Source organism: Dendronephthya gigantea, unplaced genomic scaffold (genome assembly GCF_004324835.1).
Source record: "Dendronephthya gigantea isolate DGI-Jeju-01 unplaced genomic scaffold, DenGig_1.0 000150F, whole genome shotgun sequence".
In the NCBI taxonomy this organism is placed as follows: Eukaryota; Metazoa; Cnidaria; class Anthozoa; order Malacalcyonacea; family Nephtheidae; genus Dendronephthya; species Dendronephthya gigantea.
The window spans coordinates 81,670-142,617 of NW_021163160.1; the positions used below are offsets into that span (position 1 = coordinate 81,670).

At 36.8% G+C, this 60,948-nt stretch overlaps 4 protein-coding genes across 5 annotated transcripts; all 4 read right to left on the bottom strand.

The window, feature by feature from the left end:
• Positions 1 to 20,380: 20,380 nt before the first annotated feature.
• LOC114537095 (L-amino-acid oxidase-like) lies at positions 20,381 to 29,966 on the bottom strand. 2 transcript variants are annotated; one of them, XM_028558223.1, is made up of 8 exons: positions 29,951 to 29,966; positions 28,347 to 28,444; positions 24,920 to 25,332; positions 24,147 to 24,308; positions 23,732 to 23,836; positions 22,780 to 23,348; positions 21,748 to 22,238; positions 20,381 to 20,784 (listed from the first exon to the last, which is right to left on the bottom strand). In XM_028558223.1, exons 3-8 carry the CDS (start codon positions 25,326 to 25,328, stop codon positions 20,619 to 20,621), a joined length of 1,902 nt encoding a protein of 633 aa, XP_028414024.1. In that variant the 5' UTR covers positions 25,329 to 25,332; positions 28,347 to 28,444; positions 29,951 to 29,966; the 3' UTR covers positions 20,381 to 20,618. The 2 variants fall into 2 exon arrangements, with proteins under 2 accessions (XP_028414024.1, XP_028414023.1); XM_028558222.1 differs by lacking the exon at positions 29,951 to 29,966 and having other exon boundaries at positions 28,347 to 28,463.
• Positions 29,967 to 31,171: 1,205 nt separating this feature from the next.
• On the bottom strand, positions 31,172 to 39,987 carry LOC114537096 (putative L-amino-acid oxidase YobN). Its single transcript, XM_028558226.1, has 7 exons — positions 39,399 to 39,987; positions 35,926 to 36,338; positions 35,627 to 35,788; positions 34,607 to 34,711; positions 33,344 to 33,903; positions 32,555 to 33,045; positions 31,172 to 31,567 (listed from the first exon to the last, which is right to left on the bottom strand). The coding sequence occupies exons 2-7, from the start codon at positions 36,332 to 36,334 to the stop codon at positions 31,402 to 31,404; spliced, it is 1,893 nt and encodes a 630-aa protein (XP_028414027.1). The 5' UTR covers positions 36,335 to 36,338; positions 39,399 to 39,987; the 3' UTR covers positions 31,172 to 31,401.
• A 5,331-nt stretch (positions 39,988 to 45,318) lies between these two features.
• LOC114537116 (L-amino-acid oxidase-like) lies at positions 45,319 to 49,596 on the bottom strand. Its single transcript, XM_028558253.1, has 6 exons — positions 49,332 to 49,596; positions 48,836 to 48,997; positions 48,317 to 48,394; positions 47,093 to 47,640; positions 45,781 to 46,277; positions 45,319 to 45,475 (listed from the first exon to the last, which is right to left on the bottom strand). Exons 1-6 carry the CDS (start codon positions 49,594 to 49,596, stop codon positions 45,319 to 45,321), a joined length of 1,707 nt encoding a protein of 568 aa, XP_028414054.1.
• Positions 49,597 to 54,416: 4,820 nt separating this feature from the next.
• LOC114537117 (putative L-amino-acid oxidase YobN) lies at positions 54,417 to 56,465 on the bottom strand. Its single transcript, XM_028558254.1, has 3 exons — positions 56,049 to 56,465; positions 54,914 to 55,410; positions 54,417 to 54,573 (listed from the first exon to the last, which is right to left on the bottom strand). Exons 1-3 carry the CDS (start codon positions 56,406 to 56,408, stop codon positions 54,417 to 54,419), a joined length of 1,014 nt encoding a protein of 337 aa, XP_028414055.1. The 5' UTR covers positions 56,409 to 56,465.
• Between the last annotated feature and the right edge of the window lie 4,483 nt (positions 56,466 to 60,948).

Genomic DNA, 60,948 nt, shown 5'->3' on the forward strand with positions numbered 1-60,948 from the left:
TTCCAACATGGTTCATGACATTATCTTGTGCTGATCTTAGATGGCCTGAGTTGTTTCAAATAGTAGCTAGAACACAAGGTAAAAATTTAACTGAGGAGCAAGTAGCTGCCCTATCTTATGTTGAAAGGTGTCAAATGCTTAATGCTAATCCTGTTGTTGTTGCAAAGCATTTTCAACACAGAGTGGAGACATTTTTTACTGAGGTACTTCTCATTGATATTAGTCCTATAGGGAAAATAACTTATCATGCTCTTCGTATTGAATTTCAAATGAGAGGGTCTCCTCACTTACATGCATTAATATGGACATCTGACTGCCCTAAACTTACATCTGAGACCAAAGATGCTTATGTACAATATGTTGATAAATATGTACAAGCAAGCCTTCCTGATGAAAATAATGAACCAGAGTTGCATGAGTTGGTCATGCAAAACGTATCAGAAACACAACCACTCCAAAACCTGCAGAAAGTACAAAAATATCAGCTGTCGTTTCAATTTTGGGCAATGTTTTACCAAACGAACTATTGTGGCTGAACCTCTTGATGAGAACCTAGATGAAGAAAGTAAGAACAGTTTGTTGAATAGACGAAAGGAAATACTGTGTTCAGTTAAACAGAAAATTGATGAACTATTGAATCCATCAAAAGAAAATGATGACGCCACTTTGACAGAAACAGATATTTTAAATTCAGTTGGTATAAGTGAACATGAATATTACTGGGCTTTATCAATTTCACCTGATTCTGACTTTGAGTTACATCTTAAAAGACCAGTACACAGTTGTTTTATTAACAATTATTTTGTCGCTGGTGTTAAGGGGTTTTCAGCAAATGTTGATTTACAACCAGTTTTTAATCACTACAAATGTATAACATATGTTTGCTCCTACTTTACAAAGGATGAACAGAATGGAGAGGCTATAGTTAACGCAGCGAAAGAAGCTAAGTCGTCCAATTTGAGTGTCAGAGATGGATTGAAGAAAGTCGGTGCTGCTTTTCTCTCCAAAAGAGAAGTAAGCTCCCAAGAATGTGTCTATAGATGTATGCCAGAATTGTGGTTAAGGAAAATATTTCCAGGAACAGTATTTGTCAGCACAGATTTACCCGACAAAAGAGTGCGTGTAACCAAGACTCAAAATGAGCTTGATCAGCTTGATGATGGCAGCATTGATATATATATACAGTTGGAGGCAAAAGTTTGAGTCCAGTGACTGTATTTCATTGTTTTAGCAGCATACATTAATTTTCTACAGAAAACCTTCCCGATAAGTGAACAGAAAAAAGTAAATAAGTAAACTGAAAAATAGATGCTGCACAACAACTATGAGATGTTATGATATTCATTTAACGTATGTTAATGTGCAAACATGCATTACATGTGAATGCTTTGTATCCCTCTTTTTTGCTTTTGGAACGGCCTTTATTCTTGCTGGCATAGATTTCATAGGTTTTTTAATGTCGCACGCTCAATACCTTGCCACTGAGCATTCGGTGACCACTTGCCTCAAGTCATCGTGGCTGCTGGGTCTCTGCTTCGCCCTTTTCCGGTTGAAACGGTCCTAGAAATGTTCCATAAGTTTTAGATCTGGAATTTGAGGTGGAAAGCCAGGAGAACGAGATCACCAGAACGAGTTTGCTTCTAAAAGATTTCTGGCACATAGAAGATGTGCATGTGCTTAGGGTGATTATCATGTAGTTAGACGCGCGATTATCTTTGTACCAGATGAAATTCCATGTCCTTGAAGAATCGGATGATATTATTCCTTAATTAGGATTCTATTATATCTTTCTTTTGCCAAACCCAGCATGACCGAAGCAGCTAAAAGTTTGCTTGAGTAGGATTTAGTTTCTTCGAACCTCTCCAAGGTTAGTTGCATACCACCCTTTGAAATTCTCACTTTTTCTGCGATCTTACGAGGAAAGAATCCTTCAATACTAAATGCAACTATTTGTCCTTGTGCACCATCACTTTGCCCTTTTTCCCGCCCATCTTGGGCAGTGTAAAGGAATGAGAACTTTATTTTGTTATAATTTAGATCATTAGGACCAAAACAGTGTGCAATTAATATGGTTTACAGTATTGAAACACTAGCACGCATATCTTTACTCCAATACGCTGCCAGGATTTAATACTGGAATTCTACAACGACTGGACTCAAACTTTTGCCCCCTACTGTATACACCAAATTATTTAGGTACCTCTCATCAAATATGGTATAACAACTGCCTAAAATAGATGGCCTGAAGTATGAAGAGTTCTTATGGTTGCTATCTCAGGCAGTTGTTATACAACATTTGGTACGTGTGAAGTTAAGTTGATAAAAAGCCAATGCCAATGTGTTGTATTTCACAAGTTTGCAATGAATTCATGAACTTTGGAATTGACTTAGGAATACCTGGAAAAAGTTATGTGAAATTGACTGTATATCAAGATGTAATTAATAGTCACTTTTCAAGTAGACTTTATTGTCTGATTTGATTCAACTACTATTGATTTCTTTTTCACTATTTTTAACAGTGCATGACTGTAATACCCTAGTGTGTTGCAACTGTTAAAGTCTAATCTTTTAAAATTGTTCTAGCACTCAGAATCAGAAGGGTGTATCCCGTGTATGTATCTTGTTTCATTTATATCTAAATCTATATTAGCTAGTTTCCTATTTTCTACAGGACTATAATTCCTCATCCTCTGAATCATTCTCGCATTCAGCAACAGTATAGTGCATTGATAGATTACGCTTGTGACGATTAATCCACTCTTAATTTGAACTTATTTGCGTCAAAGGCATGGTTTGGATCAGGTGATATCCCCGGAAATGTCTCAAATGTTCTTCCATTCTCATTTTTGAAAGGCCGTAAACTTCTTAGGTCATTACCAATCAGTTTTTCATCATTAATTGAAGACTTATGCGAGTGGGAGGATGATCTAAAAGGCATCTGTACCTGTTCTTCAAAAGCTGCTACAATCTTTGATATGCCACCTGCTGCCTGACTCGCTCTTGTTATTGCCTTTTCTGTTTTGTTCGCACCCATTGATCTAACCAACTTCTTCATTTCTGCATTTTGGTTCTCCTGAAACAAGTCAATCTCAATGTTCTTACCAGCTCCTCCTTTCCAGTTCACTGTTGCAGCCCACTTGCACTGATGCTTCAGACAGCAACACTTCACACTGCAGTATGTTTATCAACATTTCGATTGCAAATTCATTGAATCCGGGTGTGGCAAAGAAATGGACCAATAACTGTTTCCTCAATGTTGCAATATATTCACCATTTCCATTAGATACAGCATCCTTGAAGTCTGCTAACACCATGAAGCACTTTACCAATGAAACAGAGTAGCTCCAAACACCATCTAAAACATCTGTATCTTTTGGGTGGAATATAAACTCATCCAGAAACTTGTCCAGAACTTCATTGATGTAGGTTTTCTGGTAATCTTCTTTGAAGACATAAACACTATGAGGACTGTTTGCTGTTGGTTTGTGCTTTGTATCATCCATTTGGAAAAATTCCAAAAGGGCTTCAATAACAAAGCACTTACCAACACTGAAGAACAGCTGCTCACAGTCCTCATAGTGTTTCACATCAACAGTAACATTCCTCCGATTCAGTTTTTCTCGGAAAAATCTCAGCGTGCCTCTCTCCCTTCCTGAGTTTTTATACAGTTTTTTGAAAACCGTCTAAACAAAGATAATATATGACATATGGCAAAATCCTGATAGTGACCTAATATACCAGTAACAAGACATTGGATGTAGGGAACAAGTAAAGTGAGTCATGGAACAATTAGCATAGGGTTAATTATACAATTCACAACAATCATTTTGAGGCATAATAATGTGTCTTTTTACACCCACAATTTACACCACTGTAAATCAGCAATTGGATAATACTGCAAGTGATATATACAAGTGTTCCCATCTTTTGCACAACAATAACAAGATTGAAATACTTTTGGTTTAATATCATTGATTACTAATTGTAACTTTGTTCCCAAACTCCTCATATTACAGCTTTTGTTGTGCAAATTACTGGTCAGTTTTTCGCGTTTCCAATTTTTCTACTATATCTACACATACCTTTAAAAAACTTCGCTTTGTATGCCAATCTACGATGCAAAATGGATACAGATGATCCAGTCTCTGCTTGGCCGTATGACAACCAGACCTTAAATCCTTGGCTCCAGCAAATCGCACGCGAGAAAGTTGATCACCAAAGCATGGTATTTTCACACCACGCAATGGATCAGCATCAGAGGCAGTAGGTGGGACATGGGATGTAGGTTGGTCTGGTCTTGACCTGCTTCCGATTGTAGGAGGGTCATCACTTGAAGATTCAGGTTCTGATACACAAATTCCAGCAGCTGAGTAGATATCATGAATCCACTTTTCTAGTTGGTCTAGGACATTTACGCAGTCTGAGTACTTCTTTTCATCTTTTAATAAAATTGGCATTGTCAGAACATCAGACTTTGTTGACATCTCCTGTTTATACATACATTCAGTGCTCTTCGGTATGAAATGTTCAAACATTGAAAAAGCAGGGAAGTATTAAAACAAAATTTTGGCAACAAGTATTCTATACCGGCTTCGAATTGCCTCCAACTCTGGTGGATTGATATCCACCAACTGATGGACATTGCAATCCTTCAGGCTTTGCTGAGGTCCAGAGTCGGGTAATCCTCTGTCTGAAACAAGGTTGAATACAATGCTTGTTGCCACTGCATGTACACTCTTGTTTTGGACATCCTGTCTCATGTCATGTGCCTTTTCCTCCCAATCAAAGTTGTCCAGGACGTAGACAAATTTGTGGCCAGACTGTACCAATTTTGCTGCATGGGTAAGAAATTGTGTGCCAATGCCATCCAGTATTTGATACTTCATTTTTGGTTCGAGGCATATACCGTATTTATGCAGATGAGCAATGAGCTAAAATTGTTATCTGTATATGTGTGAGTATTTAGCCTGCTAGCAGCTTGGAATTCTGTCAAGGGGGGGGGGGGGTTCCCCACTTGATAGGGACAATAACACAATACCATGCTGATTATGGTAACATTACGTATGTGAGAAAAAGAAATTGAGAAAAGTGTGGAAATATTTTTCTGCACGTGGAAGCACTGTAGTCATAGCAACTTGGAACGGCCGTATATTTTTAAAGAAACCGAAGTTTACCCTCATATTTTTGTGAAAAAATGGCAAAAATACGACAAGATTCTTACCTTTTTCTGGAAGTTAAGTTACTCATCTATAGTCAGTGTTATGGTAAATTATTTTAATTATTAATTACCATGAAATATAACATCAGACGTCTCATACAACTTCCGAAGTTTTATGTTACGCCTCGACTGGTTTTTGCACGGGAATGTTTTGATTTTCTTTCCTTTTGTCATTATGAAAACGGAGTTTATAAATGAAATTATAATGTCGTTTATCACATAACACATTCAGATTTATAGTGTGAAATACATTTGAGAATATTAAAGTTGTGTTTACCACAAAAGAATTACTTTTTAAAGCTGTGGATGAAATATTATCAAGTGTGAAATCTTCCGACTTTATTATACACGGTGAATTCGGTCAAAAATTTGGTCTTGTTATTTGTTAAACCGTGAAAAGTCCTGACCACATTCGAGTTTATTCTAATTTAATTAAAAATACATATATTCTATATTTTATGAAAACATAAAATTTATAAATTTCATCAAAATTTTGCAAAATGACAGTTATTTATTGACGTTTGAAAATACAAATTTTTGTCTCGACCAATCAAGAGCTTAGTGGTTCACTCTGGCGCATGCGCATAACGTAGAAGACCGTCCATGGCGTGAGGTCCATTGCATAATGGCGGACAACTTTGATTTCGCATTTGCGCATCGTGGGTGTAAATATCCGAGCGGAATTAGTACCCTCGCACGGTGCTCCGCACCGGCTCGGGGATTAGGCAGACCGCAGGTAATTTCTTTTCGGGATAAATGGTGCTTTCAACCAAAGTTGACAGAATTTGGTGTGGAAATGGACATCTAGAGACTAACTCATCAAGCACCTTTGACATCCAATCCTCTGCTGAAAGGCCATCAAAGCTTCTTTCCCTCAAAACAGAAGCATCGCTTCTTCTGGCAACTTCAATCAGCTCTTTATGTGCTTCAACCAAGATTTGATTATCCTTAATATTAAAATTGATCAACATGAGGCAGATAAACCCAAATCTGTATGGGTCTTTATTTTGGGCTGGTCAGATGATGATATATTACCACTAAAAACCTAGCTGGCATTACACGCCTTGTATAAAATGAACTGTAGCGTTTTAATAGGCATTGTAATAAAATATTGTCTATGTTTACGATTAAGAAATATGATACTATCTGAAAATAGTGATCATAGTCGACATTTCGACATGCATGAATGAATCATTTAATAATACTGCGCAAAATATTCAGAATGGTAAAAATGTGTTTCAATTCACTATAGTAAAGCAGCAATATGGTACAAAAGTGGTACTTACAAGCAAAGGCCTAACTCCTACATGACTATCTGGTTTCTCGTGTAGAGTTTTTTCGCCAGTGGCAGTAGTGAAGTCTAAGCTGCGTCGACGTGAACTCTCGGTTGAAGAGGTTGAACGGACTTTGGTCGGTGGTTTTTGAATCGACGGAGAAATATCGATACAGCGTTTTTCACGGACGTCTCCCCGTAATACGCGCTGGGTTTCCTCAACGATCTTTTTAAATTTAACGGCGTTGTTTAGCCTTCGTTCACATGGCGCGCATATCAAGTGCGGAAGGCTGTCGTTTTGAGGCAACTTTTCCCCATAAAAACTATCAGCGTCATGCAGAATTGCCCTATTTTGGGCACGATACAAATTTTTGCTGTATTTCGTGTTTGTAACGGAGTTACACAATCTACATCGAGAAATACCACCAGTTGATTTAATTCTTTTCTCGTAGAGTTTTTTCGGCGTGTTAGTACTAGCCATCGACTCGATTTAAATGAGTGTAACTGATGTAACACGATACTCCATATTGAGTGTAACGGTAATACGATACTGCATATGTTCAAAGTCCAGGCGTCATTTAGGTTTTTTGATATATTTGAGTTCATATTTTGGCCGAATATGTATTTCATTCTATTTAACGATCGCAACAAAAAATTCGTGAATGTTTTAAAACTTTCCAACGTGACAACGCTCGCCTCTGCCTCCCATCCCTTAGGCAAAATTAAATTTACCCGCGAATCTGCGGGACACGTGACCAGCCCCGACCAGGGTCTTTACTCCCCCCCACGAGTAAAGACCCTGGGTACGAGGTTGGAAATACGTGTGGTGGAACGAAAAACAAAGCGAATATTAAGATGCGGATAAGCAGCATTACAAAGTCGAGTAATTTGATTGCGAATCTGAAGTGAGTGGGAACCAGTGAAGGGAAGGCAAAAATAGTATTTTAGTACTTATTGAAAAGTTTTATAACCAAATGAAGCAAGAACCAATCAATACCCATTCCGGTTTTTTCCCTGATTCGATCAAAGTTAAGTTAAAAGATATAGCATACTCCGGTTTCCGCAGCTACAATCGACCTAACACCTTCTACACCCAGGAAGAACTGAACATTCTCAAAGACCTTAGGAGCGATAGCAACGTTGTTATTATGAAACCCGACAAAGGTAACGGTGTTGTAATTCTCAACAAAGATGACTATAATATGAAGATGGACGAAATCCTATCGGATACTTCAAAATTTGAACCTCTGAAAGACGACGCAGTTAAACTCACCCTGAAACGTGAGAATCAAGTTAAAGCGTTGCTAAAGAAACTGAAGGCTGGCAACGGCATCAACGAAAGAACTTACAATGAACTGTATCCCACTGGTACACGCATTGGCATACTATACGGACTTCCAAAGATTCATAAATCCTCTATTCCTTTAAGGCCCATTCTGTCATGTATCAATCACTATTCGTACGCAATAGCTAAGTTTTTCATTCCTTTCCTTACTCCAATCTCTATCAGTTCTTTTGTCATAAAGGACTCGTTTTCCTTTGTTCAGGAACTGTTGAGCAGTGACATTGATTCAGACCATGTAGTTATGGCCAGTTTTGATGTCGCATCATTGTTCACTAATATTCCTATGGATGAAACGATTGAGATCATCTCAGATCTCATTTTTTCAAACTGTATGTGTTTTGAAGGCCTTGATCGTTCACAATTCACCAAACTCCTATCTCTTTCTGTTAAAAACTGTCATTTTTCCTTTAATGGCCAGATTTATCAGCAGATTGATGGTGTGGCTATGGGTAGCCCTTTAGGACCACTCTTCGCCAATATTTTCATGTCTTTCCATGAGAAATCATGGCTCTCCAACTGTCCTCCTTCTTTCAGACCTATTCTATATCTACGTTATGTTGATGATTGTTTTCTTCTTTTCAGATCCTTGGACCATGTTCCTACTTTTCTTAATTACCTAAACTGCCAGCACCCTAATATCTCCTTTACATCTGAATTGGAAAGAGACGGAAAGCTGCCTTTCCTAGATATTGAAATAACTCGCTCAAGAGGTAAATTCTCAACCTCTGTTTATCGTAAACCCACTTTTACCGGTCTTTTTACCAACTTCCACAGTTTCATTCCTGTTGAATATAAACGCTCTTTAATCTCCTGTTTACTTCACCGAATCCTCAACCTCTGTTGTAGTTATGAAAATTTTCATATCCAACTTGAGGTTGTTAGGAATTTGTTCAACTTGAATAGTTATCCCGCTCATATGTTTGACGAATTAGTTCGTCGCTTCCTTAACAACACCTTTGAGCCCAAACCACTTATTCACACAGTTTCAAAGAAAATGGTCTATTTTTGCCTTCCCTTCACTGGTTCCCACTCACTTCAGATTCGCAATCAAATTACTCGACTTTGTAATGCTGCTTATCCGCATCTTAATATTCGCTTTGTTTTTCGCTCCACCACACGTATTTCTTCCTTTTTTCCATTTAAGGATAAAGTTCCCAAGTTTCTGAGATCTGGTGTTGTATACCTTTTCAAGTGTCGATGCTGTTCCGCATCGTACGTGGGTCAAACCACACGCCATCTACACACCAGAGTATCGGAACACTTGGGAATTTCCCCTATAACTTGAAAACCGTCATCTAGTCCAGTTTTGTCCAGCATCTTCTCCCACATAACCACTGCAGGGCACTGTGCCGACTTTGATGATTTTAAAATTCTTTCTTCATGTTCTGACAAACATGAACTCATGATTCATGAAAGCCTCCTCATCTCCAAACTCAAATCCTCACTTAACATCCAGGGCAGCTCAATTCCACTTAATCTTCTGTAACGTGTTTTCATAGTTTTTGTATTGTGTTTATGTCCCTTCGTCTGTGCGGTTTTGTCATGGACTATCTTATACCTTCCTATCCGTCATTAATTTACATATGTATATATATGATTATATATACTCAAATCTCATGTAATTTTATATCACTTGTCTGAAGATGTCTTAGGTTAAAGACGAAACGTTACAAATATATTTACTTTTAAACTTTAAATTGTTTTGATGGCTTTCTTAAATGTTATATGTTGGGCTCTCATATTTATAATAAGAATCCGTTTTCCGCCTGGCAAATCTCTAGCTACGATACTAAACTAGAAGAGTCTCGGTCCTTCCTTTTACTGTATAGAAAAAACAACTGTAACATATCACGGTATATAGCAACATTGGAATATATCCTGAACATTTACGAAATTGACATGGTGCTTGGTGACTTCAATATTAATTATTTTAATGACACTAATTCTCAATCACTGATATCATTAATGGAATCTCTAAGCTATACTCAAGTTGTTAACCAGCCTACATTTGTTTCTGCGGGTAGTTTATTGGACCATGTCTATGTTAGACCTACTTCTGTACGAGTAATTAACAATTCCGTAGTTAGCGTTTATTATTCTGACCATGATGCTATTGTCACCTCACTACAGTTTTCAAATAATTTTTAGCAATATTCTGTAAATACTAATTATAGCAGTATTCCAATCATTTTCATTATTCGAATGCCAACCATAGTAAATCGTATTGTATAATACCTAAACTCTACATACTGTATAAGTTCCAATCTTTTCCCAGCAGTGACAGAAATCATATCTAAATATCAAGATGTGAGAAGACATCCCCACAACCCGGGGTGGCATCTGTAGTGCGTTTTTTTCCAGATGACTTGGTGGATGTTCTTAAAAAGTAAAGGTACAGTAACATTTGTCGCTTTCGTATACCTACTGTATACAGTAACTTAGCATGATCGTTATGATCAAAAAACTGATCAATTATACAACGGCTTTTTTTTAGATTGAAATCCAGCCACGAAAGGTCAACTTTTCATGAAAAGTCACTCTACATTGGTAAGCAACTAAATATATACATATCCAATTATATTATTTTATTATATATACAGATATACTGTACAGCATTTCTCAGTTCCCACTTCGCGTCCACTTTCCTGTAACCCTGTGATCTTCGAGGAAAAATGCCTGTTATCTTCGAAATCCCAATATTTTGCTTCGCGGTCTGAAAGCAGCATAATTTGTTATAATGATATATTTCTCCACTTTCTTAAAACAGAAACGCTGTTTATCGGCAATATCTTTTTCATTGATAGCAAATGACGCGACATTAACTTTTCCCTCATTTTTAGACTCGTTTTGTGTCAACCAGGCTTCAGCTAAACCAGTACTTTCACACTCACTGCGTCGTTTCCCCTTTGTACTTTAGTAACTGATCAAAATCGGTGTATCATTATACGTGGACCGGTGGACGACGACAGATCGAGCACCTTATCATTGTAGATAAATTATGTGGAAATTGGTAATAATGTCGTTCTCACAACTATTGCAATCCCGGCTAAAAAAGAACCACTATATACGAAAAGTACATTCGTTACTAGCAATGCAATGGTAATTAACAGAACGTTAAACATCTCCAAAGAATTTACTCTCGAAGTCATTTCTGAGATGATTTTGTCCAACAAACATGCATCGCGGGATTAGAACTGAAGCCTACTTCACACTGTTCCTAAAAGTATGGGATTCTCTTTGTCTGAGGTCACTATTGCCAAAATGCTTTGTCCATCGGAATTCGGAAAATAATACAATAGATCTGCGATTCGTAGGAGCTAGTATGAACCAGGCCTTAACAACAACCACAATGAACATTGTGCATTAACAGCTTCAATGGTGTAACGATCGTCAAATCATGGTTAATCATATGGCAACTGGTTATCATAATCTAATCTGTTAATGGTTACAGCATATCCATGCTGGCAAAGGAGGAAAATTCAATACTATAAAATACAACCGTCGCTATTGTATTTCCTTCAACAAAACAACACTCAGCCGCAGCGCAAAGACTGCATTCAATTGTTGAAGTATACTCCAGTGAACAACGGTCATGATGTTGATAACTTATACTGATAATGTCGCATCGTTTCTTTGCGATATAAAATTATGACATTAGTCACAATAAAATTGCAATTGCCGTAATGTCACCTCTCTTTGTTGTCTCCGTTTTATAGCTCATCTATATAGTATTGGTAGCTAAATTTTACCCTCAAGAAAGAACAATATTCCTCTCAGGCATGCACACACCCCTGCCCGGTCTTCATTTTGACGGACGCGTGTATATGGTACGCCACCTGTGCCGTAGCCGGAGTGTACGCCTGCCCAGGCGTCTTGTTTTCACATAGTTAACTTTAATAGACCGATACATGCTCATACAGCTCTGAATAGTTTGTCATATAATCGGTATAAAATTATATCAGTACTTGTAACATCATGAAACATCTATTCAAATAATGTAGCATGGAACTCACGAGGCAGAAGTAAAGCACCTGAATTCTGAAAATTTTTAGAACTGAAATAAACAGGAAGAGCGATAATTATTAGGAGAGCGAAATTTTACCACACATGCTTGGACGAATTTTCATGTGTCGACGTTTCGTGAAGCACAAAATAGTTTAGGTCTCCAGTAAATTTGAAGAGCATCTAGTTGTATTTAGGGGGATAAACGCCAAATTACTATGGTTTAGGAAATTATACATTAATTTATGTAGGTTTGAAACCCTAACTTTGTTATTGTTATCGTATGTCGTTAATTTCCGTTTTGTTACTTCCTGCGACTACACGCGCAGCTGCACCCAGTTTAATATTTCGTTGTATATCACTGTCAACTAGAGTAAGGTCACTCTATTCTACAATTAGTTATTTACGTTTATGTTCGAACTCTATCGACGGTATTCAACAGCAGTTTGGTGTGTGCGCCAACTAAAGTAAGACTCTTTCTTTGTGTTATTATAGTTTGTAAACATATGTAGCTACGTTAGTTGATTTATTCGTATTTAGTGCATGCCTGCATGTATTAACTTGTCTAGTTTGCATGACTTAGTGCGGTTTAATTCTTGTATTTTTAGTTGGAAGGTTACCCACTATATTTCTATTCCGCGATCACTCTATCCAATATTCTCTTACCGGATCGATCAGTCACCATACCTTCAACCGCTCAGTATTATAAACTTTATCATTAAAGATACATTTTATAACCATTATCCGCGCACGTGTTAATCTATCATCGTGGTTAGTGAATTTAGTGGAGTTCAATTTGTGGCGTTAACGGCACACCAAAGCAGCGTAGCTCTTAAAAAAATTTGGGAGTTACAATTTAAACTTAGGATGTTTTATAATGTGCAATATTAGCAATTCCTTTATGCAGTAGGTCTGATTGAGTAACTTGATTATTTTGTTATGACAGTTAAACATTTCGGGAAACCGAAATGCAACCTTTATCTCAATTCAAAAAGAAATTCAGTAAGATTCGCATTGATGCAAGGAGTATGGAGTGCTACAAGATTTATCGACGCATACCTGAAAATTTTCTCCTGTAGAATGTGCAGATTCTGAGGTTAACCAGTAGTAGCCTTGTCTCCACGCGGCCTCGAGATTGAAATTGAAATGAATTGAACACTGATAATCTGATATATGAATAACGATAGCTGAATAGAACGTCGTCTGCTTGAACGATTTCCTCATTTTCCTGACAGACATCCAGTCTGTCACACACCAGGTGGTATGGTAGGTACTTTCCTTAGCACCAAACAGGTGTGGATCCAGCACTACTGCAGTAATTTGCATTACACAAGAAAACTGCTCTAAAAATAACCACTTTGTTTCGTGATGCAAAAGTGCACTAGTGCTGGATCCACCCATGATTTCCTGACAGACATCGAGTCTGTCACACACTAGGTGGCATGGGAGGTACGTTCCTTAGCTCCTCCTGCTCACGCAAAAGTTATATTCTTACATCGCGGTCGTTCGTTTCATCTTACTTGTGTTCTCGGAGGAAGAGCCACTGGTACAAGGCAATACTGCATAGTAATACAACGAATGAAATTTCAGAAATTTCTACCTATTATGTTAAAATAATAGTTATTCGGTTTAGCTATGGCATTAATAGGGTTTACGGGCATGTAGTTATTGACTGTAGGAGTTTATAAGCGATATAAGGGCTTTGTCTGTGTGAAAAAAAATTGAAAGGCAATAGCACAAAATAATATTAAAATATGGGCTCTTGATTTCTTTAACATGACTTGAACGATCAAACAGTTGAGCTCATCAAACGGTCAAACTCCTTCATTTAATACAAGGAGATTAATTGTGATTAAGGTGTTTTAGGGGATGGGGAAAAGGGTATTAGGTTGATTGATATCACAGCGTTTAAATAATTATACTGGCATTTCAATTATCCCTACGGTAAAAAAGCAAATTTGCCGTTATTAATGATAAACAAAATGTATTAGGCTATCAATAAAATTTACGCCACACAGTCCGACCAACTGAGACAGAAAGAAATGTATTGCCAAAAATCTGCATTCCACCTTATTATGAATTTAAATTAGTAGATAACATGTAGTGCTTGTAAACAGGTAGTATACTAACTAAGCGTCAAGCGCTGTTGAACTGCTGATAACCACTTGATATTCAGAATCAGAATTAGATATCCACCCTTAAGTACAGCTATGGTATAAACGCTTTGCGAGTAAGATATCTTGAACGGAATTAATCTTAGAAAGTATAACCAACTTAAAACAATGTGCAAAATTAAGAAATCAAGGAGCAGTATAATTAATTCTGATAATTTCTTTAAATGTTTGTTGAATATATTATATACTAAATGAATACCACTTATTAACCGAATTAATTTTGAGGTCCGTACTATAGAAAAATATCAGACCGAGGTCTTGACAGTCGCCAAGCAAGCACTGAAGTGGCTTTGTTTTTTACTTGTTAAATAAGAATTATACTATAATATAAACAAAAATCAAAGATGAATAAATATAATATTCACATTAATTTTACCAAATAATGCTCTTCTTCGTCCATTTTCCGTCGATATTTTTCGTGTCAAAAATGAAAGTGCAAGCTTATTTTTGTTCAAAAATAATTTTATGAGAGTTGGACGGTTACTACGGCAATGGTCCAATACTGGCGGATTCCAGAACGGCAAAGAAACAATCAGCACACGCCATTTAGTCACAAGACCGCGTGCCATATAATAAATTAAAATAAAAAAAATAAATTAAAATATTGCTATTGCTAGCCATTTAATTCCTTAGTTAGCCATTTAATTCCTTAGTTTTCCCTTCCCTTCCCTTCCCTTCCCTTCCCTTCCCTTCCCTTCCCTTCCCTTCCCTTCCCTTCCCTTCCCTTCCCTTCCCTTCCTTCTTCCCTTCCTTCCCTTCCTTCCCTTCCTTCTTTTTTCCCTTCCTTCCTTCTTCCCTTCCCTTCCCTCCTTCCCCTTTTTCCCTTCTCCCTTCCCTTCCTTCCCTTCCCTTCCCTCCTTCCCTTCCCTTCCCTTCCCCTTCCCTTCCCTTCCTTCCCTTCCCTTCCCTTCCCTTCCCTTCCCTTCCCTTCCCTTCCCTTCCCTTCCCTTCCCTTCCCTTCCTTCCCTTCCCTTCCCTTTTCCCTTTCCCTTCCCTCTCCCTTCCCTTCCCTTCCTTCCCTTCCCTTCCCTTCCCTTCCCTTCCCTTCCCTCTTCCCTTCCTCCCTTCCCTTCCCTTCCCCCTTCCTTCCTTCCCTTCCCTTCCCTTCCCTTTCCCTTCCCTCTTCCCTTCTCCCTTCCCTCCCTTCCCTTCCCTTCCCTTCCCTTCCCTTCCCTTCCTTCCCTTCCCTTCCCTTCCCTTCCCTTCCTTCCCTTCCCTTCCCTTCCCTTCCCTTCTCCCTTCCTTCCCTTCCCTTCCCTTCCCTTCCCTTCCTTCCCTTCCCTTCCTTCCCTTCCCTTCCCTTCCCTTCCCTTCCCTTCCCTTCCCTCCCTTCCCCTTTTCCCTTCCCTTCCCTTCCCTTCCCTTCCTTCCCTGTTCCTTCCCTTCCCTTCCCTTCCCTTCCCTTCCCTTCCCTTCCCTTCCCTTCCCTTCCCTTCCCTTCCCTTCCCTTCCCTTCCTTCCCTTCCCTTCCCTTCCCTTCCCTTCCTTCCCTTCCCTTCCCTTCCCTTCCTTCCCTTCCTTCCCTTCCCTTCCCTTTCCCTTCCCTTCCCTTCCCTTCCCTTCCCTTCCCTTCCCTTCCCTTCCCTTCCCTTCCCTTCCCTTCCCTTCCCTTCCCTTCCCTTCCCTTCCCTTTCCTTCCCTTCCCTTCCCTTCCCTTCCCTTCCCTTCCCTTCCCTTCCCTTCCATTCCCTTCCATTCCACTCCATTCCATTCCATTCCATTCCCTTCCCTTCCCTTCCCTTCCCTTCCATTCCCATCTATTCTCTTCCATTCCCTTCCATTCCCATCTATTCTCTTCCATTCCCTTCCACCCCCATCCATTCCCTTCTATTCAAATAAAATTATATAAACACTGGCCAGGGATAAGATTAAAATATGATCAGATTTGGGAAAGGTAAGCGGTAAACTACTCGTACTCTATAATCCTTGTAATGGTATGTGTCTACTTTGTTTATATCGTTTGTAGTGGAATGCATTTTATGAGATTGGTATGTCGTTTTGCGAAGACCTAACCGACTATTTAAGGCTTTACTTCATCGTTTCGTTTACATCCAGCTCCTGATAATCTTCAAATCTGAACTGGTATATATATATATATATATATATATATATATATATATATATATATATATATATATATAAATATATATTATATATATATAATATATATATATATATATATATATATATATATATATATTATATATATATATATACATATATGTGTATATATATATATGTGTATATATATTTATATATATATATATATATATATATATATATATATATATATATATATATACATATATATATATATATATATATATATATATATATATATATATATATATATATATATATATATTGGGGATCTAGGAAAGGTTGTCCGAAAATTTATACATATATACAAATAGTTGTGACATGTGACCACATATTTCCATCACGTGTCATATCTAATTACGCATGCAAACGCTGCAAAATTGCTTCAAGGTTATTGCTTAGTTGGGATATTTTTGTTGTAAAATGCCTAAGCTGTATTCAGACGATATAAGATGGGGGATTGTGTGGCAGAAGTTATTTTATAACAGGTATTCAACCAGAGTTGCTGTCGATTTGTTTGTTTCGCCAAGGACAGTATAGATCGTGTTTTCAACCTGTTTATTAATAGGGACTTTAAGCATGTAAGACGGCAACACGACGACGACGCGGCTGAAATTCTCCTTTAAATAAATGCTATGGCAAAGTTGTTGTTTTATATTATTAATTGTACCAATTCAGTGAGATATAAGGCGTTAAAAACATTGTGTTTATGTTTAAGGACAATTCTATAGAGCCTAATTCGAGGGAGGGCTCGCTGGGCCTGAAATGCAACCGTTCTAGGCAAGACGTAAAAAACGACGTTTTCCCGTTGTAAACAGAACGAAGACGACGTCTAAAACCCATCATGGGTCTTTAATTCTTCATTTCTTTTCAATGACCCATTGTATTGATAGCCGTCGTCGTCGCGTTCGCGTTCTACATGCTTAAGGTCCCTAATACTGGTAACGTTACGTCGCCCCATAAGTTTGCCTCTTTGTAGCACAACACTTTACCAGCATGAGGAACTGGCAATATTTGAAATAATTCTCAGACATCCAGAGCTATACCTTAAGGAAATCGCCGATCAATTAGAAAACGCTGACATTCGGTGATAAACGGGCTCTCAGATAAAATAAATGAAGGTATATTTTACTAATAGCTGTTGTCACATTGTTTACGCTTTGCCTGCTATGGATTTAACGAAGCGTTCGCAGCGTTTGCATGCGTAATTTAGTGCGACACGTGATGGAAATATGTGGTCACATGTCACAACTATTTGTATATAGCTATGTATATATTTTCGGACAACCTTTCCTAGATCCACTATATATATATATATATATATATATATATATATATATATATATATACATATATATATATATATATATATATATATATATATATATAAAAATATATATATATATATATATATATATATATATATATATATATATATATATACACCCGTTTGCAAAAACGTTGGCCGCAGATAGATATATAGATAGATACCCGAAATCTAATTAGAATTGCATATGTTGTGTAATGTTATTGAAATCCCATGCATATGTAATCATATGCAATTCTAATTAGACTTCGAGTATCTATCTATCTATCTATCTGCGCCAACGTTTTTGCAAATGGGTGTATATATATGTATATATATATATATATATATATATATATATATATATATATATTAATATTATATTATATATATATATATATATATGTATAGGTTATCACATGAGGGGCGAGGTGATATCAGTTTTATCGCTTGAGGGACGATATCATAAATACTCGTCCCGATTGTGATAACCTGTTTATCACATACTTCCTTTTTTTCTATAAAGCAATCGACATCGACTGAAACAAACCTCGAACTGCTCGAGTCAGCCATCTTTGTTTTGACAGCGGCAAATGCAGCGGGACAAAAAGCGATATCAGTGACAAAAAGCGATATCAGTGACGATATCGTTTTTATGTCACCCTGTTATCGCCCTGATAAAGGCACAAGTATGTGATAAATATATATATATATATATATATATATATATATATTATATATATAAATATATATATATACACCCGTTTGCAAAAACGTTGGCCGCAGATAGATATATAGATAGATACCCGAAATCTAATTAGAATTGCATATGTTGTGTAATATGATTGAAATCCCATGCAAATGTATTCATATGCAATTCTAATTAGACTTCGAGTATCTATCTATCTATCTATCTGCGGCCAACGTTTTTGCAAATGGGTGTATATATATATATATATATATATATATATATATATATATATATATATTATATATATATATATATATATATATATATATATTATATATATATATATATATATATATATATAATATATATATATATATATATATATATATATATATATATATAATATATACTCTCATATAATAGACTCAGGTGTATAAGTCAAATGTATATCTGACCGAAAAACTCCTAACTTCCGGTTTCGAATTGTCCAATCATATGCATGCGTCAAATTATTTCATTAACCAATAGGATTAGATGGTGGTCAATTCCAGAATGGAAGTTAGGAGTTTTTCAAATATTTGATGAACTCCGTAAGCCAACTGATAAATTTGAGCAAATGAATTACTCGATATTTTTCGGAACACTTCTTTTGCCACGACTGTAAATTGATAGTGAATTCTCTATAAATGACTCCAGCGTAGCTCAACGTTATGTTGGCAAATTAACAACAAGTACGAGGGCTACATTGAAACTTAAGGCACGTGTAATTCAGATCGATCATTCCTTAGATGATAGCGTTAAAGTTACAGCACTGGTTGATGGAAACGAGAAAACGTACCAGGGTACAAAGATTATTCTCATGCAACCCAGGAACGTAGCCTGACGAATCGAACGAAGCCTTTGACGCTCTATCTCCCTGCTTCAATCAACGTATCAACCTGATCATCTACCTCTGGTGTTCCACTTATTACACAAAGAAGAGAAAAAGTGCATTAAACAGCGATCCAGCTCAATGGCCTATTTTGTATCTCTTTGGACCTAAACCAGAGGATGACGGTTGCGATGCCCCGAAAGACTACAACGATTATTACGGTTTCCCAAGCGAGCCTGGTAGTTCGGAATACTTACGAGTTGCACCTGCGTATACTTCACGTGAAGAATTCGATTTCTTGTTCTTTCCTCCCGATGTGAACCAACGACCAGTCGATGTGGACGCACTGAAATTCACAACAGATTTCGTGGAAAAGTCCACGCCTGATCTGAATCCGTCTAGCAATGCGGACAAAAAAACAACGTGTATCGCTGGTTTTGCGCAATTGAATAAAGATGTTTCAGGACCCGACCAAGGTGCTGGATTCGTTTTGGATTTTCTGCCCAAGTCAAAGCGTATCGTCGTGTTCTCAGGTGGTTGGGCAATGAAATTTTTTTCCAATGATTGGAAAGATACTCGCTGATCTGGCAATCCGAGGAAAGACGGAATACCAAGATCTCATCGAGCCAATGAATATAAACCGCGGAATATTGGTCGACGTCAGTGATTGCGAAGCGAAACGATTGATGGTATCAAAAATGCCCGTTACTCAGAAATGGAAAACTTTGGTGTTGAATTTAACTTGATACTTTAGACCTTTTTCAACTCCAAAACTCCTGGTTATTAATGTCTTTGTTCCATAGAGAATAAGTATTAAATGTAGTTGTTTGAAACCACTGTTGTTAATATAATTTTGACATGAACTGGTATAGCATTTTTGTCGATGAAACAATTCAATAGCTCAAATGACTGCGTATACAAACAACTAGACGTGAAGTATTTTTTCAGGTTAAAGACGCATAAGCTCAGTCAGATGCATAAGCTTAATCCTATTTTCATGTTATAATTGTAACAATTTTGACATTAAAATAACATTACTGATTTAATAAATCTGACTCGTTTGAATTTTTGTCACTCACCACAATGTTGCAAAGTTTCAAACTTTGAAAATACTTTGCACTAAATTTCAGGCTTACATGGCTGTATGCTCGCAAATGCTGGGAGAAAAAATTAAAAAAAATAAACTCGTATTGTCCAATGGGTTAAATAAAAGGCCGGAATGTAATAAATAATTGCTATTTTAATTTATGTAAAGCTAATATTTGAGGTTAACCATTTGATCGTTTCTGATGAAGGGGCCTGCCTCGAAACGTAGTTATATAAACGTTATTTTCTGTCCGTATAGAAGAGAAAAATATGCACTAGATTGCAAGACAAATTATATATTTTATCAAGATGGGGTGAACGACACAACAAAGTTGGTTTAGTAAAGAAATTAACCGAGGCACCTAAAGTTGACAAATACGAACATTCAATCTAAATCACTCTTAATACCATCCCTAAAAATAATATCATAAATCCATTCAATTTATCTTTGTCCCATGCTGATTAACTTTATTCATGTCCCATGCTCAATAACTAAAAAAGTAATTATGCAGTATCCTTAACCGTTAATCTTTAAACATAGAATTAATGCTTTCAGTTAATCTTTTCCTCCTTTCCTAACTTCACTCTCTTCATGTGACGTGCATAAACTTGATATGCCGATTTAAAACCACTTTCCAAAGCTCCTTGAATCCAACCAGCCGTAAATGATATGTTATCGCTAGCAAAATGAACATTTCCCATTGGTTCCCACAAATATCTGTCAGTTAAAAAAAAATTATATTTATAACACAAAATAGGGTAATATCGAAGAAACCATTTTTATTCTACTTATCTGGGGTGCCTACCATTTACCTCATATAGGAAATGAGAAATTGTAGTTGAAAAAGGAAATAGTTCAAGGAATTTGCATCGGAAAGTGTGGAAATATCCGATGTAACTCAGTAACTGCATAATTATTACGATAGGTGATAGGAAATGCAGTTTACAGGGCAAGAACTACCCGCCACGAGCCTATTTTTCAGGCAGGGAAATTGTCATCCAATTCTTAACCAAAACTAATCGTCTTAAACGCAAATGAAACCATAATGTTAGATCTGGTTCATAGCATAATTCTGGCAAAAAAACGCGACAAAATTATTATTTATCAGGGGCGCCGAACAACATGGGCAGCGGGGATAGATGCCCCCATTGCCCTTCTATACTTACGGGGCGAGCGGAGGTAGGCGTGTGCCCTTTGTTAGCATAAAATAATATAATATATGCACCATTTGATCTTAATTTAGAACTTAATGCTGTAAGTATAGGTTATCACACGATTATATCAGTTTTATGGCTCGAGGGACAGTATCGTTTGATATTATCGCGATAAATTACGATAGCCTACATGCTCTTTGCTTACAAACTAACCGATAATATTTTGAAAGTAATTTCCAGTGGATCTGTATAAGTCCTTACATACATACATGCAGGTTTAAGTTTCCTCTTTATGTAGTCGCTAAAGTTAAAGGAATGTGCCATTTTCTGAAACTTATTAGTCTGCACTAAAAGTGGCACACGAATGACAAAACATGGCAATTTGGCCTGTATTGAAATACAATAGGACCGGTCTGGCTGTTTTTATCCTATAAAGGAAAGCGCCCTATAACTCAAGCTACTAATTTTAATTTCGTTTGATTACTGCGTATAATTACTGTAATACTCTTATACGCATGTCACATACCTGATATTGTTGAATTGAGTGGTCTTCAAGAGTCCATAGGCACCTTGATAAGAGGGTTGGTTGTACCAAGCATGGACAATGCATTTTTCAACTGCTCCTTCTATTTCAGGGTGGATTTCTGCAACTTGCTCTATGGCTTCCTTCTTTGCTTGATCTTTTGTCAAGGAACCAAAGAGCAGTGCTTCATTTTTCCAGGTGTAAATTAGAATTATTCCTTGCTTGGTGGACGCGAGATACCCAGGATCGGGCTTCACGTAATGTATTTGACCGATGGGTAGGTTGGTCTTCGAAAAGCCGCCTTTGATTGCATACTTCTCGTCTTCCCAGAATCTGGTTTTGGTTTGCAGGATAATCTTCGTGGCAGGTCCGGTGAACATGTCTTCAATAGCTTGCAGATTCTTTCTCAGGGCCTCGTTGTCTTTCGTGTTTGCTTGAATTGGTTCAAAGGTAATTTGTCGCAGTATGTTCACTTGAGTGGTGAGCATTACAGCCTGGATTTAAATTAAAGAAATCAGCACATGGAGAACTGCAAAAAGACACAGTGAACACACACTGTTTCTTATGCTAACTTTTTTCTTTGTAATTTGATGCGTGTTACGATATAAAGACTTAAGGAAACTTTCAGATTACTTCAAAATGGAATTTACAATTAAGAAATGACAGCTACTGAAAATAAATGCAATGAATCTAGAGAGAAAATATATTTACAAATATGATTATAGATATAATGCATGGGCAAAAAAACAATGCTGCGTGGAAGTTGAACGAGCTGCGAGAAATCATTGCATAAAGCTTTAACAAACCCTTGTAACTTAACTTGCCAGTAATGGGGATAAGTTTAATATAACCAGGGAGCAGCGGGGGAAGAACTTCGCATCAAATGTTGTATAACAACTGCCTAAATTATGCAACACACTTTTCGACGTTTAGACCGAGGGCCACTTTTTTTGTCTATTGTTTTGTTATACCACATTCAATAGAGATATGGAACATACAAATTAAAACTGAAGATAAATAATTTCGTAGACTTACCCGTGCTTTGTACGTAGTTTCTGGATCTTTTCCTGACGCGTAGCAGGTTACAATGACACAATCCTTGCTAGGGTCACAGGGCGAGGAAAAATAAGATATCTTGCAAACTTGTTGGTTATGTTTCAAATCATCAGAAATCAATGGCTTCGATCGTTTTGAACTGAAGAATGCTTCAGCTAAGCTGTGCATACCACCAACCAAGGTATGCATATCACGTGACCACCAGTTCCCAAGTTGATCACGAAGATACTGAACCAATGATTGGTCCAGTTGCTCTGTGTAAGAAAACACCGAGTAGCCACGAACTGCATCGTCGGACCAAGGCAAAAGGTTTTCAAGCATGTCAACGTCTAAGGAATCCAGATTATCACACCCGTCTTCGTCTTCGCTTTCCAATTTTGCAAGAATAACCTTAACATTGCTCTCCAGAAAGCTTTCCAATGTAAACTGGCTCCAAATGTCAATCCAGCGATCCCAAACTGCGATTTCCTCATCAATGGTGGTTGTTTTATTCAACCAGGCAATCAATTGATCCGTGACAACGCCGGTTGTTTTGCTGTAATAATCGTCTAAACATTGTTAAAAACGAAAGAAAGATTAAACGACGATGATGTTTTAAACAGGAAACATAACACTGTGTATCAGGTTCACATCTAATTTTACTGCTGAAACTACTGAATATCATTGCTGCAGAATTGGACCCCCTGACAAAATGTTGGGCGAATAATTATAATATGTTATTCCTAAGGCTATAGGTACTGAAAATTCCAAACCAATCAATGCTAGTCTTTTCGGAGAGCAACTACTGTTAAAACGAAATGAAGTAAAAGTTCTCGTGCTACATCACATTAGACTAGGCTAGGTCGTGAGTATCTGAGCACAAAAATCATATAAGTGCTCAGATAAATGTGAGTAGTTCAAACATTCGAATTTGAAATGGGATAAATAATACCAATATTGTTAATAACGACGTCCTTTTTTCCTTTCTTCTTGCATCCCGTCTTAATTCCTTTCCTCCAGTTTGGCCAAACAGTGTCGAAATGGTTTTTTTCCCAGGCTAAAAAACCGGTAAGATGATCAATTTTACTCTCATCACTTAGAGAGTTGATTCATATGATGAAAAATTCATCACCAAATGAGAAAGGCATCACGACAATGACGTCATTAAATTTTTGCTATGTGTTTAATCTTACGACAATAGTGATTTCTCTTAGATGACATTGGCAAATAGCAAAACATCAAACGTCTTTTCATACCAGCAACATACCATTCACATTTTGACGAAGTTTGACATTATGATAAGGATATGACTCTATGATATACAGTAGCTACTGTAGTTCAATTTCTTTTAATCTAACATTGCATACTTGCTGTTTTTTCCTTTAATCCATAAATATTGGAAATGCCATTTTCATCAAAGTTTGGAAACTTTTTGATGCTTATTTGAAAGTCAGTGACGTATCCATCCGTAAGAAAATGTGCTCTATCATTTGGTGCCCCCACACCACCAGGTAATCTCATCGCCCCGGCTAAAAATAAAACAAAATTTAAGGTTTGGTATGGCAAAGTTTCTTTATATTGTTTTCCTTGTAAATGGGGCTAAAGTCTTTCTTTTAATTAGGTCATATGTGCTAATAAAAGTTCGATGACTGAGACAGGGCTTATATACAGATTTTATCAGTTTTATGGAGGAGTTTGGAGAATAAATTACGTAATTGATTAGTTGTCATTTGCCGAGAACGTGCGCACTAGTACAATAATTCTACACAGGGACTAACTATATAGATGGGATAGTTGGGAGGTGCATATTCACTCATATATTCGTTCCAAGCGACGGATTTATTTTGTATGTATTCGTGTTTTTAAAAAAATCTGTCGGGCAGAAATTTTTTTTTGAATGACCACCAAATTAATTCCTGACCTCAAAATATAGTTATCAGAACGTTAGGTGGATCGTGTTTGACTTATAAAATAATTTCTACACTTCTGAGTACAAGTAAAAACTATGTAGAACATTTTTACTTCAATAGGAATTTGAGACTATATAATCAAGTGAAAAATAAAGAAGAATTTCGATAAAAACAATTAATATAACGTTCACTAAAATATTCGAAGAAATTTGGTCTTTTTTTAAGCCTACCTTCGCCAAATAGACCAGGTGCAAGGCCTGCATCTTCCCCATAAGTGAAAACTCTTCCACCATAACGATCAGTCTGCTCCAGTATTTTCACTTTTAGCCCTACCCTCTTCAACTCATACGCTGCAGCAAGACCAGCCATACCAGCTCCAACAATAATCACGTCATATTCAACATCCTTTGGTGGAACATATTCCTGGGATGCGCCTATCGTCGGAGGAGATGGGCCAGGTGGACAGTCGCCGTACTCCAAATAGGCCGCATTCAATCCTTCTTTCTGGATCTTCAGCATAAAATCTTTTAAATAATCACTCTGTTGAATGACCTTGGTGCCTTGTTCTTTCATTCTCTTCTTAAACGGTTTCACTCCCTTTAAAAGGTGAGTATTGCTTAAAAGAAAAGATGTTGCCATTGTCCTAGAAAAGATACAATGGAAGACTCTGATATGTCAGCTTTTGGGACCTGTTTTAAATAATGCCGTCAGCTTGTCAAGTAATACACGGCTAATTAAATAAATTCGATCTGTTTATAAACAGAAAACCTTTAGCCACTATAATCTCGCGAGGCGTATTAGGATCATGATTTGAGCAACTTTATAACGGACAATTTATGGACAATTTTAGAGGTTTGATAAACGTCTCTAAATGAACGCATTTGTAGAAGTATTTAATCGACCTTTCTCCTTTTAGCTTTCAAGCGCGCAATGCATGACGGTGGTTGAAGGTCAATTTGAGGTCAATTTGAGTTGTGTTTTCGCCATGTTCAGGAGGGATTTAAAGAAGAAGCAGAAAGAATCGGCAAGGTTTTTTTTACGCATTGCACGCTTCAAGATTAAAAGGGGATAGGTCTTTTGCTAAAGCTCACGAGAGCTATCAGCTGAGCTAGCGAACTCGCGAGGCAGTTAGCTCAGCCAGAAAACCATCCGCACACGAGAGTAACTTGCTGCATGAGCTAACGTTAACAGCCACGCGAGGACTTTAGCTCTGGTGTGCGGCTTGGCACTTTGCACACTTTGTGCACTAGCGATGGTCAAGTGTGCAATATTGAATGTGAAATACACAGATATCCTCTTCAAAAGCCAATAAGTTCGTTTTCTGAAATAGACAAAACACATTTTAACGCGTGCCGTGCCAATAAATTGACTGTAGTGTAAACGGGGCTTATCGCCTGTATTCAAAAAGCTCACTCACACGCCCTGAATTCATTGAGTGTGACATATCAATTTTGTTAATGTTGATCAATGAGAAAGTTTTTTCTAAATAGATGGAAAGATATAAGGTAAATAACTGAAAATCAAGCCCCTCGGCTGGAAATACCGCCATTGAAACGTTATGAGAAGATTAAGATCTCCCACTCAATGAGTTTGAGTGTGAGTGAGCTTTTAGAATACAGGCGTAAGTCTTTGTTTTAGTCATATGTGCTAATAAAAGTTCGACGACAGGACATTATATACAGGTTTCAGTTTTATGCAGTTTCCCGATGTGAGTAAATACAATTTAGTAAACATAAACTGTCCAGTTTAGCTCCCCGAGTAACGCATTGGTAAAATGTTGTGACGCATTTTCAAAACAGCATGTATCCGATTTGATATTTGTCTCCGTAAATCCCTTTAACTGTACTAATCTTAAATTACCAACGAATGCTATTCCGGGTTTTACAGACTCGTTTCCCATTACAATTTCTCATTTCTCGTTCCTTTCCTCATTCCCTTTCCCAATTCCTCGTTCCTGTTTTTCGAGGTGCTATGAGTTTCTACATGCAGTCGCCAGAAATGATTTATAGACCTAGCTGTTGCCTGTATTTTAGTACTGTAAATTCACTTGGCCTGGCCTCTGTCAGGATATCTACAGCCCTCGATATTTGATATATTGATATAAGCATACAGGCCAAGTTAGACGTGCATGGCGGCTACGGCAGCTGGTGTTTACACTTTCATATACATAGTATTATGAATTGTTCGCTGTTTATAACAATTTGTGATATTGTTTTCAAATAGTTAGTTTTAATAGAGCAATGGCCAATACACAGCTTCTCAATAGTTTGTCATAAAATTGGGATATTTCAGTACATGTATATACGGACGGTAATAATATGAAACATCTATTCAATATTATATTAGCTACCTGAAATCCACGCAGCAGAAGTAAAATGCAGGAATTCTGAACTTTTTGAGCCGTCGAAGGTAAAATAACCAGCTAGTAGCTTTGTTTGCTATATACTACGAGTCGTTCAAGATTATATTTGAATGAGGTAAACAGGAAGAGCGATATCAAGACAGAGGAATAAAACTTCACATGTCTGAACGAATTTCCGGTATCATGGTACAAATCTAAGCGGCTTTAAACTCTCTAAACCAGAACAGCACCTATATTTTTATTCCAGGAGATAATGTCAAAACATTTATATCATTTATAGATCTGAGTGAGGGGGGTTCAGCGAAATATTTCCAGAAGTGATGATATTTTCCAAGGGCTTCGCTTCGACCTATATTTGTATTTAAGGTGATGATGTCAAAACATTGTACATTAGACTGCAGACATCAATAAAAAATTGTACGAAGTTTTACGTAATGTCATTATTTAGCATGCCTTTATTCTGCCTGTAGGCATAATTGAGTTACTCATCACGGAAAAACATTTCCGAAAACCAAAATACATGCTTTATCTTATATTTGGACATCCTGTGGAGTCACAAAGAAATTCAGTAAGGTGTCAGTTAAGCTCCCCCCATTTACGTCAGATGTGTTATTCGCGATCGAATATTTGTGACCTTGGGTTCGCCATTCCGCCGATTCGAAGCTCTAAATCATGATAAATTGCTGACCTAGGTAGGCTTATATGCAATTTTCACCAATTTTGCTATTTTCTTTTCATATATAGCACGAAAATATTTATCCACTCGGAAGCTTAAAGTTCGATCCACCTTTGTATGGAAATTAAGCGGATTAATCAAGTAAATTACGCATGTATAGCCATATATGTAACCATACGATTACTCTTATATCGGTAATAAACACAATGGTGTATTTGGCTTCGGTTACACAACAAGTTGCGAGCGCACTAAATAAACTTATTGATTCGCAATTAGTTTAGCCATGCGGCTGATTCAAAGTTTTTACAAGAAATAATATATACAACGATTATAACAATGACACTATTAAACAACAATACTTAAACAGGTCATATACGTACGTACACAGACATATGGGGTAAAAGCAGAATGAGTTAAAATGCAACATGAATTTCGCTGGCGAAGTTAATTTTGTCATGCATTTATAATTTAATAGCCCGTACACATCCATTTCATAGACTATTGTATATCATCGATCAGTTAAAAGGCCGTATATAGCCGATGTACACGCAAACCTTTATGCTATCCGGTTAGCATTGATGCAAGAAGTATGCATGCTACAGGATTTGTCAACGCATACCTGAAAAATTTTCTCCGGTAGAATGTAGGTTCTGTTCACCAGCAGCCTAGTCTGCTCTCCTTCGAGATTGAAATTGAAATGAATGGAACACTGATAATCTGATGAATAAATAATGAGAGCGGAATCAATGGAACGTGCATACTTGAACGATTTCTCTGCTAATTAAATTTCATTAACATCATTATCATCATCATCAATGTTTAGACATCCGGCCTGTGGGACACCTCGGGATGTGGGAGGTATCGTGCTAAGCACCTCCTACTCACGTGAAATGAATGAATGATTCCGAATGAATTATACATCGCTACGTACTGCCTACAAAGCTTATACTGCATGCATAGAAATTTTCAGGTTGAAATTTACACGAGGGTTTGTATGTAATTATTCGATTAAACAATCCATACGTGCCATTAAAACACAAATATCCCGCAGATTCTTGCAATTGAACAGGGTGAACGAAAAATTACCCCCCTATTGAAATCAAGATTTTATTAAAATTTGAATTCATTATTATTATACATGCTCCACGGATTCGTAAAATTGAAAGCAAGATACTCGAGGGGCTGATTACATGGAGTCTTTTCAGCCCGGGTCAGTTTACAGCAGTGGTTTACAGGGCTGAAAATTTATCCCGGTATTGTTATGAAATGCCGTCCTCGCGATTATATAATAATAATTTCAGCGTGGGCTGAAACTTAGTGTTGTTGTCATGCATGTAATGGTAAACAAACTTATTTCCGGACAGAAAAATACTGATAAAAAAGCAAATTAAGGCCGTTCAGATGTATTTCGTCAAACAGTAAATTCTGCTCTGCTGCGTGTGATTAACGTTTGTCGCGTGTAAAATTTGATGCTTGAACGACTGCATATACACTTACAATTCCTTAAGGCATTAATGTCCTGTTTAAATGAAGCAAGTTATGACACTTATTCCGGTTAGGCGAGGTAAAAAGTGCATCACATCACAACCTGATTAGTTTTTCATTATATGCAGTTTTCACCTCGCATATAGCCGGGATAACTCGCTCCATGAGTCCATGTAAAAAGGGCCTAAGTTATATATACGGCAAACTTGAAACAACACTGCAAACCTTACCAGGATTTACTGTTTGGTAAATCGTCCTTGTGAAGTGAACGAGTTTCCACGAACTTAATTGTATTTGCTTTTCTTTCATATGGCACGAAAACACTTAACTGAAAAGTTTAATTTATTTTCACAGCTCTGTTTAAAAAATAATCCATTTATATATAGCGCGCATATCCTAAAAAGTCCAAGGCGATCCGATTAATGTAGTAGATCACGCACATATAGCCATAACTATACATGGACACATATTTATGTTCTCTTGGGATAACCCTTGATGTAATAAAACTCGAATTAAAACTGTGTGTATTGAAAGGGTGTTTGGCTTTTTTATTAAGGAGCGAGCTATGAGCTGCCCCAAAGTTACCGTTTCGCAATTATAGTTACCGATCCAGAAATTTTACAAGAAATTTTGGCCAACTAGCTGTATGCCATGGATTCGTAAAAGGCCTACATACGTAATCCCCCCATATGTATATAACATTGTTCCAAGATGTATACAGGATTTATCAATGCATACCTGAAAATTCTTCTTAGTCTAATCACACTGCGGTCAAATATAGCTTCACCAGTAGCTTAGCTGTCTTCCTTCTTGATTGAAATTGAAGCCGTGAATCGAATCCTAATAATTTGATAAATAAATAATGATAGCGGAATGGAACGTTTTCTTACAAGCAAAATCGCTTCTAAACAGGGAGATATCGCAACTGACAGTTGCTTGATAATCACCTACCGTCACGCATTGCGCGCTTAAAAGCCAAAACAGGAAAGGTCTATTGAAATCAATATTTTATTATAATTTGAATGCCTCATTATTATGCTGAGCCCTTGGATTCGTAAAATTGAAAGCGAGATGCTTAAAGGGACCTGTTTACCTGGAGTGAGTTATCCCGGCTGACGAGGAAAAAAGCGCATCACATCAAAGACTCCTGATTAGTCTTCCATTATAATTATGCACTTCTCACGTCACCTCTATTCATCAGGCCCTTTATTTCAATTGCCTCAAACTCATTTCTATGCCATTTACCCACCAGGGACCGGTTGTATAAAACTCATTAACTACGTTTTGCATAGTTTCATCCTAGTAAACTCTAAATACACGACCTTCGTTGGGGAATTCTGTCCCTATAACAGCTATAACTACAGTTAATTTCCTTCCATGACCTTCATAACAGAAAAATTACCGCCGATTTAGGTGCTCTAAGCGGATCGCAGCCTTTAAAAATACTTGCATTTCACTTATTCCCACGGAAAGGAAAGTCTTGCCGTTCTTAATATCAACGATCATGTCTTACCGTTCTTAATAATTATTAACGATCAAGTCTTACCGTTCTTAATATTAACGAAATGTATTCCCAATAAAATTTTAAAAAGGGCACCCGATCGTACACACGAAAACATTTATAACCAGAAAATATTCCACCTTCTTATAAATTTTAATATAATAATAAAACATGAAGTAATTAGTGTTCAAAGTCCAATGAGCAATCGAATGAAGACTGTTTGAGCTGTTCCTCGCTCGCGTTGCTAGTATCGGTTGTTGCATATTCAACTGAATCAAAGCTGCATGGCCAATGCATACGTCGTAGGCGTAGTGCGTTTCGTTTGAATAGGTATAATTTTGTCTTTTCAAAGAGGGAGATGGCGTCTCTAAATATGCACCGTTCAATTCATCAGCAAAGAGTTGTTTCAATCAAAAAGTCCATAATGTACCTGTTTACATGCAGGATGGGCCAAAGCACCCTAGACAACGGTGACGTCTTTGATTTGTATTTTTTTAAAGGTTTATATTGATAGAAAAGACCAAGAAATGGTATCTTTTTTAAAAAAATTGCTTATAATTCAATCAATAACAACTAATCAATTTAACGTGAGGAATTTAACTTTTGAATGAATTCATGACCCATGCTAATTAACTAAGAAAGTAACTATGATGTATATTTAACCGTAAATCTAAAATCATAAATGCATTCAGTTAATCTTTCCCTCTTTTTCCAACTTCACTCTCTTCATGTGACGTGCATAAATTTGATATGGCGATTTAAAGCCACTTTCCAAAGCTCCTTGAATCCAGCCAGCCGTAAATGATATGTTTTCACCAGCAAAATGCACATTTCCCATCGGCTCCCACAAATACCTGTAATTCAGCGAAAAAAAATCTTTATAGGACCCTGGGTCGTACCTGAGAAACCATAAAGAATAATTTTACATAAAAATCTACCAATATCCTGGATCCGCCACTAATAACACACACTCAATAGGGGAAACATAGTAAGGAATACCCACCGAAAACACAAATACAGGCAAAAGATATTACTTTGAGGGCGAAAAAATATGATGTCCCATATTTAGCATCAAATGTGGTATAACAACTGCCTAAGATAGACAAAACACTTCTCGAAGTTTTCTCTATTTTAGGCAGTTTTTATGGCCACATTTGATGCTAAGTTTTTGAAGACGCTGCCACGCTGCTTCCTGGTTATATTTCCCATATTATTTTAAAATCAAGCAACTAATTTCAAACATTTTCGAAGTAGCCTCTTCGGCCACGATCAACATGTATACTTTGTTGCGCCAGGGAGAGGTCCCTTTTTCCCATTATAATGGTCCCCACACTCGAAATTCCTTAAAAGAGGCCATGAACGAAAATCCAACGCCACGAACGACTTTGAAGTCGTTTTATACGGCTTAAACTTGAGTCCTAAGCATGAGGTTCGAAGTATTATATGGGATCAAATTCCCTAATTCATTAACTTTATTTTCGATGCGAAAAGTTTGTCCAGCGTATTATCAGATCATGCAGTGAAATTAGATCATATGATCAAAAAGGGAAAGTCGTGCAAAATTGGGGAATAATTAAGTGCTCGGGTCTGTGGTCTCTTTTGGTGTCATGACTGACATCTCATTTGCATCCATGCTGACAGGTAAACTAGCTTCGTTGTTTTCGGCAAAAAGACGCTGTGAAAGAAAGTTGAAGGCGAAGAGACACACGAGTCTCGGACTTAATTGCCCCGGTTGTCAGGAATAATAGTAAATAATATGACACCTGAGTTACGTAAGAGGATATATTTTTTGGTCGAACGTTTATATGTCAGTTCAAAAATTCATCTTTCCAATTACATACCTGATATTGTTGTATTGTGTGGTCTTCAAGAGTCCATAGGCACCTTGATAAGAGGGTTGGTTGTACCAAGCATGGACAATGCATTTTTCAACTGCCCCTTCTATTTCAGGGTGGATTTCTGAAATTTGCTCAATGGCTTCCTTCTTCGCTTGCTCTTTGGTCAAGGAACCAAAAAGCAGTGCTTCATTTTTCCAGGTGTAAATCAGAATTATTCCTTGCTTGGTGGACGCGAGATAGTCAGGATCGGGCTTTACGTAATGTATTTGACCGATAGGTAGGTTGGTCTTAGAAAAGCCACCTTTGATGCCATACTTCTCCTCTTCCCAGAATCTGGTCTTGGTTTGCAGGATAATCTTTGTGGAAGGTCCTGTAAACATGTCTTCAATTGCTTGAAGATTCTTTCTAAGAGCTTTCTTGACCTCTTCGTCAGGTCGAATTGGCGCAAAAGTGATTTGTCGCAGTATGTTCACTTGAGGGGTGACAATTACGGTCTGAATACAAACAATTTAAATTACACACAGAATTTAGAACTGTAAATTAATACATCAACATACACCGAGTCTTTCTTTAATTAGGCTAACTGATATTATTTTCCTCCCTAATTTAATGCGTATTGCGATAAAAATTTTGAATAATTATTATGACTTTTGTGATTTAACGCACGTGCGTGAGAAATGCCAGAATTGATTACACAGATTTCAACAAATTCTTGTAAATTAACCTCACATTTTTATCTAGTGAACGTCTCTTTTATTCTCTTTTATGATAATTGTAATTTAGAAGACTCACCCGTGCTTTGTATGTAGTCTCTGGTTCATTTTCAGTGGCGTAGCAGGTTACCATTACGCAATCCTTGCTAGGGTCAGAGGGCGAGGAATAATACGAAATCTTGCAAACTTGTTGGTTATTTTTCAAATCATCAGAACTGAGCGGTTTCGGTCGGTTTGGACTGAAGAATGCTTCAGGTATACTGTGCATACCACCAACCAAGGTGTGCATATCAGCTGACCACCAGTGTCCCAGTTGATCGCGAAGATACTGAACGAACGATTGATCTAGTTGCTGTGTGTAAGAAAACACTGAGTAGCCACGAACTGCATCGTCGGACCAAGGCAAAAGGTTTTCAAGCATGTCAATGTCTAATGAATCCAGATTATCACACCCATCGCATTCCAATTTTGCACGAATAACATTAGCATTGCTCTCCAGAAAGCTCTCCAACGTAAACTGGCTCCAAATGTTGATCCAGCGATCCCAAACTGCGATTTCTTCTTTATTTGTGGTTGTTTTATTCAACCAGGCAATCAATTGGTCGGTGACAACGCTGGTTGTTCTGTCGTAATAATCACCTAAACATTGTTACAAAAAGAAAAAACGAATTAAACGACGATAATTTAAAATGTTCTGAAGCATTAGTACTGTAGTGCATAGTGCCATATTTTATAGGGCGAAGCAAGTTTATGACAGGAGTTCTGAAAAAGATTTCCCCACAAAAGTATAGTTACATAAAGCTGTTTATTCTAATATTATATTGTATAAATTTCCAGGTGACCATTGATTTTCCTGCATTTTGATTGGTCAAGATTTGCTATCTCCGAAACGATACTGGTCGATGACTATAGCTTTTTGTTGTTGTTTTTCAAATAAGATATTTGAAGTAATTATAAATTTTTATGAAATTATGTTGATTATTATTTGTAAGCACCTCGACATTTAGGAGTGATGCTTGAAAATGTTCCCAAAATTGGACGAGCCGCTATTTTTTTTTAATATTTGCATAAAAAAACCGTACAACTTTCGTAGCGCTTTTCGGCGAACTTTTCGGGCGTAATTTTCAATACAAACACGATAGTTTAAAATACAGTCCCAACAGACTTTTATCCATTTTTTACTTTTCCTACTCAGTATTTTTAGTTACCCCAGGGCCGTTTAACTTGGATACAAAAAACGTTCCGCTATTTTGTTAATCTTAGCAAAATCAGTAATGAAATGAAATATCATCCGAAGAATCAGCATACAGTAATTTTAGTAAGCTAATACGACAAAGAATACCAATATTTTTAATAACGACGTCCTTTTCTCCTTTCTTCTTGCATCCCGTCTTAATTCCTTTCCTCCAGTTTGGCCAAACAGTGTCGAAATGGTTTTTTTCCCAGGCTAATAAAAAGGATTAAAAGAATAATGTTTAGTTTCATGCGCAGGGCCGCCCAGAGAGTTTCGGGGGCCCGAGGCTGAATTCTCGTTAGGGCACCATAATCTACAACAAAAAAGCGCCATTATAAGTCGATGTAAATGTTAATGCGATAATGCATGGCCTAAGATTTCAGAGGTTAAGAATGGTAAATTTTTGGGGTTAGAGCACTGTTAGGTGAGTTTGCCATCCTCCCCCCAAAAAATTTGAAATTTTAGAGTGCAGCAAATGTGATTTCCTGTGTTTTTCGCGGTGAGATATCTGCAATACGAATATATGTTGCATTACCTGCAGGGGTCGATTGTATAAAAGTAATTAACTACACGTTGCATAGTTAAATCCTAATTAACTCAGAAATACACGACTCTCATTGGCGAATTTTGGGCTTAACTACAGTTAGAAGTTAACCAGTTTTTTATACCACTCCCTTTGAACCATAAATAACCCAACGTATTCTGAAACAGGACAATATACTTCCAAAAATATAGTTTAATTTCATTCTTGTAGCATTTTGGAGGTCCTTTCAAACCCTGGACCCGGGAAAAATTGTCCCCTTTGTCCCCCCTATCTTTGAGCGGCCTTGTTCATGCGCATGCGCTACGGAAAGCCCAGAGACAATGCCACAAATTCATCACCTAATGAGACAGACATCGTAATATTCAACCTCGTTCCCTGAGCCTTTTACCTTGATTCTGGGAACGAGATTGAGTGATAGTGACGCCGTGAAGAAACCACTATCACTTTAACATGACAATAGGATCGAAACACATCAAAGTCATTATCATGCAGTTGGATTATTTTGATAATGAAAATTAAGCTATGAAAATGTAGAACGGTGAAATTTATCAAAATTGAAATTGATTCAATCTAGCATCACATACTTGCTGTTTTTTCCTTCAATCCGTAAATATTGGAAATGCCATTTTCATCAAAGTTTGGAAACTTTTTTATGCTAAGTTTAAATTCAGTGATATATCCATCCGTTAAAAAATGAGCTCTATTGTTTGGTTCATCCACACCACCAGGTAATCTCATCGCTCCAGCTAAGAAAAGAAAAAATTTAAGGCTTGGGTAGCCATATCAATGATTTGTTAAACTTAACTTCCTAATAAATTCAAAATCATTTTGTGAAGTATTTTTAATCAATTATGAATTTGAAGTCGTGTCTTTTTAAATCTACCTTCGCCAAATAAACCAGGTGCAAGGCCTGCATCTTTTCCATAAGTGAAAACTCTTCCACCATAACGATCAGTCTGCTCCAGGATTTTCACTTTTAGCCCAGCTCTCTTCAACTCATACGCTGCAGCAAGACCAGCCATACCAGCTCCAACAATAATCACGTCATATTCAACATCCTTTGGTGGAACATATTCCTGGGATGCGCTTATTGTCGGAGGAGATGGGCCAGGTGGACAGTCGCCGTACTCCAAATAGGCCGCATTCAATCCTTCTTTCTGGATCTTCAGCATAAAATCTTTTAAATAATCACTCTGTTGAATGACCTTGGTGCCTTGTTCTTTCATTCTTTCCTTAAATGTTTTCACTCCCTTTAAAAGGTGAGTATTGCTTAAAAGAAAAGATGTTGCCATTGTCCTAGAAAAGATGTAATAGGAAAAAGACACTAAGATATGGGATATTGGCATGAAATGTGGTATAACAACTGCCTAAAATAGACAAAAAGACTTCTCGACGTTTCGACCTGAGGGCCTTAATCAGAAGAGCTGTAACGGTGGCGGAAAAATAGACGGATGAAATTTTAAACTGCCAAATAGTCTACCAAATTTCACCTATAGGTACCAATTTTATTCGTTTACACAACGTTTAATTTCAGTTTTCGTACGGATAATATTGCGAATGATGTGATTTGAACTACTTAAATATATAGATGGTCCAAATTTCATCCCTACCAAACCTAAAAATAAAGGAAATAGTGCGTACTGTGAATGGGGTGCAATATATAGCCCACAGCTCATTATCGATATAGTTTGACTTGTGTAAAAAGCAAAAAGAAAACCTTGAAGCGTATAGGAAGAATATATAATTTAAGCAGTTTAGACTATTTCAATACATATGGAGCTACCACATGTATACAGGCTTGATGAATGTCTCGAAATGAAAAAGAAAACATGGACCATCTAGTCCAGTTGACATATTGTACTATACCAAGAGGAACTAGAATCAATCGGTAATGGAATCGTCAAAAATCGTGACGCATTTTCAAAACTGTATATTATCCGATTTCATATTCGACGTGAAATAGCCTGATTTCTAAGTTGTGAAATAGCCTGATTTCTGGGTTGACGACGATTTAGCTTTGTGTAGGCTAATTATATATAAACCTAAATTACATTTTGCATAGTCAGTTCAATGCTAACTCGAACATACATAATTACAATTGGTCAATTTTGACTCAATAATTACAATTTTGCTATATCTACATTTAATACAGCATGTTTTTACAACCAGAACAATAGACCGACTCACGGCAACAAATTGCCAGTTCAAATGTTTATTGATACTTTTGAGAGACGTAGCTATATTTGGCAATGAATTTGCAATAATATTGTCATAAAAACTGCCTGCATGCATTGTACCCACATTGTGTTCTGACAAGAAATCCCGTCTGTGAGTATTTTAATTGAATACGAGGCAGAATCCGCCCAATGTATAAACATTCAAATCGTTTAAAGTTTCTGACGTCAAGTGGGAAGAGAAAAATTCAATTTCCTCCCTGACAATGCAGCCCATTCCTAAACGTGCGTTGTTGCCGATACGATGATGCAACAGTGACGTAAACGGATGTCTTATTTCAGATGAGTGATGTCAAGGCCGTCGCAAGGACATGACCAAGCTGAAATTATAATTCGTGTCGATCGATAATCGTCCATCGACCGAAGGTAACGAGCTGAAGTCTTTAGGTTAAAGTCAACGAAGATGTCGAGAACTGAGCCGAGCGAATCCGGTACCGTGAGAATCAGCCTAATATACGACACTAGCTGTGACTGCCTAGACCTACATGCCCGGATTTTTGTAATGTGAATTAATGATCGAAGCCGTTCTAATGATTGCTAGCAAGCGGATTTTCTGCCAAAAACAATACACATACACACACGTGTCTTTGAGCAGAGCGATTTGCCAAGTGAGAAGATTGAGCTTGTGCTTGGTGCTTATGCGACCCTCTGAAATGCTATTGGTTGTTTCATCGCGCCAAATGGAAAAGGAGTTTAATTGAATGTTCGCGTGCGGTGCCATATTGGATCTACAAATGTACTGGACTGCCGGTTTGACGCTAGTCTGAAATGCCACCCGCAAACATGTTTTTTTGTCAAAACCGAAGACACACCTTGACTTGAACGTTTCCTCATTAACTTTATTCTATTATTGATATATGCTAAAATAGCTTTAACGCATTTTGTTTTGACCTTTTAGCCTGGCCACTGCCATGTTCTGGTGCCCTGCGCAATAGATATGAACTGTAGACTATAACGAAGCTTAAGGCGGATTTCCATTCAGTGCATGCAAAATGTCGCGCGATCGATTTTTGCGATCCCTTTTTTTTTAAATGTGTTCAGTGAAGCACGTCTACGGTCTAATGCCTGTTTCCGTAGAGCAGCCGGATAATATATCATTATATCAGTATAGCTATATAAGCCCAGTAATACCATGAACCATCAATAGAAGAATATATTGCGAGATTCATCGGGAGGCAAAAATAAACGCATTCCTGATTTCTGGACATTTTCAGTCGTATTTATAAAGTGCAGAGGTAACCAGCTATTAGCATTGTTTATCCTCAATTTTCAATATTGAAATGGAAGTAAACAAGGTAGGGATATACTGTATCAATATCTCGTAAACATTCAATCTTTTCGGACACCCTGTTGAGTCACAACGAAAACCTGTTAAGTTGTCAGTTTAGCTCCTCCCATTTACGCAGTTGTATAATACTTCCGATCAAATATTTGTATAAACAACATGGCATCAAATGTGGTATAACAAGTGCCTAAAATAGACAAAACACTTTTTCAAAGGCAGTTGTTATATCACATTTGATGCTAAGTTGTTTGAAGACGCTGCCACGCTGCTCCCTGGTTATATCGGAATTTGTACAGACAATATAAACTTTGCTTTGCTTTGTGCGATTAATATTTGTCGAGTAAAATTTGATGCTTCAAGGACTGCATACACTTACCAAAGCCCTTCAGGCATTAAATAATATACGACAAATGTGAAACAACACTGCAAAGCTTAGCAGCCGGGAGTGGTAGATCTTCCCAGCGAAGTGTACGAGTATTCACGAACTTGTATTTGCTTTCCTCTTATATGGCACGAAAACACTTCACTTCAAAGTTTAGTTTTTTCATAGCTTTGTTTAAAATAATCTGATTAATGCACTTATGACTTATAAATGTAATCTTCGGATAACCAATATAATAATGTAATAAAACTCTATTGAAAGGGTTCTTTTTTTAAGGAGCGAGCTATGAGCAGACCCGAAGTTATCGTTTCGCAATAAGTTACTGATTCAGAAATTTTACAAGAAATGTTGGCCAACTGTATGACAGAGATTCGTAAAAAGCCTACACATGTAATCCCCCCGTGTATGTACAACATTGATCAAAGATGTATGCTACAGGATTTATCAGCACATACCTGAAAATTATCTTCGGTCAAATCACACTGTGGTCAAATATAGCTTCACCAGTTGGCAGTAGCCTTGTCTGCCCTACTTCGAGATTGAAATTGAAATGAATTGAACACTGATAATCTGATGTACATATATGTATAAGGATACCAGGAAATAACGTCGTATGCTTGAACGATTTCTTTGCTAATGAGATTTCGTCAACATTAATTAATGGTATGGATATCCGGGCTCTGCATGCGACTCCTCGGGGCTCGGGACATGGGAAGTATCGTGCGAAGCTCCTCCTACTCACGTAATTCGTCTAATTTATTCGCGGTCTTCCAATTTATCTTCACTTTGATCTCGAAGGAGAGTTACTGGTACAAAGCTACAAGTAGCCTATAAGGCTTATTATATGGGGTCTTTTCAGCCCGGCTACAAGGCTGAAAATTCAGCCCGTTATTGCTATTGTGATATATAGTTATTGGGTTACAGAATATATGTAAATATACAGGTGTTATGTTACCGACAATATATATAGAAGGAATTGAACGTTACTAGAACTTGGTTAGCGTTCAGACTACATGGCCATTGTAGTATTAATAATCTTAGTATACAAATAAATGAACGTATACGGATAAAATAGCTATGAAATGCCAATAAAATATACCTCGCGGTTATATGACAATATTTCAGTCCGGGCTGAGTTTCAGACAGCCCGCGATTTCAGCTACCCAAGCTGAAATTTCAGCCAGGGTTGAAACTTAATAACTTAGGGCGCTTTCCTTTATACGAAAAAAACGGCCAGATCGGTCCTGTTGTATTTCGGTACAGTCAGATTATTGGTATTTAAGAGTGTTTCAAGAACTCTGCATTCGAGTTTATCGTTATTTACATCTGACTAGCGCGGGAAATATAGTTTTATTGCTCTACAATTTCAATTTAACATATGACCTGTCTGACCATTTTGGCTGCTTAATGGAAAGCGCACTTATATTAGTGTGGTTGTCATGTAATCGTAATACATGGTGTATTTTCAGCCCAGGCTGAGTTTCAGGCAAACCGGGGCCTATAAGCATGGCAAGTTTCAGCCCGGGCTGTGCCATGACACGTAAAAATTATTTTAAGACCAGGGGCCGGTTGTATAAAACTATTCAACTACACGCTGCATAGTTAAATCCTAGTTAACTTAGAAATACACAACTATGATTCTCCAATTCTGCCCCTAACTACAGGTAAAAGTTAACTATAGCCTTTTATACAACTGGCCCTAGGGCGACTTTCAGCAAGGGCTGAGTTTGTGAAGGAGGTTGTTAGACCTATTTCGATTCTTCGAGCGCGTTAAAATCCCGAATGACAATAACCTGACTTTGAAGGGATTATGATTGCACATAAAATGAAATAAACAAACGAAAAAGCATTGTCAAGGCGAATTTTTCTGTCCGGGTTAGCCCCTAAAAGAGTTAATGTGCAATACGCGTTGGTACTCGTATAAAAAATACTTAACTTAAATATATTACATGCAGTCCTTACGGCTTTATTGTGTTAAGTTATATGCACATACATAGTTAATAGGAAATATCAACTGGTATGAGCAAATATAATTTTTGGCCATTCACAAATATCAATTCCTTCCAAGCTTGACATCAATCATTTTGTCCAATCTGTCGTTCTTAGGTAAACTGTGGGTTTAGGTAAACATGTAAAGTTTACATATCTTAAAAGCCCAAGCAAAGCTAAATTTGAGCTTAACTAAATTAAATTTTAACTTAAAACAAAGGTGCTTTAGGCGGCTGCCAGCTCTTATGTCAATCAATTGTGTTTTAAATTACGCACCCTCCATTAAACGGCCACATATCAAAGTCCCGAAATTTTTTTAATACAAATAAATATTAACTATCCCTCTATTAAACGGCCACCCCTTAAGCGGCCGCGGCCACCAAAGAGTAGTCCCAAATGATGTTTTATATCAATTTTTACTTCTATTACGCGGCCAGCCTGCAGAATTGAGTCTAGGTAATTGTCGAGAGTCGAGAGCTAAAAGTCGAGCCAATTTGCTTTATTTGTAATATGATGCTTAAAACGTAGCTATACATGTTATAACACATGCCACATTACACCTCAAAAGCATTGTTTGGCTGCATAGAAATGCGAAATATCATTTCCTGCTGTTATTTCGCATCAAATCCCGCCTTTTTAAGCTTTTCCTTTAGCTAATTGATCGAAAATTCATCTCCTGTAAAATGGAATATACAACCTCCACATCTATTTACTCTCTGAAATTCTTCATTACCTACTGCCTGATAAGTCTGACCTATATGAATAACATCTTGAACAATTAATTACAGGTGAGGTGACCTATATGAATAACATCTTGAACAATATAATTACAGGTGAGGTGACCTATATAAATAACATCTTGAACAATCTTAATCCACGAAAGGCAGTTGGACGCGATAACATTTCTCAGCGCTTATTACGTATATCGGCTCCTGTGATATCACAGCCACTAACTAATTTGATAAATCACTTTATTACCAAACGATTATGGCCTATACAAGGTGAATAAAAAAACCCGGACACCTTTGAAATTCAAATTAGTCTTATAGCGGCTGTAATGTGACAGAAGTTGCTTAAAATATTTCATAGGTATACGAAGCATATCATATTAATTAACCTAAAACATAAAGTTTGTCTCCATTGGGACTTAAAATGCATTCTAAGCTCTCTAAATACAAAAGAACAGTTTTATCAAATCGTTTTTGTTGATTGTCATGGGAATTGTCATATTCCAGCCATAAGTTCCCAGCTAATTTGAATTTCAAATGTGTCAGTTTTTTTTACTCACCCTGTACAGGGGGCATGTTGTAAAACCTGGACTGGACTGGACTTGTAAAACCTGGACTGGACTCATTTGTAAAACCTGGACTGGACTCATTTGTAAAACCTGGACTGGACTCGTTTGTAAAACCTGGACTGGACTCATTTGTAAAACCCTCATTTGTAAAACCTGGACTGGACTCATTTGTAAAACCTGGACTGGACTCGTTTGTAAAACCTGGACTGGACTCATTTGTAAAACCTGGACTGGACTCATTTGTAAAACCTGGACTGGACTCATTTGTAAAACCTGGACTTCATCCTAGGCCCCCCATTCTTAAGGATTTACTTCCGTACACGCCTAAAAACGCTCAGGTTGATGCAAGTTGATATAAACAGGATGGAGCAATGTTGTGCTGCCCACATTGTTCAGAGTTGTTATCAACATTGAACAATATTGTTGAAACTGAATCGGGTGTAACAATATTGTTCAATATTGATAACAACTCTGAACAATGTGGGCAGCACAACATTGCTCCATCCTGTTTATATCAACTTGCATCAACCTGAGCGTTTTTACGCGTGTATTCAAGAAAATCCTTAATGTTGCTGGTTTTGTATGTATAAACTAGATATAAAGGTGGATATAGAAATATAGTAACACAATGATTTGAAAAAATAGCTGATGCAATAGAAAATTGAATTTAATAGGACAACACACAGTAAACTGTGTCACACAGTTTTTCTATACAATTATATGTTCTATGGCTATGCTGCTATAATATCAACAATTTTTATATTTGTATTTTATAATATTTTATACTTTATAATGATACTTCTGCAAGTCAATAATTAATGTTTTTTTTATATTCACCCAGTATTAATTTATATCTCTTCTATAATTTTACCATTAAAAAGACATCTAAAAGTCAATTCAACTAGTATTGGCTCTTTTAGAGTCCATTTATGCTAGCGTATGAGTGTGATATAGAGTAATTTTTACAGTGCATGATTATATTGATAATTTCTCTCCACCACAAAAATTGTAAAATGCATGTGATACAAAGTAAAATAGGCTTTATTAGAAATACACAGGGTGTAATTGTGCATATATAGGGCTAAATAGAGATAATTGAATAAGGTAGAATATCACAAAAACAAAAATAAACTAAACTACAACTGATTCTGTCAATTTTTAATTATGAGCGATATATAATAAGGTGACAGAACATATGTTTTGTTACATATCTGAAAAGCCAACTAAAACATTCCTTAACTAAAACATTTATCATCTTAAAACATCCCGTCCCGGCTAGACTGGAACATATAAACAGGCCCTTAGTTGGCTTTTCAGATATGTACCATATGTTCTGTCACCTTAATACGGAAATAGTAAAGTTCGAAAATGTAAAGTAAAAGTTCGAAAATGCAAAACCAAAAATAATAAATCGTTGTCGCATCTGGGCTTCCGTACTTTAATATCTGGCTCACAAAAATTGACAGAACCAGTTGTAGTTTAGTTTGTTTTTAATTTTTTATGGATAGTTAAGGAATGTTTTAGTTGGCTTCTCAGGTATGTAACATATGTTCTGTCACCTTATTATATATGGCTCATAATTAAAAATTGACAGAATCAGTTGTAGACTTGTAGTTTAGTTTATTTTTGTTTTTGTGATATCCTATATACCTTATTCAATTATCTCTATTTAGCCCTATATATGCACAATTACACCCTGTGTATTTCTAATAAAGCCTATTTTACTTTGTATCACATGCATTTTACAATTTTTGTGGTGGAGAGAAATTATCAATATAATCATGCACTGTAAAAATTACTCTATATCACACTCATACACTAGCATAAATGGACTCTAAAAGAGCCAATACTAGTTGAATTGACTTTTAGATGTCTTTTTAATGGTAAAATTATAGAAGAGATATAAATTAATACTGCGTGCATATAGAAAAAACATTAATTATTGACTTGCAGAAGTATCATTATAAAGTATAAAATATTATAAAATACAAATATAAAAATTGTTGATATCATAGCAGTATAGCCATAGAATATATAATTGTATAGAAAAACTATGTGACACAGTTTACTGTGTGTTGTCCTATTAAATTTAATTTTCTATTGCATCAGCTATTTTTTCAAATCATTGTGTTACTATATTTCTATATCCACCTTTATATCTAGCTTACATAAAAAACCAGCAATATTAAGGATTTTCTTGAATACGGAAGTAAATCCTTAAGAATGGGGGGTCCTAGGATGAAGTCCAGGTTTTACAAATGAGTCCAGTCCAGGTTTTACAAACGAGTCCAGTCCAGGTTTTACAAATGAGTCCAGTCCAGGTTTTACAAATGAGTCCAGTCCAGGTTTTACAAACGAGTCCAGTCCAGGTTTTACAAATGAGTCCAGTCCACGTTTTACAAATGAGTCCAGTCCAGGTTTTACAAGTCCAGTCCAGGTTTTACAAGTCCAGTCCAGGTTTTACAAGTCCAGTCCAGTCCAGGTTTTACAACATGCCTGTACAGGGTGTATCAAAAAAACGTTTCCCAGAGTTATCAAAACATGCACACAGAGTAAATTAAAATTAGGTCGATTACGAATGGCTCAGCTAACAACAGAGCAAAGAGTATTTCTTGTTTTAAAGTACGCCCAAACTCAAATCGAAACTCGTGATCGAACTCATAAGTTTAATTCACTTTGTTTGCTTGTTTTGATAACCCTGGGAAACGTATTTTCAAATCCCAGAAGCATAATTAGTTGCACAGTCATTGAAATTCTAATGTATAATCTCGTGCATACAAATTATGGTATTTGCAGTTTTTTTTATACACCCTGTAGTTTGGCGGAGCAGCAATTATGTTAAACCAGTGAGACGCAATCATGCATTGCGACATATGTCAATGCCCGTACAGACCAGTACAATTCGGCAACGCGGCGCTAATGTTTGAATTACGTGACGGACAACTTTGAATCCGGATCCAATATTCTACTTCATGTAACTGTTAAACAACTATCACCATTTATTAGCCCAGATAGTTATCAACCATTATTATGATATTTTCTATGCAGTTTTTCTACAATGTCATTTATTTTTAGGCAAATCCGTGCAATTAATCTTTCCCTTCGCACTCAACTCTCTTCATGTGACGTGCGTAAACTTGATAAGCGGATTTAAAGCCACTTTCCACAGCTCCTTGAATCCAGCCAGCGGTAAATGATATGTTATCGCCAGCAAAATGCACATTACCCATTGGTTCCCACAAATATCTGGAAGTTATAAGGAAAAGAGTTATGTTGGAGGAGCCACATTGTTTCAGTTTGCTTTTGGTCCATGGTAGCACACTGCCTTACAAAAACAGTATGTTACGTTGGAGTTAATAAACTGACTTTATTGACGAGAATTCATCCTGATATGAATCAGTACATAATCCATAAAAAATACATAATCCTAAAATATATTGAATTCAATCGTCAATTCATTGGTCGGCCTATCACAGTATTCAAAATAATTCTTACCAGTTAAAACGAGCATGGTATTAGGCCTATGTAATATTTTCACGACTACAACGCACCTGATATTGTTGAATTGAATGGTCTTCAAGATGCCATAAGCACCTTGATAAGAGGGTTGGTTGTACCAAGCATGGACAATGCATTTTTCAACTGCTCCTTCTTCTTTGATATCAGGGTGAATTTCTCCAACTTGTTCAATTACCTCCTTCTCTGCCTGCTCTTGGGTCAGGGAACCAAAAAGCAATGCTTCATTTTTCCAGGTGTAACTCATAATTATTCCTTGCTTGGTGGACGCGAGATACTCAGGATCGGGCTTCACGTAATGTATTTGACCGATGGGTAGGTTGGTCTTAGAAAAGCCACCATGGATGTCGTACTTCTCCTCTTCCCAGAATCTGGTCTTGGTTTGCAGGAAAATCTTTGTGGCTGGTCCAGTAAACATGTCTTCAATGGCTTGAAGATTCTTTCTGAGGGCCTCCCTGTCTTCCTGGGTTGGTAGGATTGGCTCAAAAGTAATTTGCCGCAATATATTGACTTGAGTGGTGAGGATTACAGCCTACATCAAATAATAGATCATGATAAAACTGATGTTTTACATGTATTTCCTTTAAACTACGAAAGGCGGGGTGTGAAGTTTCCTTCTAAAGATTTACTGATGAATATGAAGCATATTGATAATTTTTCAATATTTCAGGGAGAAGTTCGAATTGTGATATGAAACTTTTGTTGAAGAATAAGTTAACAAGTGGTTAAAACTACATGAAATAAAAGCCTTAAAGGCGATGCACCTCCTACAGAATTCACATCGTATATGTAAATGTATTACTTGGTAGGTTAATCATATTCTATAAAATATTTGTGCATTATGTATAATGTGTCATATGTGTCACATAAGATTCCAAGATAACAAGTTTCACAGTGGGTACCAAGGACGTAGAGACCGGCTGGGCACAGAAGACACCAAAAAGTATAAACCACAGTGCATGGTGTCCTTCCAGCCTTGGCAATCAAACCGTCCTTATACATAACTGCCCTTTTTATTAACTAACAGTGTCCCCCTCTTATCTCTGGGTGCTTTCTACGCCCCCGTGAGGTGCAGTCCGTAATGTAAACAAACGCTTTGTTTACATTACGAATCCGTTTATTTACAAAAATATCAAAAACGTTCGGAGTATTTGACACACATCTAGTTCGCTATGCATCTGGATGGATATGAGAGAGAAAGTTTGTGTTCAGTGATATAAGAAACATAAGAAATTTGAGAAATTTTCACACAAGTTTGACTATCCGTAGTTATGGGCAGAAGCGATTCGCAAAAGCGGTTGTGAACTGCCTTCAATCGGATAATCTTAACCTAAAAATCGAACTTACCCGTGCTGTGTATTGACGTTCTGGTTCTGGAGAGTTTGCATAGCAGGCTACAATGACATAATCGTCGTTTGGCTGAGAGGATGATGAATGATAACGAATTTTGTAAACTTGTTTCTTCATATCGATATCGTCAGAAACCAACGGATCTTTCTTACACGTGAAGAAAGCTTTTGGTAAACTGTGCATGCCACCCACTAGGGTGCGCATATCAGGTGAGGACCAGTTTCCCAGCTGACCGCGAAGATATCCATCCAATGCTCGGTCCAGCTGTTGTGTATAACTAAATACAGAGTATCCACGAACTGCATCGTTTGACCAGGGCAAAAGTTTGCCAAGCATCTTGATATTTAAGCAATCTTGATCATCCTTCGTTAATTTTGCACGAATAACATCAACATTGCTCTCTAGAAAGCTTTCCAATGTAAACTGGCTCCAAATGTTGATCCAGCGTTCCCACACTTTAATTTCTTCTTCTATAGTGGTCGTATTTTTCAACCAAGCAATCAATTGATCTGTGACAACCTTGGTTGTTTTTGAATAATAATCACCTAAATATATTTCAGAACCAGGAAAATCATAATTTAATGACTGGGATTGTGGATGATTAATGCTGTTTGTACCCAACCAAATTTCTTGAAAAAGGTCACGTGCACACCCCTGATACGCCAAAAAAATTAATTTTAATAGATATGCAAATTGATTACAAACACTAGTGGTTGTACTGATTTTTTGAACAACTGAGCTGAAATATTTCGATGTTAATAGTTACATTTTCAATGGAAGTACATAACTATTTATCTACCGTTTTAACCTAGCGCCTCTCGAACAACTGGCCGCAGCATATAATAAGCAAAAAGGTATATTAAAATTAATTAATACGTTTCGTCACAGCGACGTCATCAGACTAAATACAGTTATTAGTTAAGCTCTTCTATCTTCTGTATAACTGGTACATTTAAATTTGAAATGAATAGTAATATTATGATAACAATAATTTTAAAGTAATTGTATACTTTGTTTACTATAATAATATTATAATAGATAGAATAGCTTAACTGTATTTTGTCTGTCACTTGTAGTGCGACGAAACGTTACTCAATAAGTTTTAATATGCCTTTTTGCGTGTAATTTCCTGGGCTTCCTAATGTTTTTCTCTGAAAGAAATATCCCACTGAAATAAATATTTTTCACTGAAACAAATATAGGAAGTAACATGTACAATACCTATATCCTTTACGTCGACACCACTAATCCCTTTCTTCCAATCTGGCCAAACGGTTGCAAAATGGTTCTCTTCCCAAACTAAGGAAGAAATTGAACAACATCAATTGTATAATTTTATCGTTCATTAACCTATGAATCCTACTGTTTGATGGACTAACCCTTATAGGATGGGGAAAGATCGTTAGGTTAGTACGTCATGTTAGCAGAGCGTGGAAGCAATAATTTTCAGAAGGAACTAATAATGCTGAACGTGCATAATATTATACAAATATTAGCATTAAATTTAACCAGTATTTTTGTTAATGCGCTTCTAAACCACTGTTAGCTTTAAAATTTTAGAAAATATTACTTCTGCCGGTCAGGAAAATATTTATGCAAAAAGACATTCAACTTTGTAATCATGCGATTAAAAATTAATATAAAGATTTGCTTTAACCCAGGGTTAAATGAAGAAATAAGACATTTAAAATTAAGGAAATCTACATGGCGTCTATATCTAAAATTTATAATAGCACATACGGTTTGTTTGCTCCTTCAGTCCGTAAATTAAGGAAAGGCCTTTTTCATCGTAATTTGGGAACTCTTTCATCTCTAAATTAAATTTCGTTATGTATCCATCTGTCATAAAATGCGTTTTAGCTTTTGATGAGCCAACGTCTTTGGGAAATCTCATCGCTCCGCCTAAAAATTCAAACGGAGACATATCAATAATTAGGTAGCCACGCGCATTTCAACAACGGTGACTTACTGCCAAATTCAAACGAATCCCAGAAGTATGGATAATAATTGCTATTATTATAGGTGTGAAAAGTTTGTGATACAATCAATTCCCGCACTGACTTCATGGAGAAGGAGGGAAAATATTCTGTGTACAAAAATTTATGGCCGAAAATACTAAGAGTATAGAAACAATTCAACTTAAAATTAATGTTTGTTGGTAATTATCGCAATATATTTATATTCACTTTTAGCCCCACCCTCTTCAACTCATACGCTGCAGAAAGACCAGACATACCAGCGCCAACAATAATCACGTCATATTCAATTACGGGGGGATGGCTCGTTGCCATTCTTGTTGTTGGAGGGGCAGGGCCAGGTACAATATCGCCGTACTCCAAATAGGCCTCGTGCAAGTTATCATGCAGGATTTTCAGCATGAACGTTTTTAAATAGTTACTCTGCTGAATGACTGGAGGGTCTTCTTGACCTTTCATTCTTTCCTTGAATGGTTTCACGCCTTTCAAAAGGTGAATATTTGCAGAGAGAAAGTTTGATGCCATGGTACTAGAAAAAATGAAGAAAAGAATCAATAGATATCACCGAATGTTATAAAGAAAATCGAAGATGATGGAAGAACGTTATAAAGGGGGTGGGGGGATGGCTGGGGAATAATTATATAGTCACATTCAACATTATTATATACTTTCTTTTAGAATTGAATGTTTTCTAGATCATTGTTTTTTTGAATCGGCAGAACCCAAATATTTATATTTACGTTTGTAAAACATGTATTTTCTACAACAGTGGCAATAATACAGCGGATTCCATTTGACTGCAAAACAAGAAGAGTTGTGCCGTCTAATAAAATTATATGCCGTTTGAAATGACACATATGCACTATTGTTTCCAAGGAATAGACGGAGCGTTCCATTTCTGCTCTGACATAGATGCAGTGTTGTTGAAAGAAAGTGTTTTAAAAAAGTGCTTGTGTTAAAAGAAAGTGCTTTCCCATGACTGTAGAATCGCCCTTTCGTATGACTATCCACATTCTAAAATACCGCAAGTGTTTCGAATATGTTTACATGCAAGAATGCGCGCCAAAACCGTGTGACATTTAAAAATTCAAACGTCATAATTTTTCTAAACGACACAATATTCGCTACGAACGCTTTTTTAGTTTACAGTCTACCGGAATCCGCTATAAGGCATTCAAATTAATTTTGAAAAAATCTTGATTTTAATAGGGGATACTTTTTTATAAACTCTGTAGAGTCATCCCAAATGCGACTGCTTCAGATATTGAGAGGTTTAAACCGCTTCAAGTAGGGCAGCACCGTTTTATTGATCTAGTCAATCTTGTCTGAAAATCATGCAGTGTTGAATTAGGCGTCGTTAACCAATTAAAAATTATTAATCATATTGTTGATTACAAAATGGAGGAGGAAAGGACACCGCAAATGCCCTCTAGTAGGCAAATTTGAGTTGTCTGAAGGCCGGTCGCAAAGCTTCGAATTGTTTGCGATATAGAGTTATAAAACGAGCTTGATTGTTATTGATGATACAAGCTACTTCATGAAGAAGACTCCACGCGAAGAAAGTGCCGGATTTAGCTGTAAGGATCTACCTATGTCATATGATCCACGAGTTTTGTGATTTGCTTTTTGTTCGTATAGCTAAGTCCAGAACGGTACTTCGGTTCCGTGTATATAAGTCTTAATTCTGGGTTTAAATTTCAAATTCAAAATACCTTAATAACAACGCTATTGGTTATTCACTTGTAAAGAATATTTTGACATAAAAATCCACCAATTTTAACATGATTGCAAATTAGATAGCAATTCAAGCAGTTGCTGCATGCATGTAGCTATTTCCAACAGCAAATGTGAAGGAGGAATTGCGTTTTATGACTGAAGTGCATGCGTAAGTTTGTATGATATGAACGTGAGTTTGTGACGTGGTTCCTTCTTATCGTACGCAATATAGAATAATTATGTATCCGAATATTAATCTCATCTCATGAATAATGACCATCTCATGGTTTTAAACCCATGATTTCCATCATGGGTTTAAAAGAATTTGATTTTGCTATTATAAGGCACGATTTCACTTAAAAGCTTGATATATCTCTCTATAGTCTAAATGTGTTTACTTCATATTGTGTTAACCTCATTGTTACATATATTTAACCATGGAGTATCCCTTATAATTACTCCGGCGTCAGCGACGGAGTTGAAAATTCGCCTCGGTTTTTTTTTATTTTTTTTTTTATTCTTCGTCGTCGCAAGTCTGAAATGGCGCGAAATATACTACTATTAATATGAGTATTTGAAATGTGTATGTGATTGGATTTATCTATGTCCCAGTCTTGTGACTCTTGTCCCTCTCTCCCAAGAGTTGAGGTGTACAGCTTTGGCTAATTTTCCGATGCGCGATTCCATTTCGCTCGCATGATACGGCAATAAACCGTTCTTTTCATGCTTTTCGATTAAGTTTAGATTGATTGGGGTAAGAATATATTTAATACATGAAGATTCTGGTCCTATTTTAATAATATCGCTGCTATTTCGCCGTTTAGCAAGATGATGTGGTCGTGTATGGGCGCTTTGACACGTCGTAGTTTGCACAGGATTGAAGACTTAATATAACTATATAAGCGCGAATTGCAAAGGCAAAGTGTAAGACAAAGCGAATGTATCATGCCGTTTATTTACATTTTTGAACAATTGAACTTCTATACTTTTTAAAGTACGACGTGCTTCTTAATTTCGCGATCGAACATTTAGGTTCGCAAGGCATCAAAATGCGAATACGAACTGTACTGTTTTTGTTCAGAAGCTCTATATTGAAGACTGGCACGTGCGCCGGAGTTAACGCCAGAACAGGCGTCTTGTTACGTAGCTAATAACACAATTAAATTATCCACCGCAGAGGTATTTGGCTTGGTCTACACAACGAGTTATAGCTATATAAGCACACCAAACTTATATATATTATAATTATTGGCTTGCAATTAGTTCATTCTAACTGTAATTCTAACTGTATATATGCAGGTGATTTAGAAATTTTACAACAAATGCTTGTAATTCACATATGCTATGGAAGACATTCATGCAAAAAAATAACATGTTCACAATTTATCGAGCAGAAATTAAATGCATACCTGAAAATTTCCTGCGGTTCAATGTATGTTCACCAGTTACCTTGTCTGCACTCCTTCGAGATTGAAGTTGAAAAATAAATGAGTCTGATATATATGTAGCTATGAACAAAGATTCATTATATAGCTATGTATATGACGATGTATGACGATAGCAGAATGGAACGTCGTATGCTCCAATTATTTGGTTATTATTAGAATGTTAAAACTACTGGATGCTGATTGGTCTAGAAGAGTACAGTGCATATAACTACGTGCTGCAGCACAAATAATTATTTTGCCCAAAATAAAACGGCGGAAATTAATTGCATAAAAAATATAAACAGTCCTGAATTAACTAAAACATAAACGAAAATATTTCACTCAAACTACGAACACACTGAATACTGCAAACTGAATTGATAAAAGTCTGGCATGCAGGCGTATAATTTGACAAGAAACGTATGCATGCATGCATTAGAAATTGCGTCCTAAAAGATTTCGACAACTGAGGGCTTTGAAAACGTAACGATTTTATATCATGATTATAATGAACATATAAAATAGTAATGGGATCAGCCATATTGTTCATAATTATATGAAGTTAGGAATTCACAGCACTCGTAATGATTGAATATTTTGCGAACTGATTTTAACCAGAGTTGCACTCGCCATCTCGTGACTATCTATGCTAATTATATTTCATCCACGTCCTGTAGAGACCAAACACTATGGTATGGGAAGCTTAGAGGCCTATTAGCTAGCTCCTCGGCCCTCCTACTCACGTAATGAATAAATTCTTTATCCCTTGTGATATTGGTCTTTCCGTTTACCATAATTTTCAGTGAAGGAAATTTAACAAAAAAAATTTATAAGATTATAAGATTTGCTCATACGCTCTAATTTTGTCGAATCCATTTCACTTGTGATGTACGTCTAATTTTGGCAAAATATTCAAACACCACTCGATCGTAGTATTAAGTCCAGTTGTACTCGCGATGGCATGACTACCTATGCTAATTACATTTCATCCACGTCTTGTTGAGACACGAAACATATGGTATAGGAAGCATACAACCTAATCAGCTCCTCCTACATACGTAATGAATAAATTATGTCTTTCACTCTCAGTTTTTCCGTTTATCATAATTTTTAGGTCATAGTGTCTGTTCACACAACCCAAAACTGTCGAATTCAATTCGCTTCTGATTTATGTTTTATAATTATAGTCTGTTGACTTGCAATGTACGAGGGTAGAAAATTAACTAAAACCAATGCAGTCAGGGGCGCCGGAATATGGATAATAACGGGGGCAGATATTCATATATTCGTGTTCTGCATTATTAACTCCTTTTGAAATCGATTGTTTTTACGATCTGCGAACACGAATATATGAATATCTGTCCCCGTTATTATCGATATTCCGGCGCCCCTGCATGCAGTACAGCTATATAACCTACTGTAAATTTATCGATCGTAATTATCGCTACTCTGGTTTTAATAAATGAACGTAATCACCACACAAAGATTAACTTTCACGAGCCAACGTTTCGACACTCCGGTCTAGTGTCTTCATCAGGGGTGACTATATACATTTGATTTGGGTCAGACAAAACTTATTTATTGACTTTCATCTCATCTATTGTCTGAATTGCATTCGACTTGACCAAAATGCGACGTATTACCCATATGTCTCCGTAAGTTGTGTTTTAAAAATTTTACTTGTTTTTAACGTGCTTAGGCTATACATTGTGTTGAAAATCTTTCAGTGCAAATCCAATTTTTTGTGAATATAAAAAAACAGTAGCAGTTGGAGTTTGTGAAGTTCTTGGAACATTATTAGTGAAAACGTGAATGTAATTGATACTCCAATATCGTCTCCGAGGATTGAACTGATGATTTCACATTGTTTATTAACAAATCCACTACCTCCTAATTAATTGATGCATTGCGGCGCAAGTCAGCGCCCGTAAGGATCAACACCATTCTGCAAGGCGTTGTGATTATTTGAATTTACATGGCGAGTGACTTTAGTCCAGATCCCGGCAAGACTCTGATTCATGTAACTGTTACACAAATCCTTTCCAAAGAAATCTTTATTTTTACCGTTTTACCGTTTTCTTATAGGACATAGTTTGATCAAGAAATCACTATTTATTTAACCCAGATAATTACCAACCATTATTATGATATTTGCTATGCAGTTTTTCGATGATATCGTTTATTTTTAGTAAATCCGTATAGTTAACATCTCCCTCCCAGTTTAACTCTCTTCATGTGACGTGCGTAAACTTGATAAGCGGATTTAAAGCCACTTTCCACAGCTCCTTGAATCCAGCCAGCCGTAAATGATATGATATCGCCAGCAAAATGCACATTACCCATTGGTTCCCACAAATATCTGTATAAGTTATAAGGAAAAGAGTTATGCCGGAGACGCCAAATTCTTTCAGTTTGCTTTTTCTCCATGGCAGCATGCTGTCTCACAAAAACAGACGTATCATGTAGTTTAACACGTTTGAGTTAGACCAGTTCGTATATAAACCGAAGTATTGACTTTATTGGCGAGAATTAATCCTGGGATAAATCAATACGACACATAATTTTAAAATTTATTGAATTGAACCGTCAATTTATTGATCGATCTTTCAGAGTATATAAAATAATTCTTACCATGTGCATGTAAATGTGCAATGTGCATGGAATTAATCCTATGTAATATTTTCACGACTACAACGCACCTGACATTGTTGAATTGAGTAGTCTTCAAGAGTCCATAGGCACCTTGATAAGAGGGTTGGCTGTACCAAGCATGGACAATACATTTTTCAACTGCTCCTTCTTCTTTGATCTCAGGGTGAATTTCTCCAACTTGCTCAATTGCCTCCTTCTTTGCCTGATCTTTAGTCAAAGAACCAAAAAGCAGTGCTTCATTTTTCCAGGTGTAAATCAGAATTATTCCTTGCTTGGTGGAATCCACATAGTGAGGATCGGGCTTTACGTAATGTATTTGTCCAATGGGTAGGTTGGTCTTAGAAAATCCACCATGGATATCGTACTTCTCTTCTTCCCAGAATCTGGTCTTGGTTTGCAGGATAATCTTTGTGGAAGGTGCTGTGAACATGTCTTCAATGGCTTGATGACTCTTTCTGAGGGCCTCCCTGTCTTCCTGGGTTGGTTGAATTGGCTCAAACGTAATTTGCCGCAATATGTTGACTTGAGTGGTGATGATAACAGCCTACATCAAATAATTGATAACGATAAAACATCAACCTGTTTTTCTTTTAAATGTACGAACCACGAAGCGTGAAGTGTCCGGCGCAGTAAAGTTGTCTTCCTGTTCAGTTCGGACCGAAAGAAATTTGGGCAGAATTTTTGAATGTTCAAGCGAAAAACTTCTGATTGAAATACACAATAGCCCTTTTCAGCTTGTAGAAATACACAATACACCTTTCCAGATTTTTAATTTCATGGCCAATTTTTTTTACATCTTTATGAATATAAAGCATGTAATATTTATAGCTACATTTTCAATATTTCAGGGGAATTTCGAACGTGATAACTATCTTTTGTTTAGAATAAGTTAACAAGTCATCAGAGCTAGATGAAAGCCCAAAAAGCGATATTTTCTACCGAATTCCCATCATAAATGTACTGCTTAACATTTCAATCATACATATGGCAATTGACATAATGTGTTGCGATATGTGTTACAAAAGTTAGCAGGGATAAAAAAAATAATAAAAATAGTCTTCCTTTGCTACTTTTGCTGTTCGATGACTGTGAAATCAATGAAAGAAATGAATAGTTAAAATACCTTTAAAATTTATAGCAGAACCAAGTCGTCATGCAGGCTACAAAACTGAATAAACTTACCCGTGCTGTGTAGTGAGATTCCTGTTCTTTGCATAGCAGGAAACATTTGCAAGGATTTGCATAGCAGGAAACAATGACATAATCGTTGTTTGGCTGAGAGGGTGATGAATAATAACAAATTTTGTAAACTTGTTTCTGCTTTTGGATATCGTCAGTAACCAACGGGTGTTCTTTGCACTTGAAGAAAGCTTCTGGCAAACTGTGCATGCCGCCCACTAGGGTGTGCATATCAGCTGACCACCAGTTTCCCAGTTGATCGCGAAGATACTCAACCAATGACTGGTCCAGCTGTTGTGTATACGTAAATACAGAGTATCCACGAACCGCATCGTTGGACCAGGGCAAAAGTTTGCCAAGCATCGTAACATCCAAGGAATCTTGATCCTCCTTTGTTAATTTTGCACAGATAACTTCTTTACTGCTCTCCAGAAAGCTTTCCAATGTAAACTGGCTCCAAATGTTGATCCAACGTTCCCACACTTTGATTTCCTGGTCTATTATTCAACCAGGCAATCAATTGATTTGTGACAACACCGGTTGTTTTTTTGTAATAATCATATATGTTATATATCGAGTGGAATTATACACACTTCAAACTCAAGCAGGAACAGTCGATGGAAAAGTGAGTCAACCATAGGTCCTCCGGCAGGAATCGAACCTACGCTTTTGCGACGCTGATGCAATGCTCTTGCCACTGAGCTACAGGTGTTGATATACAGGGTGTCCCAAAAAAACGCAACCACTTAAATATGCAAGAATATTAATATTGTTCGGGTTTGCACCATAGTTCAGCTAAAATGATTTTTAGCATTGTAAATGAAGGATTAATAGCCATTTCCCATTCCCAGAGGTGCTTATCTACTGCGCTTTAGGGCTGTATTAATGTTCTGCATATTTAAGTGGTTGCTTTTTTTTGGGATACCCTGTATAGCTATACAATACCGATATCGTTAATGGGGATGCCACTAATCCCTTTCCTCCAATCTGGCCAAACAGTTGCAAAATGGTTGCTTTCCCAACCTAAGCAAGAAATTAATTAAGGAACATCAGTTGCAGAATTTGTCGTTGAACAGCTCAAAATAGTTGCCGTTTTGCGAATTGCTAGAATCTCTTTCTTTTGCAGGGCAATGACAAAATTAATCCATTCCATTACATGAGAAATTAAACATATATGATTTGACAATAGTATAATTAATATAGGAAAATCAAGGTCAACGTGCCATCATCCATGACCAAAGATTTTTTCAAATAAGAAAATAAAATCCAGCTCTTAGAAGAAAGAAAGCAGCCAAAAAAGGACGCGCTGTGGGGCATTTTATTTAGGGTTGAATAGTGGGGGAGAATAGTTCGCTACCGAAATATTTAGGGCGTATGAGATCTGTAAGTAATGTTTACACCAGTAGCTTGTTGGATTGAATATAACATTTATGTGAACAGTAACGTAGCCAGCCTGATATTTTGGTGTTCCCTGACTGTGAAAACAATAGATTTCTGAAGACATGAATGATTATAATAACTCGAAATTTACATAGTGGGACAAAATCATCAGGCTGGCTACGCCACTGTATGTGTAATGAATTTGTAATCAATCAGATTTGAATAGATATGCAAATCAGTTACAAACACTAGTGGTTGAATTAGTTAACATGCACCGAAGGACTTATAACCTCATTAACGAACGAAACTTACGTTAAGATCATTGTTCCCTATTGGCTGGGACTGCCAAATTCGTTCGTAACCGTAAAATGCCAGGCCTTCATTGGTTGAACGTTTAGTGTCAGGTGTGACATATTCATAATCGAAAATAAGTTTGCAGTTCTGTTTTGCATAAGTTCTTTCAACGCAAGTTGAATGCTTAAAATATATTCTATTCTTAAAACGGTCTGGTTCACACTTGTCTTGGATTCCCTTTGGGCTTTGTCTGAGGCCGCTGGTGTGCAAAATGCTTTTCTGAGACTATCGGAAAGTAATATAATGGATCCCCGATTCTTAGGAGCTAGTGTGAACCAGGCCTTACACTGATCGATCATTATGTATAGCTTATGCATGTACATTCAAGTTCATTTCACATAATGTAGACCCTAAAACTCGCTCGACTTCATGGATTACCCTGCGTCCTCTCATTGAAGGCAGTAAAACTTTTAGTTCTATAAAAGTTCATCTATTCTCGCAGCTTGGTAATTTCAACTAAATAAATTTTTGTTTGTAAAAGATTGCTTTATATCTCTATATTTATTAATTGTGCTGAGAGAAAGCATGTCTCTTGCATGGACTAATAGTCTTGATCTATCTTATGAGATGAAAATTTACACCGGCATTGCATGCGAGTTATAATTGTTTTCTAACTTCTCACAATGTTGTGCATGTTTCGCGACGTCATACAAAAATTAATAGTTTCAGGTGCAGGTATATGGGATGCTTTGTCGACAATCTTATATGCTACAAAATTTATGGAAAATACCGAAAATATAACGAATTTTGAAATATTGTAATCGACTAATTACTTTTAGCGAACATCAACATGCTTAAAAGCATACATCGTCTCATTTGCAATTATTATACATCTAGCCAATCACAATTAGAACTTTTACGTTCGCACATTTGCATAACTGAATATAACGTCGCTTACGGTCTTCGGTGCATGTTAACTATTTTGCCGATACATATGCATATCTATTCAAACTAATTTTCAGAGGTATGCAGGGTGTGCGTGTGACCTAATTCACGAAATTTGGTTGGTTATAAACTATTCAATTATTCTTGAATTTTACAATATCACATACACGTGATTGCTCCTTCAGCCCCCTGCGCTATTAAACTAGTATTCCAATTGGGCATTAAAGCATGTAAGAGTAAACATTTATTAAGATCTATAATATCTCATACGGTTTGATTGCTCCTTCAGTCCGTAAATATAGGAAAGGCCTTTTTCATCGTAATTTGGAAACGCTTTCGTCTCTAATTCAAATTTCTCTATATACCCATCGGTCATAAAATGGGTTTTAGTGGCAGGCGAGCCAACACCATCAGGCAATCTCATCGCTCCGCCTAAAAATTCAAGCGAAAAAGTTCCAATAATTTAGCGAATTTTAAAGTAACGCAAATTATATAGATTTATATCAAAAAAGTTTGTGATACAGTTAAACCCTGCAGCGTCTTCACAGAAAAGGAGGGACAATAAACTGTGTTAATGGCATGGTCGGAAATACTAGGGGTATAGAAACAATTCAACTAAGAAAATTGTTGGTAGTTTATTGCGATATATCTTTAGAAATTTTGCCTTCAGTAGGTGTACCTTCGCCATATAGACCAGGTGCAAGGCCTGCATCTTTTCCATAAGTGAAAACTCTTCCACCATAACGATCAGTCTGCTCCAGAATTTTTACTTTTAGCCCTACCCTCTTCAACTCATACGCTGCAGAAAGACCAGACATTCCAGCGCCAACAATAATGACGTCATATTCAATATTCGGGATGTGGTTCGGTGCCATTTTTGTTGTTGCAGAGGCAGGGCCAGGTTCGTTATCGCCGTTCTCCAAATAGGCCTGATGCAAGTTATCATGGAGGATTTTTAGCATGAACGTTTTTAAATAATTACTCTGCTGAATGATTGGGGGGTCTTGATCTTTGATTGTTTCCTTGAATGGTTTCACATCTTTCAAAAGGTGAATATTTGCAGAAAGAAAGTGTGATGCCATGGTACTAAAAGAAATTAAGTATAGATTTCTTATAAATATCGAAAATTAGCAATGAAATCATAGACGGTGAAAGGCTAATATTTACATATCCATTCACATTCAGCAATTCTATAGTTCCTTTTGAAATTGTTTGTTTTAATGGGCGTAGCCAGAAGCTTAATTGTAGGGTGTATAATTTTATTCATATAATCGTCTTATGCCTGAATGATTTCTTTTGTACGCTATTGTTGCAATGATATGGCTGTAAACATGCATATTTAACAGTTACTCTGCGAACTCGAGTCCTATAAATTATGTGCTGATAACACAACTTTCGAATTTATTAGTAATTTATAGTGTCAGTGAGTACAATTTATAAAAAAAATTGAATAACTATCCGGTATCGAACATTTTATTTCAGGAAGGCGAAAACAAAACCCTGCATTTTGTAACCTATATTCTTAGCCTACCGTTGAATGCATTTATTTCAAAGTTTGTCGTCCTTTCGGTGCACTTTGGGGTATTTTTATCAAGGAAAACTTGAATTTCATCGTCGCTTAAATTCCCAAATCTTGCCGCCAATTTGTTTACGTTTCTCTAACATTCTCTTCCGATGTGTATATAATAAATGAATACAACCTCCCAATTAAGCAGTTTAGCAACGGCTATTGATTGTTTCTTATATAAAATTAATATTCCCTCCACATGCACACTTAAAGTGCCTATATCAACCTCAGGGTTGATATGGGTATATGGGTCGGAAATATCGCGAACTTTCAACAATAGCAGAGAGTTAGTCGCCAATGGTGAAGTCAATAATGGCATAAAGAAATCGAATTTGCATGTGAAAGACAAAAGAGGCGCTTTATCTATGGAGGCGAATTTGCATATCGAGGTCAACAATCATGAAGCGGAGGCGAATTTACATATATCTGAGGAGGCTAATCTGCATACTCAAGACCCCATGATACGGAACAAATTAAAATAAAACCAGGTTTACCACAATTTAATGTACAGCCCTCAACGATAAAATCTAAGATGTGGGGAAATATGAGCCACCAGAGTTTTTGCGACGAAATACATAAAATATATAACGAAGTTGTGCATTTTAGGAAAAATATCTTTAAACTACCTTCTGGCAGAGCGGGTAAACTCTTTATTGAAGAAATGATATTCTGGCTTAAGCAGTTCAACTCCAATTCAGATTTGAATTCGGTGGCCCT

Excerpts from the sequence above, each read along its gene's own strand:
- LOC114537096 (XM_028558226.1), bottom strand. The coding sequence starts at position 36,334 with ATGGCAACATCTTTTCTTTTAAGCAATACTCACCTTTTAAAGGGAGTG. Across the intron at positions 34,712-35,626 it reads ATTGAAGGAAAAAACAGCAA|CCTGGGAAAAAAACCATTTC; the intron begins GTATGTGATGCT and ends CCTTTTTATTAG. Across the intron at positions 31,568-32,554 it reads ACACAATACAACAATATCAG|GTATTTGTGGGAGCCGATGG; the intron begins GTATGTAATTGG and ends GCTGAATTACAG.
- LOC114537095 (XM_028558223.1), bottom strand. The coding sequence starts at position 25,328 with ATGGCAACATCTTTTCTTTTAAGCAATACTCACCTTTTAAAGGGAGTG. Across the intron at positions 23,349-23,731 it reads CGTCGTTATTAACAATATTG|ACGATTATTACAGCAAAACA; the intron begins GTATTATTTATC and ends AACAATGTTTAG. Across the intron at positions 22,239-22,779 it reads AAACTACGTACAAAGCACGG|GCTGTAATGCTCACCACTCA; the intron begins GTAAGTCTACGA and ends ATTTAAATCCAG.
- LOC114537117 (XM_028558254.1), bottom strand. The coding sequence starts at position 56,408 with ATGCTTGGCAAACTTTTGCCCTGGTCCAACGATGCGGTTCGTGGATAC. Across the intron at positions 55,411-56,048 it reads AATCTCACTACACAGCACGG|GCTGTTATCATCACCACTCA; the intron begins GTAAGTTTATTC and ends TATTTGATGTAG. Across the intron at positions 54,574-54,913 it reads ACTCAATTCAACAATGTCAG|ATATTTGTGGGAACCAATGG; the intron begins GTGCGTTGTAGT and ends TAACTTATACAG.
- LOC114537116 (XM_028558253.1), bottom strand. The coding sequence starts at position 49,596 with ATGGCATCAAACTTTCTCTCTGCAAATATTCACCTTTTGAAAGGCGTG. Across the intron at positions 48,998-49,331 it reads CGTGATTATTGTTGGCGCTG|GCGGAGCGATGAGATTTCCC; the intron begins GTATGTCTGGTC and ends TTGAATTTTTAG. Across the intron at positions 45,476-45,780 it reads ATTCAATTCAACAATATCAG|ATATTTGTGGGAACCAATGG; the intron begins GTGCGTTGTAGT and ends TATAACTTCCAG.